The 57511-nt window shown below is 29.1% G+C and overlaps 6 protein-coding genes across 10 annotated transcripts; 1 reads left to right on the top strand and 5 right to left on the bottom strand.

Moving 5' to 3' along the window:
• Positions 1-2830: 2830 nt before the first annotated feature.
• LOC132916981 (uncharacterized) lies at positions 2831-5169 on the bottom strand. The gene is made up of 2 exons (XM_060977470.1): positions 4684-5169; positions 2831-3378 (listed from the first exon to the last, which is right to left on the bottom strand). Exons 1-2 carry the CDS (start codon positions 4742-4744, stop codon positions 2924-2926), a joined length of 516 nt encoding a protein of 171 aa, XP_060833453.1. The 5' UTR covers positions 4745-5169; the 3' UTR covers positions 2831-2923.
• Positions 5170-6029: 860 nt separating this feature from the next.
• Positions 6030-7775, bottom strand: LOC132916982 (uncharacterized). The gene is made up of 3 exons (XM_060977471.1): positions 7439-7775; positions 6848-6913; positions 6030-6438 (listed from the first exon to the last, which is right to left on the bottom strand). The coding sequence occupies exons 2-3, from the start codon at positions 6900-6902 to the stop codon at positions 6152-6154; spliced, it is 342 nt and encodes a 113-aa protein (XP_060833454.1). The 5' UTR covers positions 6903-6913; positions 7439-7775; the 3' UTR covers positions 6030-6151.
• Positions 7776-10705: 2930 nt separating this feature from the next.
• LOC132916978 (serine-rich adhesin for platelets-like) lies at positions 10706-13477 on the bottom strand. The gene is made up of 2 exons (XM_060977465.1): positions 13285-13477; positions 10706-12504 (listed from the first exon to the last, which is right to left on the bottom strand). Exons 1-2 carry the CDS (start codon positions 13343-13345, stop codon positions 10943-10945), a joined length of 1623 nt encoding a protein of 540 aa, XP_060833448.1. The 5' UTR covers positions 13346-13477; the 3' UTR covers positions 10706-10942.
• A 218-nt stretch (positions 13478-13695) lies between these two features.
• On the top strand, positions 13696-24565 carry LOC132916980 (uncharacterized). 3 transcript variants are annotated; one of them, XM_060977469.1, is made up of 3 exons: positions 13696-13920; positions 14888-14943; positions 23983-24565. In XM_060977469.1, exons 1-3 carry the CDS (start codon positions 13872-13874, stop codon positions 24391-24393), a joined length of 516 nt encoding a protein of 171 aa, XP_060833452.1. In that variant the 5' UTR covers positions 13696-13871; the 3' UTR covers positions 24394-24565. The 3 variants fall into 3 exon arrangements, with proteins under 3 accessions (XP_060833452.1, XP_060833451.1, XP_060833450.1); XM_060977468.1 differs by lacking the exon at positions 13696-13920 and adding an exon at positions 14237-14731; XM_060977467.1 differs by lacking the exons at positions 13696-13920; positions 23983-24565 and adding exons at positions 14238-14731; positions 20374-21724.
• Positions 24562-37363, bottom strand: LOC132916976 (serine proteinase stubble-like). Of its 3 annotated transcripts, none has more exons than XM_060977461.1 (11): positions 37006-37363; positions 31570-31630; positions 31120-31360; positions 30770-30988; positions 30002-30185; positions 27809-28472; positions 27032-27222; positions 26242-26363; positions 25980-26147; positions 25545-25701; positions 24562-24993 (listed from the first exon to the last, which is right to left on the bottom strand). In XM_060977461.1, exons 3-11 carry the CDS (start codon positions 31120-31122, stop codon positions 24806-24808), a joined length of 1896 nt encoding a protein of 631 aa, XP_060833444.1. In that variant the 5' UTR covers positions 31123-31360; positions 31570-31630; positions 37006-37363; the 3' UTR covers positions 24562-24805. The 3 variants fall into 3 exon arrangements, with proteins under 3 accessions (XP_060833444.1, XP_060833443.1, XP_060833445.1); XM_060977460.1 differs by having other exon boundaries at positions 31570-31613; XM_060977462.1 differs by having other exon boundaries at positions 30773-30988; positions 31570-31613.
• A 2762-nt stretch (positions 37364-40125) lies between these two features.
• On the bottom strand, positions 40126-44210 carry LOC132917125 (dymeclin). Its single transcript, XM_060977703.1, has 12 exons — positions 43614-44210; positions 43384-43527; positions 43192-43307; positions 42392-42512; positions 42218-42322; positions 42036-42151; positions 41807-41974; positions 41571-41716; positions 41263-41502; positions 41049-41192; positions 40642-40938; positions 40126-40559 (listed from the first exon to the last, which is right to left on the bottom strand). The coding sequence occupies exons 1-12, from the start codon at positions 43748-43750 to the stop codon at positions 40428-40430; spliced, it is 1866 nt and encodes a 621-aa protein (XP_060833686.1). The 5' UTR covers positions 43751-44210; the 3' UTR covers positions 40126-40427.
• Between the last annotated feature and the right edge of the window lie 13301 nt (positions 44211-57511).

Here is a 57511-nt window from a genome sequence, read left to right as displayed (position 1 = left end):
TGCAGTTATTCGTTAAGTCCTACTATTTGCAGAGCACGCTTTTAATAAATATATCGATTAATTAATATTATTATTATCGTTATTGTATCAGAACGTGTTATAATAATATTACGTATCTATAGTTCTTATTAAAATAATATTTTAGTTGGTAGCGTAACGTAACGTATAAAGTATAATAATGTTATTAAAATATATTAAAATGCCATGACGAGAAATTATAGGGCCATTATTATAATATTTAATAATGTTATTAAGAAGCGAATTGGCCAACAAATATTGTAATATTTATATACGTGTGTATATTATTAAGTATATTTGATACATTATATTATTATTTTGTTTATAATATCAATACGCTCATACATAAAGCTGCGCGTTGTGTTTTAGTCTTTAGTTTGGCATTGTAAAATGTACAATGGTCAATGATCATTATTTTCACCTAGGTACCTAAATTATGTATGTCATATACACAAGTAGGGAACATTTTAGGAATCACTTTATTTGTGATAAATCATGACAAAATAATTGGTTTATTCTATACTGTGGTTAAGTGATATGCACAATTTTTTTTTATCGTTGTTAAAACTTGCACTAAACATAATTATTAAGCACATAGACCTAAGAATAATAGTTTATATTAATTTATGCCACATTATATATTATAAATAATATTATTATTCTATCGTCATATTATATTGTATCAGAATATGCATTTTATTTATCACGCAATTATTATAAGTATGTATTTTATCGTAATTTAATTCTTTCATTTAAAAAACCAAAAACAGAATTTAATCAAAAATATTGATAAAATTAATTAAACGCATAATATATTATTATAATATAATATTAGTTGTAAGTTTAAATTATGTATAATATTTTATAGATTATATGAAATTAAACTGTGCAATTTATTTTATTGATATTTTGTGTTCTATAGTATTTATAAAATATTTTTATTTTTTTTATTTCTTATCAAAATACATAGCACACGTCATAAAGTACACGCATTGCGATGATTTGTCGTGAACGCATAGAAAATCAATAACGATAGGATTTTAATTCCAAAAAAATAGTTTACCACAACTTTTTTCTACTCGCATACAATTACATCAACTACACTAACTTATTGTGCTAACATACGTCAACATTTGTACGTATATCGATGCGATATACATATGCGTATATTGTTAACGTTGTTTGAATTTCGCTATTGTTAGTTATAATAATAATAACAATTACATTAGTACAGTATACCATTATATAATATTATTGGTTTGTAATGTATAAATTCGTATTTTTCTCAACAGATTTATAATTTAGAGACTATAAATTATACAATCATATTATTATACATTTAAAATATATAATTTGACACATTTCTAAACAGAATATTATGAAAAACATTGACATTTAAAAAAATCTACTATCCATCAATAGGTACAGTTTTATTTAAAACACAAACAACAATATATAACATATTGCACTACCGAGACAAAGTTTCAAAGAAATCTGTTGTACAACTCGAAACAAACTAATAACAATAATACCTAGCTATACACTTTAATAAAATATATTATTATCCATGAGAAATTTAGAATGAAATTTAATAGTATTATGTTACTCCTATATTAACTATACATTAATCCGTAAAACGTTTAGTGTTTCTAGAAACAAAACAAGCGTTATTTTCAACACAATAATGTGGAAAAACCATGCGCACATAATGAACCATAATGACACTAACTGTCAAAAAATATAATTCATATGACTTTTTTTAAGTTTATTATCGAAAAAGAAAAAGATCATCAAAGTAGTTGACACGCGAGGAAAATAAAATCTAACCAAATTTTTGTATTTGATACACATATAAGGAAAAGTTCACCACATATTTTCTATAGTGTTTATAGTGTTTTCAGTTTGTAACCAAAAAAAGTTAGAAACATTTAAATATATTATACTAATATATACTAACCACATGTTAAGATATATGGAAATCATAAATGATTGAAACAGATTTCAAGAAGGGAGGGGGAACCCTAACGTCCCTAACTATCATTGTTTATTAGATAAGCATTTAATTTAATTTATTAAAACCGATATTTAATGCTTGAACACTCAATTTTTTCTTTTTTGAATTTCAAACGTTCCTAAAAATCATATAGTGTAGGTTTACGTTGAACTTTTTTTTATTCCAATAAAAACAGCTTACTTGTATCAGGAATCTTATATTTTAAGTTAATAACTTTTTAACTATCTATCTACAAAATCATTTGTAAATGTTTGTTATTTTTATAAACATTGTAAAATGTATAACTTAAAATTCTCGTAAAGAGAAATGTGATTTTAGTTTTACGATATTTGATGAACAATAAATATTTTATTAAAAATACTAATAATAATATTTTTGAAAATTTCAATTATCTACGACTAAATATTTTCGAATAACAAAAAATAAACAAATAAAAACGATTTTGTAAAAAAAAAACTGGATTTTCGTAGTATTTTTTTGGTTTTCTGGCAAACGAGTAATAAATATTTATAATAATATTTTTTTAAATTATTTTACTTTTAACTTACTTCAAAGTACAACATTTTAATCATAAATCAATATCAATGATGGAACAGCAAAATTTCTGTACATAAAGACCAATGCCTATATATATTCAACACTGACACTCAACTTAGTATCTAAAACTCAGATACCTAATCATCTTTTTGTATAATTTAAAACATAATACATATATGTCTTTATCTCTATAATATAATGTTGATTACTTTCGATAACATTTTTATAATATGGATTTTATTTTATAATTTATTATTCAAGTAAAAATTCAGATTTGTTTATTTTTCTGTATAAATTTTTTTTTCAAAATTATCTAAATCTTATCAATGTATATTTGATATATGTCGACATTGTTTATTGACCTTGACCTGTACCTGATCCACCTGCAGAATTGGAATTCAAGTAATGACCTGGGTTTATCGATTGTGGTATTTGGTTCTGGTACTGGCTAAATTGACTTGGGTTGGGAATTTGATTTTGATATTGACTTAATTGACTCGGCATGTAATTTGTATAGGACGGGAATCCAGTTGATGAAGTGCTTCCGTCTCTAGCCATTATGGAAGGCTGTACCTTAGTTTCTTCTGGTTCAGGCCCAGCTGCGGTCTCTTGTTGATTTGATGTTAATAAATCTGGCTGGTATGATGTTGATGAATCTGGCTGATGTGTTGGTGTTGAAGACGATTGCGATTGAGATGTAGAGCCAAATGGTCCATATCCTTGTAACTGGCTTAGATATTCTTTAATTCTATTGATCCTAGGCTCATCTTCGTTGCTATTTTCTCTAACGAATCGATGTGTTGGTTTACCTAGGAACACAATTTAATTAAATTAAGATCATTAAATTAATATTTCTTAGTTATTATTAAAGAGAGAAATTACATTTATTTACATATTTTTTGTGGTTAAATTTATCGTATGCCTGCTAAGTACTATTATAGTGTGTTTTGTTAAATACAATTCACAACTGTCAACTGTTATGAACAATGATTCAACATTTTTTATACATTTTATTACAAATATCAAAGTTTTTAGGTTGAATAATGTCATATTATTGTATTTTATATACATATATATATTACGGGTATATCTTGATTTTTTTTTAGTGAATATTTTGAATGATTATAGAAAATCAATCATTCTAGTAAATATTTTTCGTTAACCAGTAAACCATTTTTTAATTAAACTATGAATTAGTCATAAAACAATAAGGCTCATGTTGATTCATGCCTATCCAAATGGTCAGTGAGTAGTTAAGAATGTTTAGATTATAATATTTTGCAATACAAAATGTATCAAATTATATTAATTAACTATGTAGTACTGTTCAATTTTGTGGATAATATAATATTACAATGGCATAATAATTATTTAATTGTAGTTTATTTATTGTTAGTCTATGTTTAACCACATATTATATTAAATCGATATATAGGTGCATATGTTTAAACAATACATTTTTAATGCTTATAGTCTTTGCATTAGTTATAATTAAGAGGACGTCACACCAGCAGTAAATTTCGTTCACCAGTTTCAATATTGTGCTTTTAGTTTTGATATTGGAGTGAATTGACCTATAATCAAACATTTAGGGAAGAACATTATCTGTATTCTCCCAGTTAGTTTTTTATGATATTTTAATTTTCAATGTTTCAAATATTTATATTTTTCATACTCATAACTTACTTAAAAATTGAAATATCGTAAAAAATCAATGAGAGAACACAGATAATGTTCTTACCTAAAAGTTTGATTATAGGTATTGACTATTGAAACTGGTGAACGAAAATTCACTATATCGTATATGTGTAAGACGGAGACAACACACGCGGGTGCGACGTCCTCTTAACTATTATTGGTTATATTTTATTCATTTTTTTGATTTTTTTTAAATATTTTAACTGTCACATCATTTAATCAAGTTATAGTGGAAAATTTTATTTTTGTTAATTGAACGAAGTTTAAGATAAATAAATAAAAAATGTTTGTATAGGTCAATAATTTATAGGTTTATATTTAAGGTGTAACGAATGGTTTACAGTTTTTATTTTCTACTAAATATTAATCTCGACGGAACAATATAATATTTGAGCAATTATACGTGATATACTTACAATGGGAATGCTGGAGAACCATCGCAACAACGAACAATACAACTGAACTATTAATGACCATTTTGATTCGCCGATACGAAAACGGGAAAAATCTTCCTATACAATAACACGTAGTCGTCACCGGGGTTAATAAAATTACACCAAAGATTATTTTGAATCACAGGCGGGCGACTGATGATTGGTGGATCGCGGGGTTAATGATTTATAGAGTTGGGAACGTTTACGCCCCTTCGTAGAAATTTACATACCTCGCGGTTAACCGGTGATTAACAAAGCACAATAAAATTGCCAAAAAAAGATAATCATTGTCGCGTACAGCCATCATATTTGCATTCGATTTCCTTGGCCGATTACTGCGAAAGGTAAATAAGGTTTGTCCTCTATTCGTCTTTGCGATCGTGCGTGTCCCACCGAGTCACCAAAGTCATTAATACGCATAGGAATAACGACAATAAAATTAGGGCGATTAGACCATAATCCGCCGGAAACGGTCACATACGATTTTCAAAAAACATAAACCTCCGACCGACTATTACGGTTAGGTATCTCATCTCGCCATTTTCTCTGTTCAGCACAGGAATATTGTGTGTGGTAGTATTACGTTTAAGACCTAAAATTGTCATTGCATTCGATTGGTTAGTGCATTTGTTTGAAACAGTTATATTACCTGTATATTAACGTATTAATAGGCTATTTACTTTTTAACGTATACGAGTAAACTATCTAAAACGGTATTAGTTTCTGTTTCGTCACTTAGTCATTTTCCGATTTAGGGCCTATTATTGATTGTTGTATTACAATTATATAGTGTTAAAATATTAATTTTAATTTTGTAAAATTACATCATATAATGATGATATTTTTCGAAATTTTCTATAATTACTATAATATTCTCTTAATATTAAATGCTCGTATTTACTTATCTAAATAATAATAACCGTATCATCTCAAAAACGATCAATTTTACCTCCCTTTAAATTTTACCTTTTAAGAAAAATGCTAAAACTACGATATTAGTAATTTGAAATCATGATTTACTAAGCCAATAAAAATCATACAAAGTACTGTTCATACTATAATATTTGGTTTAAAAACATGATTAACGATCGCGTTAAAAAAACGATTCTGAACAGTACTAAATTTGGTTAAAACCACATTCAACTTCAAAAAGTAAACTACTACTACTGCGCACTGAAAAAATGGAAAAATTAAGTTTCTTCGAATAGGTAGTATATAATATATACGGTTTTATATGGTATATATGGTCCATATTTAGATTCTATGTACAATCGATAAAGTGTTGTTGGATAACGTGAAATAAATTTTGTCCTCTAGTTTAGACAAAATTAAATGAAAAATAGTACTTTTATTAATTATTTACACACAATAGGTTTTATTTCCGGGTGTTTAGTGACGTTTTTACGAAAACTACGAAAGAATTCAATTGCGATAACAAAAATGGCCATCATCAACCTTGACAAAAGTCACTAATACTACACAAACAGCTACACGAGTTTTGTTCATATGTCTCCGATGGCTGATTTGGCTCACTAGCCGTAGTATCTGGTTCTGCGGTGGTTATTAATAATTCTGATTGTGGTACCGTCGTTGCAGGTTTCACTACCGGATTCTCGTACCCAGAGTTTGACTCCGCGGTATTAGATTGCCCACCGATACCGGAAACGGACTGTATAACTTCCACAACTCTGTCAACAGTTGGTTTGACGTTGATCCTACTATTGTCAACCATGGTGCCTATAATTGCAGAATAATTATATTGAAAAGTTGAATAAGTTATAGTTATTGAAGTTTGGTATGTGTAAATGAGACATTATATAATGGTGGCTCTAAATTTTCATGTTCTATTATTCAACAAATAAATATGGTGCTTAACAACTATATTTTTCATGATAAATTAGTTAAGATTTATAATCATTTATCGAAGATAATTTATAATTTTTAGTATTTCAACGATTTTATTTTTATATTATCATCTATAAAATATAAGATAAAAGATAATTCATGATCATAAATATTCAACTTAATACTGATACTATGCAAATTGAATTTTTTATTTTAAATAAATTTGAATAAATTTAAATTTCTTAGATAAATAAATTATAAAAAAAGTAATTATTTTAGCTTATGATGTAATCATACTTACAATGATAAAGATGGATGTAAGCTAGCATAATAGCTGCAACTGATTTCATATACATTTTTAATTAATCTGAAAAATGTCATTTAAATCATAGCTTTATTAATTCGAAATGATATCTATAAATTCTAAATTGCAATAAAAAAAAAAAAACCATTTCAATAAAAAAAACTCATAAAAAGGCAAACTTAATAGGTTTTAAATCTGAGACATTATCATTTATATCAATTACTACTGGGTTGTGTATCATATAATATAACAATAATGTGATACATGTCAAAGTTGCACTTGATTTTACTAAAACCTGTAAATTTGGTGTGGAGTGTCACATATAAGATCCTAAAAATATTTTGAGATTATTTATTTATGTATAATTATATGGTATTTTTAATACCAGAATCTCGTAAAAACTTAAGTATCATATTTAAGTCCGAGTTCATAAAACTATTGACTATTGAGTGCATATAAAATAATAATCGTGGAGGTGTTCGTGACGAAATCAGTGAAATTTGTCAGTTAACTTGGTCTTAACTTAACTGTTTAAATTAGCCAAGTACAACAATAAAATATACCGCGAATAGCGATGCGAAAACTTACCTTTTTTATTGAATAAAGATTCGGGAAAACTAACTGGCGAATGTGGTTCACTTGTATTCAATATTAAATTTGATACCACTATAAACGTATTGATTGTAGCCAATAAAAAAATATTTTTATACGCAATATCAAAATTCTGTATGTAAGTATATAGAATATAATAATAACTAATTTCCTTAAAAAAATTTCTAATGGACTTCTGATTTTTTCAACATACGCGTAATAATACAGCGTCCGAATAACAAAAACAATGTGGCTCTATATGGGCTCCCCCTCTAGATCGGTGTCTTTCCCACTTTTACCAAATAATATTATGTACACGTAGAAACGCAATTTGTTTGGATTGCAATTGGATAATTGACGTAGGTACTGCGATATAATAATAATACTAAACTAGACTACATCACTGCAGCTATGGGGTGTTCAAAAAAAAACATAGATAATCGTAAATGGATTTTTCCGAGAATTTACATTAGCTATTCTTAATTAATTTGAAGGGGACATTTTGGATTTGATTCCATTTATATCAAAATAGCTTTTATGAACAGTTCAGCGATTAAATACAATTTATTGTCGATAAGAATGACTTTATTTTGTATAATATTAAAGACGGTATAAATTTTGCTGTTTGATTATTTAGGTATAAATTATAATATAATATATAAACGGTTACGATACAAATAATTTGACTCTTTTTAATACTTCTATGATAACAGGAAATACTTAATCAAAATTTGTCATCATTTCTAAGCTATTATTTTAAGAGATATGAAAATAATACTTGTAATTGTTTATATATAGGTTAGCTACACAATTTTTTACAATTTTTTTACTTTTATAAAAATATATTATTATTTATATTTGTAAAAATGTTTAATAGAAACAATCAACTTAAGTACTATTACTTATACCTAGTTAATTATAATAAAACTATGGAAATATAGCTGGTATACGAATACGATTACATTAAAAATTATAATATATAAGTTTGTGTACACATTACACACTGTAGAGATAATATACAATATATAGGCAAGCCACTATGACTATACAACAATATTAGATAGTATTATGTACATAAATATTCCGACATATCAATTTAAACTATTTGGCAACTAATTGCATATAGATGATGTTTGATTACTTTAATTTATACGTTTCCCCTTAGTATGTTTACTATTACTAGTCTGATAGAAGTCTTACTAAAAACACCCATAAACGTTTTTATTTTGAATTCAACAAATTTTACAGTCGTTATCCTAGTGTATCTAAAATAATTTAAGTTTTAGAAATGTTTCAAACAAATACATTTATCTAAATAATAAGATATTAATAATTATTTTATTAATAAAAATAAGCCTCAAAAGATCATTACAGTCAAGTCGCGATAACTCGAAGCTGAAGGGAGATAAAAATTCGCATTAAGATATCTAACTCGATTTTATATTAATTTATATTTCTGGGGGAATAAAAAAAAAAATCGTGTTGTCAAGTTTTTCGAGTTATCGCGACTCGACTGTACGACGAATTTGAATTAAAATAACACAATTAAAACCAAAATAATAACACAGTAGTGCATGACTTTTTTTACAAAGCTATTATAGTAAGACACGTTCAAATTTAAATTTAAATTATTTTTATACATTTTATAGAACGTATGATCTGAAATTAATAAATTTTTACCAATTAAATCAAAAACTTGGTTTTTGTACCACACGAAAAACAATTTTAAATATTATACTAACAACATTAAATGTGTCAGTCCTACATCTGAATAAAATGAAAGTTAAATATGTTATAGCTTTACCAATATATTGATTTCTATAACACAATATAAGTTAATTGGTTAACAGTTATAACTTTACATGAAACCCTTATAAGTACTAATGAAAACTTAATTGAACAAGAAACAATGAAACATATTGCAAAAATTCGGGTGTCCGAAAAATGTATACATTATTTCTAACCTAACAAGGAAACTGGCCGATGCGATGTACTGATGTCACTTTTACCCCTCGTGTATTTCAATAACCAAACATTTGTTTGTATCTGCCAGATAACCAGTTGTTGACCTAAAAAACTACAAACTGTTCGATAAAAATAAAATGAAATAAGTTGAGATAAAAAAATAGTAACATGTCATAAAAATAATCATACGTATAGAATACATAGATATTATCCTATTCACATAATATATGGATTACATATTATAATACAGCGCTAACAAATACACATACGATTGTGTGGCGTGGTTCGATTGTAACAAGCTAGGCTTGCAAAGGACAAGAAACAAAAAGATCAGTTAGCACAATTACAATTTTTCAAATAGTGAAAGTGGTATATCTGCACTTATACCAAGTTTTTGAACAAAACACATTTGATATGTAAATTATAGGTAATACACTATTTTTATTTTTGAATATAATTTAGCATATTTTTGTACTAATGTAGATTATTCTCGTTATTTAATAAAAATATTGTTTTTAATCATCATAACTAGAAGTGTAATAAGAATATTTATTTAAAGCAATAATGTGTTTGATAATAATCTTTAAATAATCGTCATTGTGGTAATAATTATAATAATTTATAAAATACATACCTAATAGTAATGTCCTCATCGAATTTAGCTAATGTAATTGATTTGTTTTTCCACCAACCATACATTTTTTTTATTATTTTAGTGAATTTCATAATTATATAGTATTCATATAAATGTATTGTTTAAATTAATATTGGCCTAGTATCAAAATACTATGCATATATTTATATTAAATATTATTATAAAGGTTGTTGTTTTTATAGTTATTTAAATACTAATAAATATTTAGTTCCAATTAATTAACAATTTTTAAATGGCTTAGTTCATACAATAATAATAACAAAGTTATTCATTTTTTATTGCTTTTTACGTAAATAGCCTGTGTAATATATATATATAAATGGAATTATCGAGTAAAAAAAAAATTTCAACTTTTCATTTAAAGTATAATAAATAATTGTATTAACACTACGTATCTTTAAATCTGTATTTCTCAACCGGTGTTCCGCGGCACATAAGTGTGCCCCTAACTAGCTGTAGGTGTGCCATGAGTCGCGAGCGTGGTACACGCGTATAGTATTACTTTATTATTATTATAGTAATAATAACACTATAATAGTGTTACCTGTTCTTATTGCCTAATTGGAACAAGTCAATAGACAAATATTACATATATTTTGAGTAAGACACATTATTAATTATTAATACAATATTATAGAAACACCTTAACTATAAAACTGTATTTATTACCAGAATTTACAATACGTAAAAAAAATTATTAACGATAAACAGTAAAATAAAAATATGATTTGAGATATTTTTAAATTGTTTAAGAAAATTAAAATAATATTACACACATTTAATATTATAAACGCGTCGGTACATATGTTGCGGTAAATTAAACATGTCCTTAAACCTATAGGGTGCCAGCTGATTTTCTTTGACTTACACCACTATTCATTTTATGCACCAGTAGGTTTTGAATTAAAGTATTGACCAGGGTTCATCGATTGAGGAATTTGGTTCTGGTACTGGCTAAACTGACTTGGATTCGGGAAGCTGTTTTGGTATTGACTTAATTGACTCGGCATGTAGTCTGTGTAGGATGGGAATCCGGATGAAGATGTGCTTCCTTCTTTAGCGGCTATTGCAGCTTGTGGTTCAGATGCGGCTCCAGCAGTACCAGCAGCAGCACCGGAACTACCAGGTTTGGAGTTAAAATATTGGCTAAATTGACTTGGGTTCGGGAAGCTGTTCTGGTATTGACTTAATTGACTGGGCATGTAGTCTGTGTAAGAAGGGAATCCGGATGAGGATGAGCTTCCTTCTTTAGCGGCTATTGCAGCTTGTGGTTCGGATGCGGCTCCAGCAGTACCAGCAGCAGCGCCGGAACTACCAGGTTTGGAGTTAAAATATTGGGTAAACTGACTTGGGTTCGGGAAGCTGTTCTGGTATTGACTTAATTGACTCGGCATGTAGTCTGTGTAAGATGGGAATCCAGATGAGGATGTGCTTCCTTCTTTAGCGGCTATTGCAGCTTGTGGTTCAGATGCGGCTCCAGCAGTACCAGCAGCAGCACCGGAACTACCAGGTTTGGAGTTAAAATATTGGCTAAATTGACTTGGGTTCGGGAAGCTGTTCTGGTATTGACTTAATTGACTGGGCATGTAGTCTGTGTAAGAAGGGAATCCGGATGAGGATGTGCTTCCTTCTTTAGCGGCTATTGCAGCTTGTGGTTCGGATGCGGCTCCAGCAGTACCAGCAGCAGCGCCGGAACTACCAGGTTTGGAGTTAAAATATTGGGTAAACTGACTTGGGTTTGGGAAGCTGTTCTGGTATTGACTTAATTGACTTGGCATGTAGTCTGTGTAAGATGGGAATCCAGATGAGGATGTGCTTCCTTCTTTAGCGGCTATTGCAGCTTGTGGTTCAGATGCGGCTCCAGCAGTACCAGCAGCAGCGCCGGAACTACCAGGTTTGGAGTTAAAATATTGGGTAAACTGACTTGGGTTCGGGAAGCTGTTCTGGTATTGACTTAATTGACTCGGCATGTAGTCTGTGTAGGATGGGAATCCGGATGAAGATGTGCTTCCTTCTTTGGCGGCTATTGCAGCTTGTGGTTCGGATGCGGCTCCGGCAGTACCAGCAGCGGCACCAGAACTACCAGAATTGGAATTGAAGTATTGGCTGAATTGACTTGGGTTGGGGAATTGATTCTGATATTGACTAAATTGACTTGGATTAGGGAAGCTGTTCTGGTATTGGCTTAATTGACTTGGCATGTAATCTGTGTATGAAGGGAACCCAGATGAAGAGGTGGAGCCTTCTTTAGTTGCGACTGAAGAATGTATCTCGGATGCAGCTGATTCAGTTCCTGCAGCCGATTCAGTTCCTGCAGACGGTGATTGTGATTCAGAAGATGATGATCCGTAGCCTGGAATCTTGTTTAAATATTCTTTGATTCTAGTGGTCCAATCTTGTCCTTCTCCACCAGTTTCTCTAACATAACGATGCGTTGGTATACCTAATAATAATTTATTTATTAAGTTAATGAAATAACACAATTATTTATATGTTTATTCTATCATAATTTATTTTCTTATTTTTAAACACATAAAGTTAATAAAAAATTTTTTTTATTGAATCTGGATCTATAGATTATAAATATAAACTAAATTAAACTATACTATTTATAAAACAAGAAAAGAAAACCAAACTCGGTAGGTATGAATTTAGTTAAATTAACCATCTATCCTTAATCCAACCTAATTTACTACATAAACAATAAGTTCTTGCTTTAATAACCATGTCTATGTTTAATTATTTTTTGAACCAAAACGTCTGTTTGGGAAAAGACGGAAAAAAAATAGCTCCCGTCCTTATATTTTCCCTTAAATTTTAAAATGGGTATATTTCTTATCGAATTAAATAAAACGTATTTAAACTGATTATGTGAAGTTTATTCATAACATTTTTATTTTAGGTATTTTTGTAAAAACTGGATATTTTTTTTTATTGTTAGAATAGTTAATTAGAATTTAAAATCATTTATAGCTCGTAAGTCATAATACAAGTAAATATATACGGTAAAAATAAAAAATATTACTGCCATAGAATAATTTTAAAGAAAATTACATACTTTATTAAATCATTAATATATTTTTACTATTTGGCCTACCTCAACTATAATAATGTATTAACAGTTAACTATAACTAATGAAAATGAGCAAAACGTTTACTGTTAAATTTAAAATCAAAAGGACAAATCCTGCACCGGGATATTTTTGCGATTAAATGTACTTACAGTGAGATTGCTGAAGTAGCGTCGCCACTGCGAACAGGACGACTGCAATGTTCACGTGCATGTCAGATGTCTTAACCGGACTCGAGTATAAATAAATCGTATTGCTCGGGACTAGTCACTGTGATGACGACTCGAATGGAGGTTGTTTTAATTTCGGCTCGCAGACCACTCACGACTGATGTTCGGTTAGCCGATCGTTTTGGATTTATAAAGCAGCCAAATGCCAATGTCCGTTTCCCACTGGCGGCCCGCGAGGAATTTGCATAGCCGGCTCCATTAACGTTGTACACAATAATAATTGGCGAAGCAGATAAGACCCGGGCGGATTTGCATTTGTTCGCCCCGGCCCCGATTGCGGTGAGGGTCGTGCGCGCGGGAAACGGTCGCAATAAATTAGAACGATTACCGCAGCCCATCACCGGAAACGCTCGTGGTCGCCGCTATCAGAAAAGCAATTTATAAGCGACTGGGCGTTTGCGACTCGCCACTGTACACGGTGTACATTACACTCCTTGCGATCTAAACGCGTATCATACTTTGCATTATTATTGTTATTATTGTCGTCGTCGTATTGTACCGCAGCCGTCATGTCACCCAAGAATTTCGCGCTGATCGTGTTGGCGTGCCTCGTCAAGGGTAAGTCCGAACAAACGCCGCGTAGGTATATCTCGAAGCAATAATAATTACAAGCGCACTATCGTATTGCTGAGTAGGTATCATATATTATTATAATAACACTCCATTACGTTTATGACCGTAATTAATTAATGGTATAATATTATTATACCACTGCAGCCCGCGACGTTACACTGATAAAATTTAAAAGCGTCCGTACGAATTTTAATTTCGATTAAAAACAATACGCGGTCGCAAGCGCCAAGTACGTTTCCGAATTTCATTCACTATATTATTATTTTGTTATTATTATCTGTATCTGGATGTTTTCACTAAACTGACGATCAATTGTTACGACCGAACACTCGTTATCATACAGAAGCCGAAGAATATTCTAATTTTATTAACATTTTTAAGTAATTACTCGCGTTTGTTTGTATCGATCTCATTGCTCGATCGACCTACTAATCGTATCAGTTAGTACACGTAACGTTTATCAAATCAACGTGATTCTATTACTATTTGAACATTTTTTTTTTTAATTTTTAAATTTTAATTATTTAAAATAATACCAAAAATTAAAATCCTGAACTATCGACATTCGTACAACTTTGACGTGCAATACATACTAAGTCATTTTAGTGATACATTTTAAAACGTTTACGTTTAAACGTATTAAATTTAAATCAATATTCGTACATTTGTTTCAATCTTAGTCGATATATTTTTTTTATAATAATCGGTTTAAGATTATAATATTATACTCTGAAAATGTCGAAATTCATACTGGTTATGACATTCGTTTACGCAGTACTGTGTAGTATGCAAAAAAGTAAAATATCGTCACTAAATAGTAATATTTATATAATTTTAACCACATTGAAAAATTTTCGTTCTCGATTATTAACTATGCGTATTTTTGCGTCGCTGTAAATAATAATATTATTTAACTCTATTTTTAGATTATTATTTTTTTCATTTTTTTCAGATGCTTTCCATCATGTGGATGCCGCTCCATCAATCACACGCGACGATTTAACTGCTGTAAGTATATACTCAATATTAAAATATTCTTCAGTGACTAAAATAATATGTACATTTATTGACTATTATATTTCGTTAAGTAAAACAAATTAGAGGCGGTGATTCCCCCCCCCCCCCTTATACGAATAATAAAAGTTTATTAAATATTTTAAAATACATCTATATGTACGTTGTTTGGTAAAAAATAATAACAGGTTTTGATTGTATAATTTAATATACCAACTCAAACATTTTTAAATTTTGTGATCTATGAATTGTGTCAAATTAAATCGTCAAATCAGTATGCCAAAAGGTAGTCCGTATAGTTTACGCGTGTTTCAGTTACTCAGGTAAATATATAAGTTTAATATATACTTTATCTTTAGATTTTTTATTTATCGTATTTTCTAAATTTATTTTCGTTATATATAAAAAATACATATATTATATAAAAATAATATATTAAATACCTATCAATATAATTTTGTTTTAAAATACAACGTTGGTAACTAGAGCAGAAAACATTTCTAAAAGAAAAATAAAGGAATTTATTAAAAGAATAATTAACTCTTTAATTCTTAACTGCTTGAGCATAATTTAATGTATTACGTACGTATTTATTAATTTCGGGTCTATTAAAAGACAATAATTAATAAATATATTAGTATTTTAACATATTATACAATATGCGAGACATGTAAATCATTATTTTTTTTTTTTTGTTTATCGAGATAATAAAAAATAAATAATATAACAATTTATGTTATTGTTTAATTTTACCTAAGTTTTGAACAGGCAAATTATTACTACTTAATTTAATTTCACTAACCCATTTTTACCACCAATTATTTTTCTTTATTAACTTTTATTTATGTAAGTGATCGAATCAATTTTAAATTAAAAAAATATTTGAGCTACAGCATTTTTTTAAATTTATTTATTATAATTATTTGTGCGAAAGATACGTGTTAAATTACTGTTATTAATCAGTTGTGTTTGAGCCGTATGAAATTAGTCTCTCATTAATATCTTAATCTTCTCCAATAATTTTTTTTTTATACTATATAACATATGCCTAAACATATTTAATAATTATATGCTTTTTAAAATTAATAATAACATACATCATACAGATAAAATAAAATATAATTATGAAACTAAAAATTCTAGATAAAAATAATATCGGTGGCATTGATTACAATTTACTGTAGTTACCTATTGGAATACAATTAAGTAGTTTTTAGCTATTAAGATAAATTAAAAAATGTATTAGTTGAAAGCTCAAACTTTATACATTCAGCTCAAAAATTACAGATAAATAATAATAATTTCACACGTTGCACATGTAAATATTATCCAACATTTAAAATATCATTTTTCAACAAAAATAAAAACAAATAAAATAGTCAATGATAAAAACAAAGAGTTGCTTTTAAAAAAATAGTAGTTATAAAAAGTAATTTTATAAAAAAAAAAACAATTCTAAAAAAAATTTATATTTAGTACAAGGACGAACAAAAAAATAATGATTAGGTATAATAAAAATAAAACAACTGTAATATGCTGAGATATTGAGTGTTTTCAATTATCATGAAACTATCTTTTAAATATTATATAATAAGGGTATTACTGAAATGTATTTTTATAATTCTGACTACAATCAAATATAATTATAGTAGTTTTGAAGAAAAAAATTATTGACGTTGGTTTCTAAAATTATTTAAATTATTTATTTAATGTACTGAATAAATATAAACGTACAATATAACGCATAATATTATAAACATAAATACCAACTAAAAGCACCCTATACAAGTTTCTAATAATTGTCCATTAAAGTTCATCGCTGGTTGTAATCCAAATATCACATTATAAGTTTATCGTAAAATGCAGTCGTTAAATTTCAAAACTAATATAATTTAAATTATAAAATATCAAAGTAAGATTGATTCAGTCAAATCCGTTTTCGAATACTGGCGAGAACCTATCGTATCCGTCATAGTCTTCAGTATTTACAATCAGATAAAAGATACATTTAAAATAACTAATTCAATTATATTATCTTATTTGACAATAAATAACTTTGTTTACATAAAATTTGAGTAAAAAAAAAAATAAAAGTGTAATAATATATAATATAATAATAATTATAAATTACGTTTGGCGGTGGGTGAAATAACAACAGAATGTATCATAATCATAAATTATAATGATATGTTTATATGTTATATCAATCGCTTATTGTTTTAAATCATATAAATATATAATTAATTGTATATACTAATAAAACATTAAACTTGTGCCATAGTAGACCAAAAAAAATCATTTTCGAATACTGTGATAATTGCATTAACGGTTTTAATTGTTAATAACGCCGGTAAAATATAACAAAAAATAATATATTAAATACCTATCAATATAATTTTGTTTTAAAATACAACGTTGGTAACTAGAGCAGAAAACATTTGTAAAAGAAAAATAAAGGAATTTATTAAAAGAATAATTAACTCTTTAATTGTTAAACATACAAATCGCTATCGTTGATCATAAGATAATATATTCTAACTGGTATTATAATAAATGTGTATCACTCAATCATAAAAGGAACGTTCCGGAGCAGCGCACATGACAAACAAGTAAAATAGCCGATTATGCATAATGCAATAGTTCTGGGTGAACGCCTACCCCAAGTACACCCAAACAGACTTACGTGTATCATATTTCACCTATCGCTGTAGTTAATTTTATCGTGTGCAATTAATATGGATGAAGGTATACCTACTGTGATAATCAAACGAAGTTTTTAACGAATACAAACGTAAAACGATTTGCCGTTTCATAATATGATTATATTTTATCATCATATGTATTATTTTATAGTATTTTAATACTCGGAGTATGCTCACACATTGTTTTGATTAGCAACCAACGATAACGTTTTTTTGTCTTAATCGTGTACTCTGACAACAACATTGTAAATGTAATAAGCAAGTCAAAGAAAAATATTAACTTTAACTTGAGCTAGTATTTTTAAACGCTAACTTAAATATTACTGATTTAAATGAGCATTGAGAACGTTAAATTATAATTCAATAGCGATTATTAAGATGAATAACAACTTAACTCACAGTTAAATAATTTGTTTTTAATTATCACCCGGATCACGCATAAAGACTTTGAAAATTTACATCAATTTTAATTTTAATTTTGTAATAAAAGAAGCTTTTACTTCACCACTTATTGTTATTACGCTGTCGTTTATCTGCAATGTTTTAGGCAATCGCTTATTTGCGTCAATTAAATTATTAATTCAGTTTGTTTGTTTATTTCTTACTTAAAATCCTAACAGCAAACAGCGTGATCGAAAGAAAAATAATTATTAATTAAATTTAAACACATTAATGATATAATATATAATTATAAAAGCAAAATATAAAGCAATGTAAAATTTGAATATAAACAAGGTGTTCAATAAGTTTAGAAACAGTCATTACTCGTTAGACTAATATTATTGGGATGATAAACAATAATATGATATAGTTAATGAGGTTATTAAATATTTTATATTATAAATGTACATCAGAGTTATCTGTTATTGATCCGTGTAGGTATTAAATTATGCATACAGTACAGAGTTTCCAAACTTTTTGAACACCTGGTATACTTAAACATGATTTTAACTTGGAGTGTTATTTTTCATATCAACGGAAATAATCTCAATAGTTATCATAATGGATAACACTAACTATAGCTCAATTTATCAATTAGATAATTAAATGACTAGCTAAGTTTAAAAATCTAAAAATGTAATATTAATCCAACATGTAACTATGTTTAATATATTATTATAAATTTATAAATATATGTATTTTTATGTGTGTGCGTGTATGCGTGTGTATGTGTGTATGGATTTATAATTAAAATGTCTACGATCGTATACGATTAATTATGCGTGAAAAATGTTTTGAATCTAAATATGGCGACAGGCCGCTAGCTATTTCCACGGATCCTGCGGTATCCAAACATCCACAAGATCTTGGTAACGTAAAAGGATTCTCACGTCAGATCCATCGCATAAACAGCTCAAAAATAATGATAGAAATAATTTCCCACGTTGTGCATGCAAATAATATATTATAATAATATATTATCTAACATTCAAAACGAATTTACTCGGCCAATTTTCAATAATATTACTTTATGACAATAAGTAAAATCGTTAGACAAATTATATACATATTTAAGTTATTACGGTTAAAGATTTGATGCACAAAATTACTTATACCTGGAAAATACAATGTGTAGAATACAATATTCCATATGATTCGGGTAAAAACAATTATTTATACTTCCAAGAGACCATATAATGTTATGCTCGTCATTGGTCGTATCCTAATTTTTATGAGACATGATCGGATGATTGTCGACCGATGTAGTTCGGAACCTATGATTTCGACTAAGGAACAATTAGGTTATAATTTTTTTAAATATTAATATATACTAAGTATTTTCTCTTTCAATTTATATTCGTGAGAAAAAAATAGTTTATCGCTTAATTGTTATTGTATATGGCTAAATATTTATGTATAATTTACAATACGAATTATAACAACTTGAAATTATAATATATAAAACGATAAAAAACAATGTTCAATAATTTTACCTGTCATCAAAAATTACTGAAATTATACATTTTATAACCCCTTAGATGCATAAATATTATAATAAAATTAACAAAATGGATTAGGTACCTGTAGTTTTCAAGCAGTTCGTAGTAGAAAATACATATTAATTATATTCTTAATTGCGTGCTTGTTAAAGATTAAAGAAATGTTTAAATTTTGTGTATGTACACATACAACTTATCCGTAATTGTCATAACACTCATAACATTATTTAATCTTTTTTTTCCAAACGACATCATAAATATCTTACAAAATTCGAATTTTATAAATCAAAGTACACGTTCTAGAAAATATTCAACTTCGGAATGTGAATCTATGATGTCTTTTTAAAAAGTGAAAAACTTAAAAAAAAAAGAATAAACATAAAAATTATAAAAAAAAAAACGATTTTTTTTTCAAAAATTACACACAAATTAGGTATATTTTTAAAAAATTTAAAACTAATTCGAAATAATTAGTGTAGGCACTTACATTGATCGCCTTATACATAATATTGTATGCTGTACGTGACTATACTATATAAAACAGTACACATAAAAATATAGGATCTCAAATCACACTCGGACAAATCGAAATAAATCGACCGGACAAATGTCCAAACTATACATTGCGGCACTGATACGTTTTCTAAACTCACGCGTCTCCCAATAACCCTCGAACACACATGGTTAGTATACCACACAAATACGCACGCACACACACACATGCATACAAACGCACAAACAAACAAACACGCACACAAACACTAGTGGTGTATTGGCCGCAGGTGTTGCCCGGTTCGCTGACCGAGCTGTTTGACTCGGAAGCGTTCGAACGGATCTGGCGGAAGGCGGCCGCCGATCAGATGGTCAAGCGGTTTGGGGACGGCGCCGGACGTGACGGCGGCGCTACGACGCGCAACATGATCGGCGACTACATGGTGACGGACGAGTTCCACCAAGCCGTGTGCAAGGCCGGCGGCCAGGGCATGTCGTCCATGGGCGGCATGATGGGCAACGCGCCGCCCCCGTGGTCGTACATGGGCACGTTCATCGGTTCCGACAAGTTCCAGCACGGTACGTGCGACATGATGTCGCAGGGACTGATCCAGTTCGGCGAGGGTATGAACGGATGGTTCCGGTCGGCCGACGCTGACGCCACCGCGGCGGCCCTGGACCCGCTGCGGGCGGTCGACGCGTTCTTCCGGTCCGAGCACTACGACAACGCCCGGGAAAAGCTGCGCGACATGTTCTCGGACGTCCGGTTCTAATCCGCCTGAATTCGCCGCGGATCTACTGCCATTTAATCTTACACGATATTATTACGCAATGTATTATAATGGACCGTTGTCAATATTTATATCATCGTCGTCGTCATCGCCGCCACCGCGACAATATTACAAAAAATAACGCGTTTCATCAATAATTAATTTTCATAAGCACTATTTTATATGTCGCACGACAGTATTATTATTATTTCGTCGATGATCGCAAACGTTATGATTTGATACACCCGTCGGTCGTTTTTTTACGACCATTATATTACACATACACACACGTGTTCACTAAAATTACGACCAAATGTCATACATTTAATTTTTTTGTTTATATAATATTAATGCTTACAGCTTACAACTTACTGTAGCCTCGCGTAGGTCGTTTAACTTCTATCACGCGAACACGCATAAAGCGTTTAAGTCTCTGTCGTTTCTTGTACGAAACAAAATATTACGTTCACGCCATTTGCAATAATCCATGAATACTTGTAATTAAAATAAGCGCACACGTTAATTTGTTTTATTTAAGTCACAACATTCAGAAACATCCAGTGATGAGTTCAGTGAGTTCAATGTTTCTAGTTAAATACCTTTTTAATTTTATTATTGTACACTTAAATATCGACAGCATTATTTTTTAATAGTTATAATAATAGTAAAAATGCATATTTATATATTCCTGATCATATCTCAACAATATAAATACTTGTATAAAAATGATTTACGAAATTTACTACGTATTCCTAAAGGTACGTCATATAAAATGGAATATTAGATTTAATATTATCTCCGTGCACCTATATATTTAATAATATTTGTAAGTGATGTGTATGAATTTAGATAATTAAATTTAATCAATTAATTTACCTACGTCGAATATTTTCTTAAAAAAAATGTAGTCCGAAAATAAATAAACACGCCTAATATGCATTATAATTCCTTTAACATCTAATACAGCTATATCCAGTAATACAGTACAGACTCTGTCATTTTTATATTACAAACATATCGTGTTCCTATTTCAACCAGTTTATATAATATTATACTCTCAATCATCAGTATTATTATATTTATATTAAGTAGATATTCAAATAATAATCTCATTAACTGAGATTCTGTATTATCATAATAAGTCCTCCTATAACAGTATATTACCACTTAACTATAACATAACATAATGTAATAATAAATATCATAATAAATTATATAATATATAATATATTATCATATATCTTATACCAATAAGGGAACACGGGGTAAAACCAACCAAAAAATGTATACCCTCAACATTATTCAGAATCTAAAAAATACTTTATCTATATTTGAGAAATTGTATTAAATAACTTCTTGTCTAAAATATTGAATAAGTACTTTAAATCTAAGACTTGTTTACAAATTGTAATAAACTTGTGATACAGTGAATATTATTTATATTTATTTTTTAGAAATTCAAACAATCTTTAATATATTATCGGTTTTGTAATAAGACCGATGCATGGTAAAACACTGGTATAAAAAATATATTTAAATAATTATGGAGAAAAATATAATAGGTATTAAGTTTTTTTCCCTAGGGACTTACATAACCAAATACAAAAACGAACTGTATTTAAGTATTGTAACTATCGTAATTTAAGTTTCATAAATTACCAATATATTTTAAAACGTAAATAACTTAATTAAAATTCAATAAAACCAAAATAAAAATATATTATAACACCAAAAGATACTTTAATCTATATTGATAATTTTATTAAATTTAATAAAATAAATATTCAACACATATTCAGATAATGACAAAAACAAAATAACTTTTTAAGTAACGCTATGATTTTATAAAAATGTACCTACTAAAATTTACTATTACTTTTAGGAATTTATTATTTAAAATAATTAAAAACATTTACATACGAGTTATGAATTTATACTAGGTAGATGCTGTGTATGATAATTGTTGTATAATTCTATCATAGTTATGAGTTTTGTATCTTATGTTCAAAATGTGTAAAATAATAATAATTACCTTCAAAATGTTCATTTTCGAATAACAATTCAAATGAAAACGTTGCAGTCGATGTTAACAGTGATAGCATCATGGTTTATAATAAGGAATGAAATAAATAAAAAACTAATCATTTTCTTTCATAGACTAGTGCGTGTTGCGTAATAAACAATATCGGTTTACCCCCGTTTCGGTTTTATCCTGTGTTCCCCTTAAGGTCATTGAATACAATTCAATTATACATATTATTAAATAATATCCTTTATTATGATTAATGCATTAATGCAAGCACCTATCCGACGAAATAATTATTGTAATATAAAACCAAATAGTTTTTTTTTCTTTGTGACAACCGTTAAATAAATATTTTTATATTATATTATTATGCCTGTAATATTGCGGTCATCACGATTTTGGAGCTATACAGTTCATATAGTGTCTCGTTATACTACGCATAGGTAGTGTTTTAATAACAATATACCGATGGATATCTATTATAATGCATTTTTACTAAATTATAGGCTTCTAAAAATGTCGAAATCGAAAACAGAGTACTGACAAAAGACGATAACGAAAATGAAATCGACGAACCAGAGAGGACCCCGTTTGAAAACTTTATTCAAGGGTTGCACAACATTGACTCTGCAATGGAAGCTATGATCGATAACTACACAGACGGGGTCGAGCATCTGAGCGAAGAAAACGGATTGCAGGATAAAGACGCTTCGATATTCGACAAGATCAAACACGAACGCGAGGATAAATTGGCGATCGACGTCTGATAACTGTCTTGATAATCACAATACAAGCAACAATAAAATAAATTTAATAATATATATACGTCACTTTAAATATTATATGTATAATGTAAAATATTCGTACTAATAATATACGCACATTTTCACGAATAATCGCTTTGTACATTTTGTCGTCGACTGTGTTTAGTTCACATATACAAAGTATAATAACAATTATTACAATAGATATATTAAAATTATCCAAATTTCATTATTATTATTATCATAATGTAATGTGTGTAACGATTTGAGATTTTTTTTTCGTCCATTTTATCATTCGCACCGTATTATTGAAATGCCAACGTATAATATTGTTTTCAGGAAACGGCGGAAGACCTAAAGCTGAACCCGACAGCTGGCCAAATCGAAACGCCACTGATTGACGGCACGCGTTCCACCTCGACCACGGAACACGAAATGTTGGCCAAAGGTCCGCTTTCCAGTATCGTATCCGGCGGCGGCAGCGGCGAAACAACATCGACCGCGCCCGCCACCGATTTTGGGGGATCAACACTACCGTTCGGGGGCTTGCCAACCGGGATTCCCGGGGCTGGGGCGCTGTCGCCGTCGACCCTGCAAGGAAACGGTGGCGGTCAGAGCCCGACGCTAATTTTAGGAGGGTTTTCCGCTTTTGTCATACCTATGCGTGGCATGAACATGGCAAACATGGCGTCGATGCTCACCGCCGGACAGCAGCTGGGTCAAATGCTGCCTAAACCCGGTGGTAGTTAAACAGCGACGCACTACCATCAACGATCGTTCATAAATCGCACACAATTCGCTCGGGGCATTCATCACACTATACCTACCTACCTATTTATTATTACTACCTACTCGTCAAACAATACTTCGATACAACAAATATTATGTATTTTAACGAATAAATAAATTAAAGTAAAATTTATTTTGTTCTCTTTTTTTATTATTCTTATCATTATTATCACACTAAAAAATGTTTTTTCAACTGTAAAAAGAGTATAAAATATTCGCAATATAAACACAAAGTGCGCATATAATAGGAATCGGCGAAAGGCATACATAGGTACACTATAAATAATATACAAATCGTATGCGTTCGATTGATGCACAATATACATTATAATATATCATATTATATTATATCATTGATTAGACATGAACGCCATCATTGTAAATTCTTCCAGACGAAATCCAAGTACTTGGCCACGTCCGTGAACACCACGTAATGTTTAGTGTCGCATACCCGCAGTCCGTCTTTGGCCACCGTCAGGGACACGATACCTCTTAGGTACCACCTATGGTTCTCCAAGAATACCATGCCACCGCCACTGTCTCCGTTGCATACGCTTGTCCCTATATCAGATTATAATAATATTATAAAAGACGAAATACTATCGTATTTTGTATATTATAGGCACGTTTATTTGGGCTATTTTTGTAAGTATAAGATATTTTGAAGTATTTTACATTTTTATACGGTTGCCAATATTCGTTCTAAAGTTACGGTTTCCCTGCAGCGTCCAGATACGGCGTCATGACGCCGTGTTGTTCCACTCTTTGACACTGCAGGGAAACCGTACCTTAACAACGTGAAATTACTTGTATTTTCTATAGTATATTTGGTTCAAAAAATAATAATTATCAATACATCATAGATACGAGAAATAAAAATTAAATCAAACTCTGGAGCGGATAATATAGGTACCTAATGAATATAACCTGTTGCAATAGTTCTACTGCTGTTTATATTATATTATTATAATATGGTGATCGTTAAAATCAGTATTATTTTGACATATAACAAAACATAGTAGATATGTGTAAATAGGTATACGAGTACATTTAAGTTATATCTTTATTGTATGCCTCTATTCACTATAAACGTATAGGTTTTAATCAATTACCATTTCTGAAGCCGGCGCAAAACGTTCTATCGGAAGTAAATTCTGAATAAAATTGCGGGTAGCTCCAGAGGCACGTTTCCTGTGATACAACCGGCATCTTGGCCATTTTCAGTTCTTCGGTCGGTGTGTTGTTTTCGTCAAAGCCCCAACCGACGACCTAATCGAAGAGAAAGACACAATTATAAAGAAATCGTCAAATTTAGTTTTAACTTAAAATTTAAAATACTATTGGTCCAAAAATAATAACGGTTCAATTTACGTTTATCTTATAGGGCAAACGTTAGTACCAGTGGAATTTACATACGAAAAAGGTACAATCGATGGAATTTATTTATAATCACACATTTAATAAGTGTTGTATGGCTAGATCATCATTGTAATTATATGCATTATATTAAATATATTTAAATGTAGCGAAGTAAAAATTATTTTAACCGTTCCGTCTTTGTCAACGATGTCGTCCAAACTGTCAGACCTCTTTTCCCAAAGGCACACAGGGGTCACGTAGCTTGTGAATTCGGCGTCCGAGGACAGCGTCAATATAGCTATGTCTCCGAAGTATGAGCTGCTGTTGTAAGACGGGAATACCTTTATCTGGACGACCTGCGACGGAGAAAATATAGGTATATTAAATATGATAAAAACGGCTAATAAAGTCTTGTCACTAGAACAAGAGTTACATTTCCGTTAGCATCACCTGTTTGATCTGGACGCCCAGCTCGTCACTGTACTGAAGCTGATGGTATTTTCCGAGGTAGACGACTATTTTGGTTGAATTAAGGACTGCGTCATTTAGTTTGTGTGTTACGCAATGAGCCGCTGAAAGAATAGAAACATTACATAATATTATATTATCGCATAAGAATTATTGAGTATTAAAAATGTTATATCGGGTTCGGTAGTTTCGGACATTGGAATTTGAAAAAAAATAATACATTATATAATATATTACCTGTATAATGTGATATAAATTAAAATATGGGCAATAAAAAATCGAATACTAATATTTAAAATAATCACCTCCTGGCTCCTATATAGTATAGTACTTCCTAAGATATTGCGTATATCTTATAGATATAAATTATATAGCTTCCGTGAACATAGAACAACATAAATAGATGCCAATAATATTATTATGTTAATTATAGTCAGTATTCACAAGTAATTTGATATCTCTATAATCATACTCGATGTTCAATAATTCGTATAAATATTTTATTGCATTTGTAATGGTTAAGTATAGGTATATAAATATGGCTTATAGTTATTAGTTAAGTAGCTATAATCTTTTTTTTGCATAATATGTGGTAATGGTATAAACGAAAAAATTAATTGTAGAATATTCCATACTTACAAAAAAAGAATTTGCCATTAAAAATATATACAATTACGGATTTTCACACAATATTTTAGGGAGGAGGAGGAGTTATACACATATCACAACAATTTTACCCAAAGTAATAACCGATTCAAAGTACACAGCTTACCCGTAATGATTTTATTCTTGGACACGAGCGACCCGCCGCAATGGTAGCTCAAGTTTATGCCTTCGATCAAATAAAGCGCCACGTGCCAGGGCCATTGTCCCCTGTACGTGGACTGTCCAGCGGTCACCAGCGGCACGGCCATCTTGACTTCGCCGCACGAGGGACCTCTAGACGAAAGCGAGTTGACAGAGCTGTGAAAAATTTTTAAATTTTAGACAAAACCATTTTTAAATTATTTTAAAATATAGGTTTTCTTTTAATGAGCCGTTTAAAATAAATAGTAACACCTAAAAAAAACTACTGAACTCAAAATACTCGTATTTTAGTTTCCATAAATTTGAAAAAGTATTAAATAATCGAAACATCTATAGCAATTACATTCAAAACTGGCTATAAAATTGTCGACTCATTATATTGTTGTTGATGTCATAAAATCTTTAATTTCATTCTAAATTATAATACATTTTCTACAATAAAATATTATTTTATATTATTAAAAATAACTTTACCTGCAGTCGGCCTATCTTACATTCTCTCTATAATAATTTAAATACACGGATTTGATAGCACCCGTTTTTAAGGTATTCACTATTCAATGTATCAAATTTTATCTGTTATGTAAAATCATAAATTTATTATTTCTGAAAAATTGTTAGCCCCACCCTATTTTCAGTTTTCTATATCCAAGACTACTTGTCCCCGCCGTTATCTTCAGGATCAAATACACGGCGTTTCATGCTACCACGACCGATGCCTTAACACGATTTATTAACTAACCCTGTATAAGATCCACTGCTTCCGCTACCGTTGATCTGTTGGTTTCCGTTGGGCTTTTGGTTGGTCTGCTGAGCGGTTGGTCTGTTATTTCCTACATTCGGCCTAGTCGTACTTCCACTGTCCGAAATTTCCGGTCGACCACCACCGGTACCAACATTTGGTCGGTTATTGTGGTTCTCGTCGATGACGGTTATGATGACGGTCTTGTTTCTACTGTTCTGGTTCTGCAGCAGCCCGTTGATGACACCGTTTATTTCACTGTTCGGGTCGGTGCTGCTGGCCTGCAACGTTACCGTGTTCGGTCTATTGTTGCCGTTGCCGTTTCCATTTCCGTTGCCCTGCAGTTCATAGGGATTTCGGGGCACCGTCGTTGTTGTAGTTGTCGTTCCCCTGTTTGTCTTCCGAGTCGTGTAAGTTCCTTCGGTGGTCGTCGGACGGCCATCCTGTGGCGAATATTCCGATCCTGGTCTGATAGGATTTTCTTTGTCACGGTGGTTATTGTTGACGCCGTTAACCGGATACTGGTCCTTGTCTTGATGATTGGTATTACCACTGCTTATCGGATATTTATCTGGATTGGCACCAAACTCGGGATCAGGTCTTCTGGTACTCTGTGGTGGCCTTTGTGAGGGTCGGGTTTCCTCTTCGTACCCGGAACTGTAACCTAAGACGGCAAAAAAAGGTTGTGAATAACTTATAATACTCAATAACGATCATAGTGTAATAAAAAAAACCCCACAAACTTTTGATTTCTTTCTCCTCTACTCGGCTACTCCCTACCATAAAAAAGGTCAATTGATAATAAATTTTTTAGGTCAAATGCAGAATAACAAACATAGTAAAGCACCCTGATGTTAAAGTCTACAAACACGCATAAATAAAAATATAGGTTATGCTCGTATAGTAAATAATTATATAATATACTTAAATGTATTATAAACTAGGGGAAGAATTCACCCACCGACTACTTTTCACATTCCTAACGAATACTAAATAACAATTTTTAATCTATAAAATAATAATAAATAATAGTTTTAAATTCCAAATGCTATATAAGTATAATATATCTTACAATAGTTAACTTTAAACCGACTAACTCAATAGTTTTTTTTTATTATTAACCAACATTATTATTATTATTATAAGAAAATGCATTTGACTTTATAAATTTATTTTAATTAAATAAACATTGTAACGTTACTTTGATTCATCTAGTATTCCTTTTATCATTTTAACTTATTTGTATGATTGTATGGTTATTTTGTGACTTATTGTTTTATGTAATATTCATACAAAATAATTACAAAAATTTAAGTTTGATATTGTTATATTGTACTTACTATCTACTTATTTTTCTTATAAAGAATAATTATCTACGGAAATAAATTAAACGTTACAATAGGTACCTACCTACATACTTATAGTATATTTAAAATTATACGTTTATCGATTACTGTCACCATTAACCCCATTAATCACATTAATTTTTAAAACAATTAATTAAAAATAATTCAAATATTTATTTGATATATTTGGTATAGATTAATCATAAATAGAACAATGACTAATGGATATGGACTATGTACTAAGTTTAAACTAATATTATAATACAATAATAATTATTGTAAAAGGTGTCTAAAACGAATATGTTATTTGGATAATTAATTTTTACTGTGTACTTATTACACGTAATGTACAATTTCGCAGACGATATAGACAGCGATAGAATAGGAAACTTGTTTGTTGATTTACAGAGTACATTTATGTCAATTGATTCTTAAAATATATATATATTATCACGTCATCGTGTAATCATAAAATAGTAACTTGTAGTTAAATACAATTTTAAAATGTCCAAGGTCTCACGTTCAAATAAATAATTAAAAATAAAAATATTGGGATAAATCATATAATTTTCGTCAATATTTAGACTAAAATATAAAAAGTAAAATTTCCAAGATGTAAAAAAATATTGTTTTTTTTTTCACATTAATTTATAATTTTATCTCAACTATTTTATTGTAGAGAAATCTGTTAAAATATAACCTAACCATATTTTTAATATTGAGAAAAAATAGTTAATAGACCAAAATAATAAAACTATTAATTTTCATAATTATAATATACATAATATACATAATATATGTATTTATGTATTACATAAATAGGTTTATAATATAAAAGGTCACTCACTGGAATCTTCAGGGCAGATTTTACGGCCGTTAAGTCGGATGAACCGCAATTTTGGACTTCCTGTCGACCGGTTGAACTTAACCATGATCCTAGACAACACAGGGGGTCCGGGCTTCAGTTTTTGGTTTAAGTTCAATACAGTGAATTTCATATTGTCGTTTGTCGTTATCTCTCCCATCCATGACTGCAATCATATAAACGTAATAATTTTTATATTATATCATTACTTTAATGATAATACTGATATATTTTATAGTTCTTAATTACACTTCTGCTTAATATTGTAAATTCTAAAATTAAAGACCTTTAAATTATCAGTGTTACAATAATATCAATTCGTGACTCAACCTATACAAAAGTATATTATGTAAAGTATTAAGTATATATTTGAGTATACAAAAATACCGGATTAAATAACGTGGAATCTTGTTTGAATTATAATATAATAATTATGTACATTGAACAGAGTACACGAACCAGGAATTCCACTTAATGTAAATTGTTAACTCTAACTATAATTTAATTCTTATAGTAGGTACATAACTATATAATAATATAATATTATGTATTAATCACACTAATCAACAATAATATTTTATAGCGAACAAAACTGCAACGATTTATATTTTTCGGTTCTCCCAACAAGCGAAGGTACTACGCTATAATGTTGACGTCGAAATCAAAAATCCAATGATACGCTATCTGTATAACCTAACCTATGTTATACCTATACAATATACATATTATAATATAATTTATAAAACTTACTACCATTAAATCTGCTTGTCGGTCCAGTTCAACGTCCAGTCGGATGCCGACAAGACTCTCGTCAGTCCGCAATGATATCTCGCCATACCACCTGTTGTTTTCCGGTTCCGATCCTTCATAAGAGAATGTGTCCGGGCAAGGTGACGGTGGATGGGCAGCCAAAGACGAACTCACCAACAGCATCCATGCAAACGACAATAGTACACATATCGGTAAAGACTGATAAACAACAGAAATGGAACGAAATAACAAAAATGAATCATTGAAATTAATGAAAAAGTGTAAAAGTTACGTTAACATTATAATATAACAATTGCTACTACCTAATTTCTGTTTATTACTTAACGTACCATTTCTTTAGGCTATGTGTGTTATTTAATGCAATCTTTAATTTGCAGTATTCGGTCTCTTCTTTCAGACTGATGAATTGTTATGATAATATTGCTGATGTCAAATCGGCACCGAACTACGTTTCTGAATTTCCTGAGTTTTCGTCGTCGTTTTCGTTGCGCAGATTTTACGCATAAACATCTCACTCGAATTCTGATCCTATATCAGGTCTATAACGATCCCAGTACGTTATCGATCGATCTGCAAATACCATTGTTAGAATTAAAGATTTGTATAAGATTACGGTGCTCGCTTAAATCTTCGAAAAATTTTTCAACAACTTTATACGAGTAGTACTGATAAATTAAAAATTAAAATAAACAAAAAAAAAGTTCATTATTAAGTTTAAATAAATCTACGGTTCTGCACAAACAACACTTAATATTATAAAATTAAAATTAAATACTTACATCGTTATAAAACTCTGCAATTTCTTCCTTGCTCCGATTAGGATCTAAAATAATATAAATTCTAATACAATATTAAAATATACTATTGTTGGGACGTAGAAGTCCGAAGGACAACTACTTATAGTTACATCTGCTTGTATATTATTATTTCTACTTTAATATGTATACCTAGTGGTTAAACAACAGATTTTACATTAATACCATAATAATTATTATTAAACTAACCTAATAGTTATAAATAATGAGTTTAAAATAAATTATATTTTTCGGTATTAATTGGTTCAAACGCACCCAGTAAAAATATTAATTATATAATACATATAATTAATAACAACTATAAACCTAATGATATCTTTTAAAACTTATAAAAGTTCCATGAAAACTTTAGAAAGTTTTTATAATATTGAAATTTAAAATTAATTCTAAAAATTATATTAATTACCTTCTAAAAAAGTAAAAATTTTACCGCTCAGTTTTCGTTTATTTTACGAATTTATTTTTTTACCCACAATAATCAACGTAATTATTTTTAATAAACGAGTTTACTATTTTAAAATACTTTGGTTTTTAACTTTTTCTAATTTTTACTTTGAAATGAACTTTAAAAGGAAAATTACCATCTGATTATTGATAAAAAGGTATCGTAGACTATAAAAAATTGAGAACAACTGATTTGGATTATTATTCGAGTACCTATTAAAATTCACGAAATTAATTTAACGGTATTCAAAATGTAGATAATTTAACTAAAGAAACTAGAAAAATATAATCATACAATTATTATACCCCAACCCCACGCTCAATAATTTTCTATATTTTAACATTTAGTTATATAGTACAATTATTTATTAGGATTATATCGTAACTTAATGATAATTAAAAAGCATTACGTTGTTTACCTTCGAATTATCATTTATATAGCTACCATACGTAGGTTACAATAAAAAACACATGGACATCATCGAATAGCATATGTGCCATAGGCGTGTATTCGAATGCTGTGTGTGTATTTAATTATGTAGTACATAATTTAGATATTACTTATCACCGTCATTGATTATAATATTATGAATTTTTAATAATAATAATGGAACATAGCATAAGCCCTTCTTAGTTAATGTGATTGTATAATAATATTAATTATAATAACTTTTATATAAATTATGTACATATATTACGTATAAATAAATTTAATATTATCCGATCCTGAAATCATTGCTTGTATTTATGCAAGCGACTTTTTCTGAAATCTCGTAAAATTAATTTTTATTCAATCATTAACATTTTTTTATAGTTATTTTTTATCAAAAAACACTCCAAGATCACTGTTTAATCCCACCATCTGATAATATTAAGAACCACAGTGGTAATCAATTTAGGTTCTATGTGGTTGTAAAAATACTCATACATTATACTATCATAATATTTAAATGTTATTTAAATTTTGTGCCATTTATTGATAATATATATATATTGTACATATAATATAAGGATACCTATAATAGGATTTCAGGATACCTATAATATTATGTGTATACCTATTCACTACACGTTGCTCACTTTGCTTGCCAATAACCCTTAGGTTTTACCATAAAACTAATGAATAAAAAAAAAACTGAAAAACCTCTTCGGATGTTCTATTTCAAATACGTATTTATACAATATTAATATTTAATAATTATATCAATACTCGTAGACATTACTGTAATTTATTTATTTTTATTTGTACATAATTGTTATTATAATAATATTTTTTTTTCATACCATTTAAAAATAAGTTTAATATTTTTTTTATATAATATATTGTATATAACTGATAGGTACATGATATACCTACAATTATTTATTACACTGCAAGTAAACACTAAATGCAAGTATAATGACTAATTAGTAACTGGGTTAAAGTGCGGTATTGTTACATTACCCAACCTTTGTTGCTGCACGAATTATTTCCATGGAAATTGAAAATATTATGCTACATTACTTATATTAAGTTGTATATCACTGTTATAGTTATATTTATTAGCTGCTTTACTCTAATAAATTCATTTGATTGGCTCTTGAATTAAATTAAAAATTAATTATGTACGTGTGGATTTTTTCTGTTGAATACATTTAACGTTTATCATTTTATTAGATATTACAATAGATTGTACCTTAGTACCTACTCATTAATTATTACACAATAATATTAGGTAGTTTAAATTCCAATCAAATATATAAATGAACTACGACTTTGTTATTATACACTATAGACGTAATTGTATACAGTATAAAACAAAACTCTAATCACTGGCGTATGAAGATTAATCAGATCTAAGATACTTTATAATAATTGATAAATTTAATTAAATATTCATTCGTTAAATTTATTTGTAGTAGGTACTATATATTATACATTAAGGTGTATGAATTTATATACTATATTGAAATATAAGTACCTAATTTTTATAATAATAATTTTCTTATTAATAAACCTACCTAACTAAATCTACCTGTGTTGTATGTGCATGTAAACACTAAACAGTTAGATAGTAGATTATTATAGCATTTACATCTGCCAAACGTCAGAAGTAAAAGTTAATTGGTACATAATAATAGTGGAATCAAAAATATAACTAATAATATACTGATTATACTGATATGGCTCTAACACTCCGTCGACTATTATTTACAGTCATATTTATATACCCGTAAACAATAGTAACTTAACCCGGTGAAAAGATAAAATTGTATAATTTTTTCCTACCGGAGATTATCATAACAATTGTTGAATACAATATAATATTTTGTGTTGACACAATATGTCCATACTATGTAGAATTAATGAAGTATGATTAAGAGGATCGGAAGCCATGCTTTTTGATGTCCTAAAATCATTTTATATCATAATATAACACACGCAACACAAGAATTTATTACTATAGCGCTATTATATTTCCAATGGAAATAAAATTAAGGCCACTTAAAAAATACAATGATATCAAAAATGTATTTCTGTAATAAATCATACAAGCACACAAAAACATTTCGTTGGGACGCTCATAAAAAAATGTACAATAATCAATATTACATATATTTTTATTTTCGGGGGGTAACTCCCAAACTCCCCTTTATATATGTGCCAATAATAAATAATAACTGTGTAAGTAGCAATCTCCACGAGTACAATCGCCTATACTCTTTATAGTAGTGATAAACATTTTTATCATATAAGGTCTATAGTTAGAGAACTCGGGATCAAATTTTCTTTTCAAGAGACAAGCATTTTCCAAAGTAAAGTAGCCTACACTACAATAACTATTTACATGGACCATGGGAGCTCATAATATAATATATAAATATATATGTGAGTATTCGGGGAAGGGGTGATGTTCACCTATGAATCCACCAATCCAACATTTAATTACGTTGTTTAAATTTACCTACTAACGATTTTTATATACCATAACATTTATTTAAATTTAACTATAATATAATATACAATGGAGGTACATATTTTTATCGCCGATCTAAATATACAATATTATAATGTATTATTGCGTACCTAAAAATGCATGTTATAATGAGTTCCTGACTCATGCGATCATTGTCTTATAGGATTAACCGTGTATTTGAATAATAAAAAAACTTATACCAAATCATATAAATATATTCTAAGTTACGTTTTAATAGAATCAATTTTTTATAGGATATATAATATAATTATAATTAATTATTTTTTTTAATGGCATCTTTAAATAAACAAAATCAAAGCTGATTGTTTTCAAACAAATGTCATCACTGAAAGTTTGTAACAATAAACACAGATATCAATTATTTAATTTTAACATATAAGATAAAAGATGAGGTATTTACTAATAATTAGGCAAATACATGTTTTTTATATGTACTAATGTACTTGTGTGTTTCCATTTTATAGATTAATATAGAAAATAAATGACGCGACGATCAAGTTCAATCAACTATTAGTTGCTATTAGTATTATTATTATAATTTTTATTTATCAATAATATATTAATAGATATGTACAGTTTGTTATATTTTTATTAAATTTGTATGGAGTACCTACCTAGAAGTTTATTAAGAAATTGTGTTTTATATACCTATTTACTATAAAAATTACCAATGTGACATATGTATATAATATAATGTATGTATTACGCGGAACTCACTAAATATACTTTATTAAATATTATAATTTGTATTAATTTTATTCAAGAAGTAGCACGCGTTTTTTTTTTAGGTACATAAATACATAATACTATTGATAAACATTTAAACTGTCGTAAGTTAGCGGATCGTTAGAAAAATATGTATACCTAATGGCTAATGTATACTGGCAAGGACTGCAAAACGCAATGACAATTAAGTCTTCAGACTGATAATGTAATAATTATACACTAATATTTGAATACACTCAAAAGGAATGCCAATCCGTTTTATCGGTTTACCTGCATACCGATATTATTTATATACATAGGTACTGACAATACTTTAAAATAATATATTAAAATATGTGTGTAATGGTCAAATGTATAATATAGGTAATATACAATATAAGTGGACACATATTATTTTGCACAATAATTCGTAAACGGTGAGCAATAACGGTACGAACTATAAAAGTATAAAATGTACGTATATTTTTTGCGACTTATTTACGTTATAATTTATAGTAAATCACTAAATTTGTTTAATTTTAAAACGTTTAGTATTGTAATCATAATGACACCCTCGCAGACATACAGACAAATAAAAAAAATTAAAAATCGGTTAAGGTACTAGTAGATAGTTAATACAAAAAGGGTACATACGGTAGTAAGGTTACATAACATTACATTAGCGTTGGAACTTAGTTAAAACTTCACATTTTATATCAACCGTTCTACTGGTATACTGTAAACATTATAGTTTGATAATGATGTTTAATTTTTAGGATCCACATTGTAGATAACAGTGTTATCGGTAATAAATTGGAAAATATTGTCTGTTTACATTATAATATTATCTAGTTTGATTGGAAGGAAATTTTGTTTACCCGTTCACCCGACTGCAAAACGGACGGTTTAAATTATTAATTATTCCTAGAAATACGAATTCATAATTTATGGGTAAACGTAAATGTACTTAAATTTTAGGGGATTCAATGTTTTTAGCGTTGTTAAAATATAATAACACGCCTTATTTTAAAACTAGCTTTATAACTTCCACCTAGACACTCGTGTACGACTATTATTATAGCTTATAATTTATAGGTTCGACGAGGGTAGCGGATAGTCGGAAAACATTTTCCGAAGTATAATAACGACGCTCTTCCTCGCCCGAATAATACACAAGTACCTACCTATTATACGTAGACGCGACATACTCCCGCACAAAAACACAATAAACATCAATAATAAAATATAATAGACATATTAAACTCATATATACCAATAGTTTTGGAGACGGGTCGCGAGCACTTGGGTTTTCATCGATGGCGTCGGAACGGCTGCCTATAATATATAATAATAATTGACGAGACGACAAACTGCAACTATACGACACTATGACCGGATTTAAATCGCGTCGGACGGGTGAGCGTAAAACAGAAAACTGCGTTCGATAATATTGATACTTCTTAACCAACAGCGGTGCACACGCGTCGCACACGTTTGAACTATACCTAGGTATACCGGGATAATAATAATGTTATTGATATTATAAATAACATCGGTCCGGTAATCGGTAATAGCTACGCCAACTGTGGTGGTCCGGTTGCGACTGCTCCTGACTTCTCAGCGTCCGTTTCTTTACCCGAACGATGGTCAGTGCGTGCGCGCGCGTGTATTCGACCGCGAGCTTAGGTAGGCAGGTAGGTATAATAGGTATATTATAATACGTACAACAGAGCAACAACAATAATAATATTATGACGGCGTTGATGATGTTAATTATCATAAATATGGTAGTGACGATATATCAGTAAAATGTCGTTATTGTAATTATTATGATTCCGGAAACGCAATTGTCCATGGGCGGGAGCAACAGAGGCACTCATATAATATGGTATTAAAGGGGAAGGGAATCGTAGGTATTGAGTCCGAAAACTCGTTTTCCCCACCGAAATGTGCAACTACTGTTGTATGGGTAATTGTTTCAGGACGCGGATCACTAAAAAAAAATTAAGTTTTAGTAAAATCAACTATACAGACATCGTGGTAGCGTAATGCTAGACTTAACACGTCAAACAGAGTGAATCTTAAATTATTAGTCAACATCAATTTTCTAGAAAAGTTTTGACAGTTTTGGGAATATTTTTAATTTATTTTTTCAAAACCACGCGAAGCTACAAAACAATATAATATATTTTTTACATACTTACACTTTGTAAGTTTTTTTACTTTTCTGATATCGCCAATAATAGCGGCAGTATAAATTTTCAATTTCATACATTACAAGTATTAGTATAGTAACGCATTAGTTATACTTATAAGACGTATTTCAAGTTTCCATGAGCAAAGTTTCAGGAGCACACAAAATGTTCACACCACTACACCGTTCGTCAATATTATAGTCAAGGGCTAATAGGTATTGCTGATTCTTTATTTGTTTGACATTAGATTTTAAATTTTAAAATTCTCAGAAAATCTACTTTGAACATTGTAATATGATATACAAAAAGCATTTTGTAATAATTTAAAAAGTAGTAAAAATATAAATATATTGTTTGTTATGCCTTATGCATTCAAATTATCAAATTAGAAAAAAAAACTATATAGTATATTATGTATTTTTAAAAAGTTTATTTAGAAAAAATTATTTATAACAGAAATGACCTTGAATAATATAAGGCTGCAATGGTAACACCGCGTGTCAGTTGAACACATTTTTTCTTCTACGGTAATTACCTATATAGCTTTAATCCTTTTGATAGCCAGCCAGGTAAGGTACCTACTCGGAATAGTAAAACGGACCACTGACATGTTTTTGTGCGATAACAACCTTATGTAATCTTCCTGTAAACCTACCAAAAATATTTTGGTTTTCGAACTTGTTGCACTACTTGTTGTTCTTGTTTATTTTGGAGCAGGGGCGTCATTTGCGGTACGCAGGTTATACATTTGCGTACTTAAAATTCTAAATTGTAAATTTTGGCCCGCTCGGCCACATCACAATAATGTCAAATATGTCGAAAAAAAATAAATAGTGCCCTGCTCAATATTTATGCGTACAAAAAAAAAAAAAATTGAAATGACGCCCCTGTTTTTGAGTGATACACAATTTACCTAAATTTTTATCGAAGACTACCGCTAAAGCAATACTATCTAATTAATAATAATTCTCGTGAATGTTCGCATATTATAATCTTGTCGTTGTTATATATTAGGTGTTTAAAAAAATTTATAAATATTATTACCTATATTAATATATTATAGGTATTATATAATATATTTTGTATAATAGAAGGTAGTTTATTGTAGTGTTTATTTACAATATGAAACGAGACACATCGAGTGTTTTGAGAACAAAACGTGAAGTCTGTATGATTTATAATAGTATATTATATTTATATTATGACGAGTCATAACGGTAAATCCAAATGATTAATTCAGGTTTATTTAATTAGTTTTTTATGATAATATATATAGTTAATTGCATATTATGATAATATGCATTTTTTTTTTTTTTAGATCGTTTAGATCAGGAAACTTTAACCTTTTTAGGCAGCTGGACTTTTTTTTTTTAAAAAACCTTGCAAACCACATATTAGTAATTAAATGATTTAAATGTGATGTATGATAAATGATTAAAAATGTATTAAAAAATACATGCTTTGCTTAAAATGACGTTTTTGCTGACTCAAATAAGTATGAGGTGTACACAGTATGTTGAAAACCCTGATATAAATGATAATGGCTTAGACTGGTATTGGGTCATTGGCTGACGAAGATGTATAAAACATCTAGAAGTTTTTAAGTGCATTAACTATATACAAAATAATACTTCAGTGTTTGGAAATGCGATTTTCAACTAATAAATATGGAACACCTAAAAAATCTTTTACCTATTCATAACTGTGCTTTGAAGTGGTAGATAGTTGCATGGAAATCTTTAAAAATTAAAAATACTTAGATGTGTACTTGTGTAGTACCTGGGTACTGAGATATAAAAAGTTCGAGAACTGCCGTTGACTGTTGTAATATATTTAAATCATATTGTGTCTAAAAGTTGAAAGACGGATGCATGCAAATAACTCTAATTCATTATTAGAGCTTAAGCAATGAAAATATTTTCAATATTTACTAACAATACAATTATATATATATGTAAATATTAAACAGGAAATTCACATATGTAAATAATATATTATAAGCAATATTTATTAAATTGCTTTGGCAAATAAAACGAGGTTAACTTCAATTCACATGATGCTTTTTTCGTGGTATGAATAAATAGAAGTTTTTTTTATTTAAAACAAAGGCATATAGTAATTTCATAAATATTAAGGAAAATTATTCATTGATTTTTTTAGTATTTGTTAATGAAATTTAATTAAAAAGAATATGGGAATATAATTATATTATATTATTATTATTATTTTATAAATACATAAAAAAGTTAACAATTATGAAAATAATTACTATAAATATATTCCAGGTAGTATAACAATGATTTAAACCACGGCTATAGATAATATTTTTATATTTTATCTAAAGCTGTGATTTAAGTAAAGCATTTTAGTATTTATTTACCTATACATATTACATACAAACTCTTATCACACAATAATATGTTAACAAAAAAAAATATATATAAGTATCGATTGATAAACAAAATTAATAATAATTAAAAATTAAGATTTATATTGTCAATTAATTCAATTTATAGAGAGTTGATTCAAAGTTAATACCAGACAATATGTTCACTAATGACCAAACATATGGCCCGAAAAATTCCTCGGGTTTTTCTTCCTCCACGTATTTGAATTTAAGATCTGGGAATTTCTACAAAAACATTGTATTAGTGATAAAAATTGTTTTTCAAAAACTTATACTAATTATGGCTATAAAAATGTAACAATTTTACCTTCATAAGGTCCCTGGGCCATTGAAGGGACCAGTGTTGCACTCGGGACAGCATTGTATTTACATCAGATGAATTTAATAATTCTTCTTCACGTTCGAGTTTTGCTGAAAAGAATGTTATGACCATATCTATGTTCTGGATGACGTCATGGAATGCTTCATGGCTCTTCAGTGGTTCAAACACCTTTCGTTGGTAAAGAAGAGCATACACTAAATTAGGGTTGTGTATCAGTTGATTTGATAGACATGAATTTATCACTTCTAATACTATACGCAATGCTTCATCAATGGCACTCATCTAAAATAATTAGTACAAGCAAATTATTAGATATTATAAAATACAGTAGGTTTACATTAAGTCAAATATAAATGTTGATGATATTAAAATAAGTGTATTTAAAAACTAACATCTTGGTTTGGACATCTCAAAAAAGTTTTTGATAGCACCTCATATAAACTTAACATTCTTTGACAAACATATGGATGCAACTGATTGAATTGTGATGACATATTTGCTAATGCCGCAAAACAATTAATGTGTAAGTATTTATCCTGAAAATAATTTTAATGAATAAGAGAAGAGGTACAATTTTTAAAAGATGACAAGAAAAAAGTTGCTTACTCTCATTTTTAGCAAATTATATTGTGCTGTTCTCGTAGTGACCAAAATAATAAGACCTCCTAGAGATATTTCAGACACCACTCTTTCTTGATACCAAGTAGCACCTTTCAGTATAATACTATGGACGGTTTTGTTGAAGAGTTGATCTTCTGTCAGTATCAGCAGTACAATAAGGGCCATATACATATGTTGAAATCGACTGCTCTGTGTATTGTAAATTGTTCTCAAAAGTGGAATCAACTAAACAAAATTGGTAACTCAAAATTATTTGCTATCATTAGATAAAAGTAAAAATTATTATTTCATACCACAACTTCAATATCAGTGCGAGCCAAAAGAAATGATTTAAAACTAGGGTTACAGTGTATCAAATGGTACAGTAATAAAGTCTTTTCTTCACTTAATGGAGCATCTGGATTATCACCTAGAAATTGGTATATAACAACAAGATTGTCTGAAAACAACACACAATACAATTAACATAATTTTGGGAATAATTTAGTCATAATTTAATTACTGATATCAGTTTTAAAACAATTGTTACCAGATAGCGAAGCAATACAGGTACGATATGGATTTCCTTTTGGAGGCGGTGGTGATGTGCAGTGATTAATTAATATTAACAATACACTAATTGACAATGAACTTAATGGACTCTGATTCGTTTGGACAGGAACATTAGTACTCAGTGTCAGTATGTTCCATAAATTTGCTTTAATAATGTAAATAAAAATTAGTATTTATAAAAATATGATTAACAATAATATTCTCACAAGCTAATCCATAGAAAATGCCACCTCCTGACAACACGGGTGGCTTAATTTGCTCTGTATACCTTTGTAACAATGCTTTTGACAATTTTGCAGCATCAATATTTTCCATGAATATTCTTAAAAAAATATGAGACTCATTGAGTCAGATTATAATTTTAAAAATTAATTTAAAGTCAACATACCTGTATATGATGAGGCTACTAGACGGTTGAATGGTATACATTTGAATAGACAAAACAACTATAATACAATTTAAACTTTCTATGTGAATAGAATAAGTAGAATCCCTATGAAAAAAACACAGTTTATACAATTAAGAAAATACCTATTTATAAAAACATAACAAATATACTCACGTTACTTTTAATTCAGAAACAATTTTAACTAAAAGTGATAAAAACTTGAATGATGTTGTTTCATTTAAATCTTCTGGAACAGCATACTCTTTTCTATCGCCTAATGCTACTTCAATTCCATCTGAAACAAAAAAGAAAATTACAATCTTTAAAAAGTGTTTTGTATTATAAAATTATTAAAGCAACATTAATTTAACATTTTATTTTAAACTGCATATACATGTTTATTAGTGTATATATATACTATATATGAATGTGTGAATGTAGAATGTTACTGACAGCAGTTTTGTGCAAAATAAAATTATAATTTTTAGTTTATTGAATTTGTAAATATTAAACGATTATGCTTATATATTATGTTTTAAAATAAATTAAATTTTACTATAAGAAAAAACTGGGTAGATGTTGAAATTAATTATAACAGTATTTTTCATTAATATTATATTACATTGACACACAAAAATAATAACCAAGTCAATACCCCAGTTAATATATTTTAAATTATAAATAAGGTTATTTTAAGCTTTAATCACTAATTGATAGTTTTTTTTACAACATTTACCAACACTAGAGTCAAAATTATACAAAATATATCATACTTTTATTTCTGATTACTACCTAATCATTAATTTAATAAATAAGTTACCTAATTCATTAGCTAATTTCTCATAGTATAATAAAATCTTAGGAAGTAAAATTATCAAAGTGTACAATATGAAATCTAATTATTCAATAACTAAATTCAAATTGTAATAAGAAAAAAAAATAATTAGCTTAGATTATTGTATTTTAAGACTTACCGGTTTGCAATTCAAATTGGTTGATAATCTCAATTTCTTTAGAGTTTTGAACAAGATATTTGAGGAAATACCGAGCAATAAACAGTCCATTGAATACTTGCCACCGTAGAATATTGCTAAAGAAATCAACACAAATATTATGTAATTCTAGGATACTTTTGATTGTTATCAAATTAAGAATATGTGGATTACTTTTCTTCGGCTTCTAGCTTTTGGAAATCGGCTTTATCCAACAGCAGTCTGATCAACGTCTTGAAATTGGATGTGTTTCTGTTGTTGACAATCAACGATTCGCAGATGCTCTTCAGGCGATCGGTCAACATCTTGTCGTCTTGACTGAAAACAATTAGACTTTTAAACAGCGATCGGAGGCACTGTGCTTGTCGATGAGATGACTTATGTAACATAATGTCTATACTCACCTACAGGTCGGCGGGTTCAACGAGAACGTGAGGAACGTGTCCCAGAACGGGTCGTCTATCGTAATCTCCAGCTCACCGGCCAACCGCAGCAGACAGTCGTTGTCGGCCAGTTCGCCGTGACTCGATCCGGCGCCCATGATAACGATGGCTGTTGGGTGCACAGACCTCGTAACGTCTCCGCCGCTCTGCTCCGTCAGCTAATGGTGCGCTGGTCTTGGGAGCCGTCGGACGGCCGACAAACGCATCGGCTGGTGGTTGTGGTGCGCGAACAGACCGAAACGTAGCGTGCCCGACCGATCGGACCGGAACGAGAAATCTACGACGAAGAATATAATATGATGACGTTTGCGTTGGGCCAGCGAAACGGCAATGGAAACAATAATATTAAACACGGAAAATAACACCAACAACAAAGGCTGGCACAAAAAAATACAACACCTCTCGATCTACCCCGACTTCCCGTTCGTCGGTGTACTTTTTTTGTCTGCGGTACGCCCGCCGCATTCGTCCGCGTACTCTCTTATCTATGGCACACCGCGTGTTATCAGCACTGCTACGACTGATAACGTCGGTGGCTCGTACGGATCGACGACGAGCGCGCGCGGCGGACCCATCGTCGCCGTACAATAATAACATTCATAACACCGTGCCACGATGGCACATTTTTGCGATTCTTACTCGAGAAGTGAGCACGCGACCCAGCTCGAATGACGTCTAAAATCCGGACGCTTGTGGTTGTATTATTTTGTTATATAATCGATATCATAATGTATAATATTATTATATTATCATCATCGTTATTATTCGCTGACTTGCTGTCGTAGGTATTAAGTTGCACGACGAGGTGTGTGTAGAGTTTGTGGTGGGGTAATGGATAGATTGAAGCACGATTGCGCGTCACTTTTGAATTTTTTATCGGAAAACAAAAACACGGGAAGATTACACATCAGTCGACGAAAAAATAAATATTTTTAACGATAGGTATAGCGTTAAATCACTGCGGTAGAATTACGTTTTTGTTGTAAAAAGTATACCTATTTATTATTATTTTCATACAAAATACCAAATTGACGATTTGTTAATGTTATGAATTCAATAATTAGTTTGATCGAGCCTCAAATGGGTTTCATTCTTTATTTATTTTCATATAAAAAATGCGTCGAGTGATTCCGGTATTAGCTTTGTTGCAGGTTGATTTTTCCCTTCGACTTCATGTATTATAACTTAATGTATAGGTGGCAGGTGCTTACTTTTTTTATGTCTCAAAAATGCCGTTCTTATATTTTATATATATTTATTTTTATTAGGATACGTATACCGTTGGTTAAAAATCCGTCCTCTCTCGTTCTGAAAATAATCACAACTCACAAACTCACAAGTATTTAGGTACCCGGGGCAGTGGTGTAGTGCTATGATATCTGTACGCAGTACGCCTCCACTGTATGTAAGTATATTGTATTTTTATGATGAGCATGAGCGTTGGTGGGTGCGAGTATACAATGAGAATATAATATTATGAGTAGGTGTCATTTATGACTCGGTTATATTATTATAGTGCACATACGTATAATATTGTAGCTAGGGTATAAAAATAAACAGATAGAATGGACGATTGTTATTATGGAATAATGAGCGACAGCGGTTTATATTTACTTAGTAGGAGGGGTTCTTCTACTGTGGTATATACTAGAATATACGGGACGATTTTAGAAATAAATTTCAAGAGAAGTATTGATAGGTATAATAATATCCACGAATAAGATAAATTATTGGCTGGTTCATACTGAACTAAAAAAATCATATTGAACATGCACTGCCATTACGGTGTACCTATATGGTGACTACTTATACAAATTATATAATTTAATACAGGGTGTGCAATAAACCGTGTACCGGATATCCGTCATTGTATATAATTACATTGATTGTAGTTTAATGTATTTGCTATTTTATTTACAAAAGTAGGTCATGTACATTTATAACTTATAGGTTATAGGTATTTTCAGTTTTGAAGACTAAAACATAATTTATTATAGGTACCTAAACCTAAGTGGCTAAGTATCTAACATAGATACGCGCCGATTGTCAATCGTAAATACTATATAAAATATAACATAATTATAAGGTCACATTTTTTATAAAATGTTTTACGTTTAGTTACTCCCGTGATTTAACATTTTAAATCTTTAATTGACAAATTGATGAAGCGTACTTTATAAAACAAGCGTATTTTTTATCCTGAAAATATATTATAATCTTTTTCGTTCTAACTTATAGATAATTATATCTTTTATATACACAGTTTAATCTATGACGATATAAGAATTAATTTCATAATATTTCCATTTTATAACTAAAATCGGTTTTGCTCAGCACGTATTTTTTTTTTAATTAAATAACAATTATTCTAAAATAACTCCTCACAGTAATTTGTATTGAAATAACCTACGGTTTAAAAAATAAAAACACGTATTAATATTACTACCATTAAACTTAAGTTTGGTTATTAGTTTAAAAAAAAACTATAATAGCTCTATAGCTGCTATTATAGAATCATTTTCTTAAATTTAATAATATTTAATCAACAATAAATTTGTTCAATTTTATAACACTTACAACAATTTTATAATTATGTGTGATAACTTAGGTCTTAGGGTATAATACAGTAAATAAATAAATCAAATACACACATCGCTTATTTTACTCACTTTTAAATATAATTATGAATTTTATTTATCCAACTTTATTATTTGAATTCAAGTATTTACAAAATAATGACAATTCTTTAAAAATTTAAGGTGTCAGGTGACTTCATAATTATTTTTGGTTTTATAAATGCTTAGATATAGAAGCTCTAGATAAAACGTTATGCCCTGTACAGTCTTTGACTCTCGTCTATATTAAAACATACATATACATTGATATAATAATAGAAAATAGGTAGTTGAATTTTACGAAATTAATTTTAAAAAAATAATCTCAACGTAGTAATGTTAGTATTCCATACTTCCGTAATTTGTATTGAAATTTAAGAAATTATAAAACTTATATGAAAGAGTCTTGTGGTATAGCACCATTTTTTATAACTGCGCCATCGCAACATTTGCCCAAAACGCGTTTTCTCCAATAAAATAATATACTAAAGTTTATTTTATATATTATAATATAATATTAGATTCATTAATAATTATTAATATTATATTATTATGTAGTATTGTATTAGGCACTTGATAGCCTTAATATATAACATAACTGGTCACTGGTGGTCTTTCATTGAAATTATATTTTACTCACACAGTCACACATATAAACAGTGAAAAAATTATATTCTGCGTGATCTTCTCCATATCTTGCACGATTTGAGTGTTATCAGCTTATGTATGAAGAAGTAATAAATGATTACGTGATCGTTTTAAAAATGAATCTTTTTATTATTATAATGTAGGTATACCATTTTGAATAGTTAGTATTTTATACATTATATTATAACTAACAAAATTATTGCGTATACCAACGCTGATGAGCGATAGCCGATAGTTATTGACTTTTAAATTTATGTTTCTACAATCATAATGACGTGTCGAGACCAATCAATAATATTACGTATATATAGGTATGCATTATTGTATTGTTATTGAAATATATTATTTTCGATAAATTATTTATATTATATTTAACTATATTTTAGGTATATGCTCGCAAACTATACAATAATACATCTTTATATACGTATATACATATTGGTATTTGGAACGAGTGTATTCCATGGTTGTGAATCGGCCATGCAATCGAATTTCGTTAGCTATACTACGTAAACATAATATTATTATTATTATATAGTAGTTCTATACTTCTATTGCCAGTTATTGTGCCTTTTCTACGTTTTTTTTTTTATTTACAACTTCGTTTCTAATGCACTAGCACTATTATATGAGTAGAGTATATAACGGGTTTTTGGATACGTGCGTGCATACAATATACATAATACTATTGTGATATGCGACGCCCTATAATGTATGTTAATCTTAGTATGAGTATATTATATATTATTATATTATTATAATGTTTGATAACGCGTGTATGTATATTTGTGTGATGGTTACATAGACGAAATACGCGAGGTTCGAATGTAAAATAAGCGCGTTCTATAAATCCAATTTTTTTTTTACTAGCTATTTTTGTTTTATTTAGATTCTGAGCGCGAAATGGGAGAGCGCTATATTATATTGGTTTTAATATGACATGATATTTTCATCTCTTATTTCGTTCCTACGTCAACTTGTGTCTCGGGCTGCAATGAAAAAAAAACACCATATTATGCGGCTTTCCCCCTTCTCCTCCCCGAATATTTGTAAACTGATCGAATGCTTCAGATGGTACTATTTAGATAAGTCATATTTTTTTAACCCCGCAAAGGTTTTCCATAAAACCACGAGACTGTCACAAAAACAGAATATACCTACGACGAAAAAAGAGTTAGTCGAATAATATTTAAACTCTATACAAGAACATTCGAGCGCCAGCTGTTGAGTTGTATAGTATACATTGACAACCATATTCGTTGAAATAATATTATATTGCTTTTGGATTAAGTCACATAGTGATCTCACTGTTTTTTGATTGATGTTTTGAATACACAAATGTTCAGCTCAGAACGATAATTTTATTACATGAAACGTAAAAATTCTAAGCGTCCAGATAAGTTGGCTCATTTGGAACGAACGAAACGATTATACGAACGTACCTACCGCGTGAAGTATAATGTAATTAGGTAGGTATTTAAAAATATTGAGACAGATCCTAAATATACAACTTATTAGATTTCTATTATTTTTCAAAATGTTTTCACTTGCGCGTTACATTATATATTAATGTATATAAGTGAGAGACTATGTGAACTAAAGTATATAATATATTTTATTAATTATGTAGATTTATAGGAATAGGAGAGAGGACTACAGGCATACAGTTTTTGTATATACGTAATTAAAATAGATAAGTAGAGTTAGGTACTTGATATCTATTCTATGGTATCGATGTGGTGAACTATTGATTCTGGAAGTCTTTGTCTAGTTGTTTGCCTTTTCTCAAGTATAACTAAGTAAGTATAGGCATATTGATTACCTACATATTATGTTCGAATCGAGAAATATTATCGATTTACCGCATCGGGGTGCATAAACTCTCGTAACCCGAATGTTGGTCTTCTAGGTTCTTGGACGACGGAATAAAATAATAATTATTCCCGTTGTATCGTGAATATAGCTGATTAGAATTACATAAACTAAGCGATTGGATGTGAAGTTCGGTCGTTAATTTGACTAATATATACCTTATATCTATATACTTTGTATATCTATATACATATATGTACAGAGAGAGTTCACGAGCGAAGACCGCTTAAATCACCACTTAATGTACGCGCGCATTATTATTTTTTTAATGATAGTGCGTTAGTATAATACTGACGTAATAACGTAGTGTCGTCTTAGTTTTTGGTTTTCATGGCTGACAATGCTGATACGAATCGTGAAAAATGTATGGTAAAAAAAATGAGTCGCGAGTCAAAATTATCAATAGGAATCTTTTATATAAATATTATTTTACAAGAAAAGTGATTACGAAAAATTATACTTTTAATTTAAAATTTTAGTATGAGTAGTATATTCATTTTTCTTTGATGATTGTTTTTTTTTTTAGGCTTATAAGTAAGTATTATATGGCCTATACCTATATTATGCTATTGTTATTCTAAATTGCGGAATGTTTAATAAAAGTCTACCATGAATTTTAATAACTGATTATTGACAACAATATTTCACGAGAAAAATAACTGTGGAAATCAATGTGTGTTGTATGTACCTACCTTGTTTACCTACTATAGGTACCTACCTAATAACTGTGGAAATCAATGTGTGTTATATGTACCTACCTTGTTTACTTACTATACCTACCTAATAATTATATAACATAAGTATGAGAATTATGTATCTAGTAAATATTAATTCATTTAAAAACCACATTAAAAAATTGTATCAATGTATCATGAATGCGCTTATAACCACCTTAATACTATAATTATTACCGGTATATAATGGGTTAGAAGACGCTGTAGGTATCAATCATCTAATGCCATTTTATTTCAATGTAAATATTATCCAATTTTATAAAAGTCGACATACAAATATTGATTCACAATAATTAATAACGTTATTGTTTAAAACATATTTTTCAGATTCTACTGTGTTAACGGCTACAGTTAATACTCGTAGAACAGTACGGTAACAATTATCGTTAATGCATTAACTGTAAAATAAGCTAATTGGTAGGTGTAAAGGTGTAATAGCTTACTTTGAGTGATAATTTAAATATATACATTTTTACGGATTTTTATCGAAAATAATAACATTTAGGTACTATTGATATTGATTTTTCATATACAATTATACAAAACTAAAGTTTTGTTTAACACCGTTATTTATAATATATAACACTAAAAATTACATAACACATTATGAATGTACAACTTTGTTTAAATATTGCTATTGCCTAATAACTATTAAGTATAATAAACCGTTATATTACAGGCTGATTAATTAAAATTTATTACAATATTAAAGAATATATATTATAAGAACTAAAAAAACTTTTACCTCGAAAATCGAGTTGTATTTCAGTTACAAGTTTTAAAAAATATATATAAATAAGGCTACCGTCGTGAGTATTACAGTCTATGGTTTCATTAAACTTTGAATGCAAAATCAAATGCATTTCGGTGTTTGACAATAATTATTCATCGTAGTCATCACTGAAGTTCATTTCGACAGCCGCGCGCATTATTATTTCTTTGACTGTAACATAAATAATAGTGAAAAAGTTTCAGCAGTTTGAACTTTTTTACTTTCAACTAAAATTATTTATCTTCCCTTAATTTATTATCTACTTAGAAAAGAGTGAAATAGTACAATACACCCAGTCTAATATTATAAACTAAAATATGTTTAAGACTAAACTTTAAAAACGCACTTTCCCGATCGAAGTCTAAAAATTTAGTCACCACAGTTACTGTTGTATAGTATTACTAATAGGGTAGGTACTGGGCTTTACAAGATCATTTATTTTCATAGAACTCAAAATATAATAAAACAAACCTATATTGTATGCATTACCTTTATATGTATAATAACTATAATACTACATAATAAAATTATACTATATGTATATAACTGCAGTTAGGTTTGTTATTAAAACTATCATTCATCACGTTAAACCGCATGAAACACGCTCATATTTCGAACTATGCCTGTACGATATGCTGTAATTAAAATATTATTGGCACAAGTGCACAACATAAGTACCTACACGACTAGCCAGAAAACAAAGGAACGCGTACATATATACGTAATAGTATTATTGTTAATATTATATAGGTATCGATATTATGTTCATCAAATCATATTCATCAGGTATAATCACTTATTTCAACTCTCGCAGGTCATCGAAAACAATAATCCGACAGCGTCGAGTCTCGAAACATCATAATATTATAGTACTTCGATACGGGTATCCACTTATCCTGCAAGCACAGTATAATATAATATAGTATAATAAAATAATGTATTATTATTATTGTTTGTGGAATAGGAGTCTACTCGCGTTAAATCTTTTGTTCAAGGTGGATATATATCTACCTTGCTTTTGTGTTTTGCTATTACAAGAGCCAAATTCGAAACGATATAGGTATAAACGGTCGGAAATATTAAAACTATTATCATTATTATATCGTATTGTTCTATTATATATAAATGAGCTGTAATCATTTTATTATACTAAACATATTATATTGTATAGTATAATTTGGAGGTGCACCCAGAACTTTGAATGACTTTTTCGTCAGAAGTGCTTGACACGGGACTGCGGTGGTTTACAAGGTTTACAAGACTTCCAAGTACCTATAATATAATATTAATACAAGCTATAGTAATATGTACCTATATGTAGCTATATGTTTTGCAGATTTAAGTCTGTCTAAACACAATATATATATGCATTATTTATGTATTATAGGTACAAACATATGTATGTAAGAAAGTTTGTCGCTCTCACCCCTGACACACAAAATTTCATTATTATGCGGTATTATGACGTAACAATTTGACATGTGTGTATTCTAAAGCTACATATAGGAAATATTCATAATTATTGATTTATATATCGTTTTTAATTTGTTGACAAATAGTGTGAAATGTTTCATCAGTATGTCCACTACATATTATTGCTCATCCTTTATCTTCTTCGTTTAATAATGCTTATATTTCAACAATGATTTTTGGAAATATTTTAGTATACACTATAGTGTATAGCAGGGATGGTCAACTTTAATAGACTTTTGATCGACCTCTGAGTTTTCCCAGAGTGTTGCGATCGACAAAAAAAAAGTTTTCAATAAACAAAAATATATTAATTTATATATACGTGATACACTTATAACTTATAAGTATTATTTAATTTCACAGTTGTACACAACAAGTATTTTAATGTATATAAAATAAGCTACTCGATATGAGTGTATATATTGTGTATACCTAATCTAGTTTTTATAGTCATTTATTGTCTTTTTCTAAATCTAATTTTTTATATTCGTGGGTTGAATAAAGATACACAAATTTACGAAAAAAAAAAATATTTTATTTGTTTTCTAAAAAAAATCCAAAACTTTAAGAAAATGCGAAGAGATAAGTCGCGATCGATCTGTTGGCTATCCCTGGTGTATAGTCACTACACGTTAAACAATTTTGTTCAAATTTTGATTAAGATAAATTAATATTTTTTTTAAAAAAAACGCACAATAAAAGAAGGATGGTTTTTATTTGAAAAAAGAAGTTTGTACCATCATAGGATACTTGTTAAAATATGGGATAAATAAATATTTGAATATATTATAGTATTTATAGTTAATAGCTTGGTATTATACTAAAAATTAAAAAAAAAAAAAATCATAATTCGAATAAATTCATAAAAAAAATTAAAAAATTGGGGATTAGCATGATTGGTGAATCGAAATGTATGCGTATTATACTGTTATATAAATTGATTATATTTTCATTCAAGTAGTTACATAACTTATCACTCATGCACGAATGGTATAAAAAAAACGGGCACCTATTATTATATATACCTAAAAACACATTTATGATCGCCATAATTCTAAAATTATTTAAATATTTATTATTGTACCTTGTGAAACCTTATTAAAAATATTTATAACGTAATTAGTTGAAGGACGGTTAATCGATAATTATTATCTGATCATAATTAAGACTTCCTTTAACTGATTGTCATAAAAGGTTTACAATGCACACGAGTGGCTCTGCAGTCTGCGGTAAAATGTATCATATTACTGATGTTCTAAAATGGTAATTATACCCAAATAATCGATTGTGCTATAATACTAATATAATACTCAACATCAAAAAGCATTTTAGATTACCTGAATTTAGATAATACACTCCGGAGGCGCTCCCTGTTTTTTGTGCCTCATATACATTATACAAGTGTGGTTAGATTTGATAACTGTTTTTCTATAGTTGAGCTCATAATAACAATATTAATAGTTGATTTTGTAACGTTTCAGTTAACTACCAACTCTAACCTAATAATTTCTAATTTATTTTTTGCTAGTAAACTAGACGATAATGTATTTTGTTTCGTTGTAAATATAAAATGATTTACTAGGTTGGCACATTCCCATTGTATCCTTCAATAGTGCATTTATTTTAATTCTGACTTTCTGAATTGTTTTGTGTACTTAAAGATCATTTCGAAATACTTACATTTTTTATGCCATTTAAGGAGTGTCATGTGATAACACAAACTTCTTTTTCAAAGAGAGAATCACTTTTTACTGTAAAATATCAGTGTAAGTATACCTATAAAACGAATTTCAAACGAGTAATTTTTGGATTATATATTATAAAACTCTTTACTTATAGTATACTAAGTGATAACACTGATAACAGTCCATACGATAATATATTTAAAGATATTATTGAATATGGGGTCTATGATAATTTAAAAATTATAGTAAAAAAAAAGTCTATTCTTATCTGGAAAAAAAAATGTTTATTGTAACGCCATCACAAGACTTTCCTTCTTATAGATTATGCAAAATATTTAAGTGCCCTCAAATCGTGGTCCTTAAGTTAGTATGCTTAAAAAACTCAAAAAAAATAAAAATTTGTGTTAGTACGTTATTTAAGGATAAATAGAGGGCGGATCACTCTGTATATTATAATATAATACGACTACATTTGTATTATATATTTTTTTTTATCGGATTGTGAGTTCCTACCTGCGTTCATTGTTAGTGTTTACTATCGGGAGCGTGTGCGTGCACCTCGTTCATGATATGAAACGCAGAGACTTTATCGGTCGTAAAAACAAACAATATACATAGGTTGTATACATATATGGGTATATATTTCTTAGTATAGTATACGGACTATAATGAAAAACCGATAATGTTAAAGCATATTACAGCGAATTTTGTCGGATATATGAATAACGCGTGTATGTATTATTACTGCACGATATACGAGACTGGTGCACTTAACTCCACTACATAGGTAAAATAAAAGTGACTATGACGTAAGTGTATAGTATTACGATATTATTAATAATTTACCTAAAATATTATGTAATTCACACCTCGGGAGCTTCTCGACGTACTGAAGCGTTTCCTTAATATAATATACGGTGGTATTATAACATGCTATGTTATTGGTACACGCCGAGTAGTAGGTACGAATGGTTTCGTCTTGGAAACATTTTTTTTTATCAGACTTCTCAAGGCGGAACTAGAAAAAATATTGTTTATTATGTAGCGTCCTGGTATGAGGATGTATTTATTATGCATAGTGTGATTTTATTTTTTAATAATGAATTTATTCAAGTTCTGATTTTATAGTACCTATACCTATATGATATATATATACTAAAAAATGTATTTTCTGATACCTGCTTTTTTTGAATTTTAATATTTTAAATAATCGACATTTTACTGAGCATCTACTGAAAAATATTTATACGCAGTAACAAATCTAGGCAAAGTTAGTTCTCATTTGAAATAAATTGATTTATACCACCACAGTCTACAAGACTACAGGAAACTATTTTAAGTGAACAATAAGTTTAATTTTTAAAATATACTATTTAAGTAAACGTGTCAATTTAATAATTCAAAAACCACAAATTGAATATATTTATTATTAACTGGAGCGGAAGTGCTTGGTGGATCTCAAAGTAATCTAAGGGGGGTCAATAGGAGCAATTGCATCCTTCTCCATTTTTATTTTATTGGAATTATAGTCATCACGGCTTCTGCGGCGCAACATTTTATCTACAACCGATTATGTATTTGATTTTGAACACTAGTGACACAATACACGTACAAAGATACCTGCTATAAATGCTATAATATTCTAAAATCAAAGCTGATTACTGAGTTCTGCAATTTTTACGATAATATCAGTCACCAAGTCATCTATTTTTTAATTAATATGATGTGCCTACTATGTACAATGGTTTTACAACTCCTCGCTACTTGCCGTTAGTGCGTCGTCGTAACGTTCACGACAAAATAATTTTCTTTTTATAATATGTATTATTACTATTTACTATAATAATATATTGACATTTTGTCAAGTTTGCGATAACGCATTTGTTCTCGTGTACGGAAATCACGTATGACGTAGTACCCAGCAGAACCACTACACCAGGGGTCCCCAATTAATATTTTTGAAGGGCCACATTAAGGATCTGAAATTTTTTCACGGGCCATCAAAATTCTAAGTACATATTTACATTATTTAAAAACCAATAATATTTAATAAAAATAATAATTTACAATAATAACACATATAATGTTGTCGTAATAATGTGTTATTTATTATTTGTCTGCGAGCCAGATGAAATGTGTTCGGGGGCCGTATGCGGCCCGCGGGCCGCCATTTGGTGACCCATGCACTACACTATATATTTTAATAAAGAAACATAATATTACTACTGCAGGTAAATATTATAATAATTTTAATAATCGGAGTTAGTTTTTATACTATAATAGTTATACGTTTAAGAATTGGAATTATATTGCTCAAATTAATAAAAATCTCTTTAAAAATACGTTTTTGTTTGTAATATAATTATGTTTCATTTTAATTATCAGTGTAAATACATCGTTATCAAAGTACCTATCGATCAAAATAGTGCATAATTTACACCATGACCACTGTTTTAAATATATATTTTTTTTCTAGAAATTAATAATGGGTGAAAAAAGAAAAACAATACCTATCGGTTATCAGCACTCACCACTTCACCAGTACGGCTGATTTCTGTACACAACTTATTTTCATGTCGACTATAATAACAAGACAATTTCTATGCCTAGCTATTATTATTAGTTTATTTTTTCGTTTATATATATATATTGACATATTGCCACTTTCGTTTAGGACCTCTGTATCCGCCCTTGCAGTAAATAACCCGTCGATATATCATTGTTGAGTAATGGTTACATATTTGCATTTTCAATAGGTTAACAGTTTTCGTTTATTTTTATTTGGCATACTATAATAACATATTATACAAGTTCTATGACTTTAAAATTTTTTACACCTTGGAATTTGGATATTCATTATTTGTTATAAATAAAATGTTTTTCGATTCTAGTTTAAAATGTATTTTGTAATAACTAATAGTGTTTTGAGTTGTACAAGCTATTCGACAAAAAATGTGGCTTATAATTATTTTAATAGGTTACACAGAAAAAAAATAACTACGAAAGCCATATACATAATGTATAATATAATATAATATTATATATTATCTATATGCTTATTTGAACCCTTATAATGTTAACATAGCAACGAAATAAAAACAATAAATTATAATTAGATACTACTCGTATAATAATATAAATAGTTTCTTTAACTATTTATGTTTAGTTAAACGGCTAACCTTAGTTAAAATAGTTAAATAGTGATTACTAGTAAATCAAAACGTTATTACTGTGAAATATATTATTGATAGTTATAATAGTATTACTATTGTATTCTATATATTGGTTGAATTACCTTGTTACCTATTTAGTTACTTAAACTTAAATAAGTGGGTACGTACTATCTGTACTGTTTCTAATAGTAAAAATTATACGATAAAACATAAAAATCGCAAAATATACATCAACGATGAAGTCCAACACTTGTAACACAGTATGCAGCGCTTTATTAACTTTGATAACAATAATATTTATTTCATCAACTGATGATCGTAATCATTATTCATATTTTTGAATTTAGCTGTTTAAGTAGTTTTTTCGTCTAATGAAAGTATTTTTGTTTTCGATAAAAATACCGATGACCGTATAATGGCGGTTAATTCATTGAACTTCCAAGGTAGTAAATAATTTCTTTGAGTATTCCATTTTCCGTAAGTTGCAATTTTATAATTTATTTTATAAGCCACATCAGACTTCGCCGTGAGCTGTGAGTATCACGATATGACAGCATTCAACGTCAAACTGTATGAGTAGAGCTGCGGTTGAAGGGATCGTTCAAATATTAAATAAATTGTGTTTATTACATCCACTATAATATGTATAGAATATTAGAATATAAATTAAAATGTCTAATTCACTTTTAAAAATAACAATGGATGACAATGCACATGAATTATTTAATGTTTAAATAGAAAATATTGAATTTTTCAATGTAGAATACATAATATCATAATAATATGATAATATAATACATAAGTATATCCACTGCAGTAAAATATGTCATAAAAAGTTTTCTTATCATGCCCCCTTGTTTATTTTAGAATATTGAGAGTTCTTAATT

The sequence above is a fragment of the Rhopalosiphum padi genome, chromosome 1 (genome assembly GCF_020882245.1).
Source record: "Rhopalosiphum padi isolate XX-2018 chromosome 1, ASM2088224v1, whole genome shotgun sequence".
In the NCBI taxonomy this organism is placed as follows: domain Eukaryota; kingdom Metazoa; phylum Arthropoda; class Insecta; order Hemiptera; family Aphididae; genus Rhopalosiphum; species Rhopalosiphum padi.
Note: the sequence above shows the minus strand (reverse complement) of the source record. Positions and strands in the feature narration are given on the sequence as shown.

Excerpts from the sequence above, each read along its gene's own strand:
- LOC132916978 (XM_060977465.1), bottom strand. The coding sequence starts at position 13,345 with ATGCACGTGAACATTGCAGTCGTCCTGTTCGCAGTGGCGACGCTACTT. Across the intron at positions 12,505-13,284 it reads GCTACTTCAGCAATCTCACT|GTATACCAACGCATCGTTAT; the intron begins GTAAGTACATTT and ends AATTATTATTAG.
- LOC132916981 (XM_060977470.1), bottom strand. The coding sequence starts at position 4,744 with ATGGTCATTAATAGTTCAGTTGTATTGTTCGTTGTTGCGATGGTTCTC. Across the intron at positions 3,379-4,683 it reads GGTTCTCCAGCATTCCCATT|GTAAACCAACACATCGATTC; the intron begins GTAAGTATATCA and ends TTGTGTTCCTAG.
- LOC132916976 (XM_060977461.1), bottom strand. Across the intron at positions 27,223-27,808 it reads AGCAGTGGATCTTATACAGG|CTCTGTCAACTCGCTTTCGT; the intron begins GTTAGTTAATAA and ends AATTTTTCACAG. Across the intron at positions 26,148-26,241 it reads TGGGCGTCCAGATCAAACAG|GTCGTCCAGATAAAGGTATT; the intron begins GTGATGCTAACG and ends TCTCCGTCGCAG.
- LOC132916980 (XM_060977467.1), top strand. The coding sequence starts at position 14,671 with ATGTCGAAATTCATACTGGTTATGACATTCGTTTACGCAGTACTGTGT. Across the intron at positions 14,732-14,887 it reads ACTGTGTAGTATGCAAAAAA|ATGCTTTCCATCATGTGGAT; the intron begins GTAAAATATCGT and ends CATTTTTTTCAG. Across the intron at positions 14,944-20,373 it reads CACGCGACGATTTAACTGCT|GTGTTGCCCGGTTCGCTGAC; the intron begins GTAAGTATATAC and ends TATTGGCCGCAG.
- LOC132916982 (XM_060977471.1), bottom strand. The coding sequence starts at position 6,902 with ATGTATATGAAATCAGTTGCAGCTATTATGCTAGCTTACATCCATCTT. Across the intron at positions 6,439-6,847 it reads TTACATCCATCTTTATCATT|GCACCATGGTTGACAATAGT; the intron begins GTAAGTATGATT and ends CTGCAATTATAG.
- LOC132917125 (XM_060977703.1), bottom strand. The coding sequence starts at position 43,750 with ATGGGCGCCGGATCGAGTCACGGCGAACTGGCCGACAACGACTGTCTG. Across the intron at positions 42,513-43,191 it reads CCAATTTGAATTGCAAACCG|ATGGAATTGAAGTAGCATTA; the intron begins GTAAGTCTTAAA and ends TTTTTGTTTCAG. Across the intron at positions 42,152-42,217 it reads AGTAGCCTCATCATATACAG|AATATTCATGGAAAATATTG; the intron begins GTATGTTGACTT and ends TATTTTTTTAAG.